Raw genomic sequence first — 72,089 nt, forward strand, 5'->3', positions numbered from 1 at the left:
ATGAATTAAGCTTGTTTAAGTGATTTTAGGATGTGTACCTTATATGGGAGCTAGTACTAATTGTTTACTGATCCGGAAAAAATTTCACTGAATGATTTATATCTATATACAAAACATATTCACCTCGAGTTCTACCCTGATAGCTTTATTAATCAATGAATTATGCGCATTTGAGTGGTTTTCGGATGTGGACCTTATATGGGAGCTATGACCGATTATGGACCGATCCGGAAAAAAATTCCGTAAAGTGATTTATGTATATACAAAACATATTCATGTCGAATTTTATCCCGATAGCTTTATTTATCAATAAAATATGTTCATTTAAGTGATTTTCGAAAGTGGACATTATATGGGAGCTATGACCAATTATTGGACCGATACAGATCTAAGTCTGTAGTTTTCATTCCTGTCCATATAATGACAATATGTACAAAATTTTGTGTTGATACCGATATATTTGAGGAAGTTATTAACGTTAAATTAATTTCCGGGAATATGTACCTTTGTATAGGGGCTATGGGAAATTTTGGATCGATTGTTACAATTTTAAACATAATTAATCTCTAGATGGAAAAAATAATCTGTGACAAAATTTGCCGAATAATCTTTGGTAGGTTCACAACTTTCATAACTTTTTACGTTGTTAACCAATTTTGCTGATTTTCAATGCCAAACTGCATAGGGAAACAATGAATATTCTCAGTGAATTTGGTTGATTTCATTTGCTTAGTTTTAACGTGAGCGTGTTTTAACCAGACTCAGAATTTCATAAGGACCCAGAATATATATACTTTGTTGGTTCTCAGATGAATATTTTTTGGTGTTACACACGGAATGATAAACTTATATATACCCTCTATCATATACTTTTCACTAAAAGTTCAACAATATTAAAAAATGAATAAAAGTTTGCACATGAACACATGGTTATAAAAAGCAATATCATCATCTTGTTTTTTCGGATGAGAAAAGGTTAATTTAGAAGGTCCAGATCGATATAATAATTATTTTTATGATTTTTAAATTAAGAGCTCTACCTGAGTTGTCTGCATAGCTGTTGAGGATGTTGGATGTATTGGGAAGCAATTTCGTGGTATGAAACATGTGAGCTTCAATTTCTTTCATCTAGTAGGAATTGTAATGCCATACTGGAAACAGCGTTTTTCACATTTTCGGATATATTGAACCCTTACCGTGAATATTTCAAAAATATAATGCCCTGATCCATACCACCAGGGCTGTTAATGGATGGATTCGATGCCAGAATGTAAAAATTTTGGAGTAGCCTCCATAATTTTCTAGCCTATTTATTATTAAATGTTTCGGATATTCTTTCTCGTAAAGTGTATAGGTCGGGCAGACAGTATAACACAAAAGAATCCTAAATTGAAGGAACTAAAAAGGCTTGCACCGAAATTTCCTTGTCATTACTTAAAAATCTTAATAACTCTTTATCACATCGAATTTTCGAAGTTATCTCAAGTAACGGCGGATATGTTTCTTACTCAATCTTTTCTAAAACCTTGTAAAAATATTATAAAAGGGGACCTTATATGGGGGGTAGGGTCAATCATGGACCGATCCTCATAAAATTCTTCATATAGATTTTGACTCGTATGAAACTTACTTATGTCGAATTTCATCTATATACTAGTATTTTTAAGCCAGTAATGAGCATTAAAGTCATTTTTTGAAGGGAACCTTATATGGGGGTAGGGTCAATTATGGACCGATCCTCATAAAATTTTGCATAGTGATTTTGAATCATAAGAAACTTACTTATGTCGAATTTCATCGCTATATTCGTATTTTTAAACAAGTTATGGCTGTTAAAGCTGCTTTACGAGGGGCCACTTGTATGGGGGCTATCCGAAAACGTTAACCGATATTGCCCATTTTCAATACCAAACAAACCTTACCTATAACAAATATTTATGTGAAATTTCAATCCTCTAGCTCTTTCCATTCGGACTCTATCGTGCTTTCAACAGACAGACAGACAGACAGACGGACGGACGGACAGACATGGCTAGATCGTCTTAGAATTTAATGAGGACCCAGAATATATATACTTTTGTGGGTCTATGACCAATATTTCGATGTGTTACAAACGGAATGACAAAATCAATATACCCCCCATCTTTTTTGATGGTGGGTATAAAAATGATGAACCTATTCAAATGCGAGAAAAAAATATTGAATTGTAATATAACCAATTAGTCTATTATTTTTTGCAAAAAATTAATTTGATTGTAAACAAAATAGTGAACCTATTTAAGTGAGCGGGAGTGTATCTCCTCTAACCCCCTCCCTTTCCCTCTTTAATGATTTTTGCAAAAACATTTTTGAATAACACATTTTTGACCGATTACGGAGAAACATAAAAAAATAGATATACATATATTTCTTAAATTTCATAAAAGTACAAAAGGAACACATAATTACCCGTTTTTGCTCATTTAGGATGAATTTCTTGTTCCCGTTTCCCCACCTAAGGGTGGGCTTTCGAAATAAACATCGTCTAAAATATTTTTTCTTTAGAACGAAAAAAAAAAAAAAATAGTCTTAAAATACAGAAGTACTAATTTTTCCCTTTTTTGTCCTTTGTCCTATTTTGTCTACTTCTGGTCAAGCTTTCGAAACGGAACTTTGCTAATACATATATATTTCAAACACTTTAAAAAGCTTAATTGCTTTTTTGCTTAAGTGTAGATAATAATTAGTACTTACGCTCAAAAGTACTAATTTTGCCCATTTTTCGTCCATAAACCCCTTCTTGTCCCCTTCTAATCCAAGTATTGAAAATCAATATAGCCTATATAAAAAGAAAATCCTTCCAGCCGTTTAAGTGTGATTAAAAAAGATAACATTGTTTTGAAAGTACCAATAAAAGTTTAAACTTTAAACTCATCAAGTCTTTTCAGCCATACTATCCAGGCAAATTACGTCTTACTATCCAGTCAAATTACGCTACTATCCAGTATTTATTACGTGCATAGTAAGAAAACGAAACCAAAAACTAAGCAATACGCAAGCAGCTTACTCAAAAATGTTTGCACTGTTCAGTCGTCGTGTTCAGTTCGGTTGAGTTAAAAAAACTTAACATGGCCGCTGCTTGTTTGTGTGGCTGCTGAAAAAAAAAAACAAAATCACTCGCTAGTTATTGCAGCAGTGTGTTGACACAGTTGACTGATTTCAGTTAGCTTGTAAGGGAAAAATAAATACTTGAACATTTTTCAGTTTAGTTGGCAATTTAGAAAATAAAACTAAATATTAAATAAAAACTAAATATTAAGAGCTAGAATCTTTAAATTTTGCACGAAGAACTCTAACATAGGGTAGAAGGGGGATCATTAGCCATAGGGGCACATCTGCCAAAGCGAATAACTTGAAAACCGAGTAATCGATTTTATCGCATTATCAAATTTTATTTTCGTTTATCGATTATTTATCATCCCTGAAAGTTTGAAAGATTAACTTTACATATGATGGGAGGCAGACGTGATTAATTGTTTTTCAAAGGCCTGTGAAAATATTTCACTGTGTGAATTTTTTGTGCTAACTTTTTTAGTTTTTGTGATAGAAAAATATATTGGTCAGCGATAGAACGTCAATAATAGTGAATAATAAGACATAATAATATTTTCGATAATATAATTTGAAACCCGAAAAAAATTTAAACTAAACCCCAGAACTGCCCGTGGGGCACATTCGCCAAATATATGTAATGCTGGTGATGTAGAACAAATTTTGTTAAAATATAGAAAAAATCATTAATAATTTGTTTAAATTTTTTTGTTTAGTTATGTGAAATAAACAATAAATATCTAGTTTATTATACTTTGTTAAGTGAATTAAAATATAAAACAGCAAAATAAGTTTTTACTTTTAATATTTTTGGCTTATTTTACTAATGACAAATCTGCCCCATCCCCTTGGCATATTTACCCCATGGATGGGGCGGTATCGCCGTTTTTGGTCAGTGCGGAAAAGTTAAAAAATATGTGTATGAGGATGACTTAGGAAAGATTGAAAGGGATAAAACTAAAGCCAACATATCTAAGTATCCGAACCAAGAAAAAAATTAAGAATATGTATTGTGGTTTTAATTTGAGGCCGCCTCAAAAAAAAGTGGCTATGGTCCCCCTTCTACACTACATGTAAACATTTTGGGTAATAAATTGGCGGACTGCCAATGGGAGGGAGCGGCACTTCCCATATGAATTAAATACAAAAATTCTTTTATCAGGGAAATTATTAGAACAAAATTCTTAAAATTTTTAACGAAAAAATTTAATATTCATCTAAACATTTTGGAGCATAAAGGACGGTCTTTAATCAAGGGGAGCTTGGCACCCCCATATGAATTAAATAGAAAAATTTTTATATGGGAGAAACTATTAGAGCTAGAATCTTCAAATTTTACATGAAGAACTTTGACATTCATGTGGACATTTAGATAAATAGGGGATTGGCTCCTCCCATATGAATTAAATAAAAATTTCGTATATCTGGAAACTATTAGATTATTCACATTTGTCATGGGTTATTAAATCTTAATTAACGTTCGGAAAAATTGGCAAATTTGCAATAATTTGAATGTCATCTCATTACACATACATATATCTATATAAAAAAACTATTATAGTTAGAATCTTCAAAATCGTTAAGTGTTTTTTTATTTATATTGCCTTTAGGATAGCAAAGCACACTGGGTATAGCTAGTAAGTCATATAATGTTTCATTCTCATATGGAATTATGGCAATTAACATGCGGTCAACTCCTGTGAATCCCATGACGAGAAGAAGAGCATTATAAAACAAGTTAGAGTGCTATATTCAGCTGAGCCGAATCTTAAATACCCTCCACCAGCTACTTTTATATTAATAGTTTTTCAAATATTTGTAGAAATAAGTTTTCTCATGTCTTAAATAGAAAAACCCCAAAATTTAAACAGCTTAAATCTGTTACAACTCCAAGATTTATTGAACATTACAAACCCCATTTTCTTTTATATTTTTATAGCGCCCTAAGATATGCTTTAACGATATTTAATGTGCATGTGTGAATGTGTGTGAAATTCAGAAAATTTTTTCTCTCAATGAATTCTATTGGCATAAGATTTTAATTTGTAAAATTTTGTGAAGATATCAACATTCTGACGGAAGTTATTAACAAAAAACTCATTTTCCGAGAATATGTACTTTTGTATGGGAGGTATATGAAATTATGGACCGATTCTGGCAATTTTCAGCAATAATCAATATCTTGTGTAGAAACGAATGTATGACGACTTTCATGAAATTATCTTGCAGAATATGTAAAAAATGCTTATTTTTTTCGGAGTTGTTTTAAATTTTGATTCATAACCTTTCCCGATGTGAACCATTTTGCTCATTTTTAATACCAAACTGTACCGGATAATAATGAATATTTTGGGTGAATTTGGTTAAATTATATTGCTTAGTTTTAACGTGAGCGTGTTTTACACAGACAGACAGACGGATGGACAGATGGGCATAGCTAAATCGACTGAGAATTTCATAAGCACCCAGAATATATATACTTTGTTGGGTCTCAGATGAATATTTCTTGGTGTTACACACGGAATGACAAACTTATACATATACCCTCTATCACCACTGATGGTGGTGGAGGGTATAAAAAAGGTGCAAAACAGAAATGAAAAGAAATAAACAAAAATTTTATATTTATAATGATTTATTATTGCCGCAAATGAAAAAATGAATAAAAATTGAAAGGAAATAAACCGAATTGGTAGTAACCGTCACATGTGTCTTGTGTTTTGATATAATAACCGTTTTAGGTAGTTTTGATTGTTGTTTGTTTCTTTTATGACAGATTTTTTTAAGATACTTGTGCATTTAATTTAACATGCGGTTATTATACCCTTCTCACGAAGGTGAAGGGTACAATAAGTTTGTCATTCAGTTTGTAATTTCCAAAATATAATTTTTCGACCCCATAAAGTATATATTCTGAATCCTTATAGATAGCGGAGTCGATTAAGCCACGTCTGTCTGTTGAAATCAGTTTTCTGAAGACCCCAGATATCTTCTGGATCCAAATCTTCAATAATTCTATCAGACATGCTTTCGAGAAGTTTCCTATTTAAAATCAGCAAAATCCGTTCATAAACAACGGAGATATAAGCAAAAATCCGAGACAACCTCTGAAAATTTCATAAAAAATAAACAACAACAACACTGCTTATTCATTGCCTTTGTATTTTGTTTTTGTTTCTTAGTACATTCAATTTCGTATATTTGGATGGCTGTGTGTTTCATTGTCTTGTGTATATTGTTTTAGTTTCTTAGTACATTCAATTTCGTATGTTTGGATGGTTGTGTGTTTCATTGCCTTGTGCTCTGCCAGCAAATTTGAGTTTAATTTTGGATAAATGAACTAAATTTACACTATTTAGGCTCAACTTCATGTTTCTCAGTACTAAATAAAAATATTTACAAAAAAAAAAAATACAATTATTTTCTAATTTTTATCCCATTTTTGTAAAAATTAAGTTCGATCTAATATACCAAAAAGAAACGTAGATGATAATAATTAGATAGAATAAAAATGTATAAAAAGAACACTTTTTAATACACTAACAAGATAATTTAAGGCAGAATTATTTTTGCTCTCAAAATTTAAAAGAAAAATTGCTTGTATATTTCAGTAAATATAGTTTATAGTGATCAGTTGTGTGAATAGTAACACATTGTGAAATTTTGTAATGATTTTATTTAAAATTTAATATTTAAAAAATAAATTTAATATATAATAAACATAAGTGAGAGATTAGTGAGTATAAACAATTTTAAATGATTTCATAAAGTAAGAGAAATAAAGAAAATGTATTATAAAGTCGCTTTTACTACATAAAATAGTGTAAAATTAGATAAATTTCCAGTTTCCCTATTGCTATTGCAAAACTGGAAATTTTACTAATATTACGCACTTTTATGCTATAAAAAAGTGACTTAAAACTGAAACGAAATCGACTCACTAAGTAAGTATTAAACAGGAGAAACAGTTTCTTACCAACGCGGTCACTTTTCTTCCTTTCAAATTGTGCAATATTAGATGTTTTTTAGATATTTTTACCTACATGTTGTTACGTTATGGATACTATTTAGATAGCAATTGTTTGCAGGGTGTATATTGTTTTTGTTTTCTTGGTGTATTGAATTTCGTATGTTTGGATGTCTGTTTGTTTCATTGCGTTGTGTATTTTGTTTTTGTTTTTTTCTTCTGTATTTCGTTTCGTATGTTTGGATAGCTGTTGCCCAACAAACCAAGCCATAATCAAAATATAACTACATTTTAAAATAAACTTATAATAAAGAATTTTCTACAACATTTCATAAGGATACTTATGATAGGTTTATTTTAATGGAAATTATAAATACTTTTAAAATAATGCTTAAAAAACGCTTCGTATAGCAACAATATTTGCAATAATACTTGCTGTACACTTAGTTAGGATAACAAGTTTTACAAATGTGATTGTAAAAGACTAATGATCGCAATAGTTTTGTAATTGTTTTCCTATAAGATATCCCGTTATTTTATTGCGTGTTTTTCTTATTATTATTCTTCTTCATTTCAGTCTTCTTGTTTAGTTTGGCAAAGGCAGTGTTTTTAAGTGTTTAAGAGTGTAATTTTATAAAATAATGTAATATAAAATTTGTGTTTAAAAATGGTAATTTAATTAATATATAAAAAATGCCACATAATAAAACAATGTGCTTTTTTATTTTATAGATGCCGCTTTTTCTATAGGATTGAGGGAGGACGAGTTCATAAAAAGTATAAACAAGTCTTTTCCATTTACCAATAATAGACTAATACGTAAAATATATATAGAAAAGTGCAAAATTGTAGAAAGTATAATTGAAAAATATCAGTAAAGTAATGAAAAATAAAAAATATGTATGAAACAAAAAAAAAAATATTGTTTTAATTGAATTAACAAGCTTATAAAAATGTTACGAAAATAAGCTTACTTCAATCATGTTTCAAAAACTATTTTTCAGTAAGCTTATTTCATAATTGCGATTCTAAGCTTGTTGTAAACTGCAACTAGGAATATTATCACAAGGGTTCAATTTTCTTGATAAAATAATTGTTAACAAGCATTTATGGTTTGGTTTTACTGCCTTGTATATTTTTGTGTGTGTTTATTTCGTTGTTGTTGTTCATTCTGTTTGCTATTGCTATAATAATGATATAGTCGGGAAAATGAATTTTTAAATACACTATGGTAAAGGGTATATAAGATTCGGCACAGCCGAATATAGCACTTTTACTTGTTTTATTTATCACTAGCTATACCCAGTGTGCTTTGCTACCCTAAAAGCAATATGTATAAATAAAAAACGCACTTAACGATTTTGAAGATTCTAACTACAATAGTTTTCCAGATTTACAATATGTTACATATGAGAGATGTCAAGCAAATTATTGCAAGTTCGCCAGTTTCTATCTATTGCCAATCTCTATCTATATATGAAAAATTTGAATAATATAAGACTTTCCAAGCAGTGAGACCATTTTTGCAGCTGGTTTTAGCATTATTATACCCTCCACTACCATCAGTGGTGACAGAGGGTATATATAACTTTGTCATTACGTGTGTAACACCAAGAAATATTCATCTGAGACCCAACAAAGTATATATTCTTAATCCATATGAAATTCTGAGTCCGTCCGTCCGTCCGCCTGTTTGTCTGTGTAAAACACGCTCACGTTAAAACGAAGCAATAGAAATTCACAAAATTCACCCAAAACATTCTTTATTATCCGGTACAGTTTGGTATTGAAAATCAGTAAAATCGTTTCACGACGTAAAAACTTATAAGTAAAAATTTCAGACTACCTCGAAAAAAATTAAGGTTTTTTGTTCAATTCTTAAGTAGTTTTCTCAGAAACTACCGAAGATATTTCGATTAATTTTGTCGCACATTATTTTTTTGTGCCAGGGACCAAGTATGTTCAAACTCATAACAATTGATCCAATATTTCCTATAGCCCCCATACAAAGGTGTATATTCTCGGAATATAGTTTATCGTTAATAACTCCCTCAAGTATATCGGTATCAACACAAACATTTTTTTATATATAATATGAATAGAAATCATACTACCAACGTAGATCTATGTCGGTCCACAACTGGTCATAGCTCCCATGTAAGGTCCACTCCCAAAAATCACATAAACGCACATATTTCATTGATAAATAAAGCTTTTGTGATAAAATTCGAGCTGAATATGTTTTGTGTACATAGAAATCATTCTACCAAATTTCTTTTCGGATCGGTCCATTATTAGTCATAGCTCCCATATAAGGCCCACTTCCGGAAATCACTTAAACGCACATATTTAATTGTCAAATAAAGGTATCTTGATAAAATTCGACACAAATATGTTTCGTCTATATATGAATCACTCTACGAAATTTTAGCTCCCATATAGGGTCCACTTCCGAAAATCATTTCGGTATAAAATTCAACTAGAATATGTTTTGTGTACGTATAAATCATTCTAACATCGGTCCATTATTGGTAATAGCTCTTCCGAAAAGCATTTAAACTCACATATTTCATTGTCAAATAAAGCTATCTTGATAAAATTCGACACAAATATGTTTTGTGTACATACATATGAATTACTCTACGACATTTTTTGGAGAGGCCCGTAATTGGTCGTAGCTCCTAAATGAAGTCATGTTATCTAAAAATTATATAGTTTAAGGGGATTTAATAAAAAGTAGCTTGTAGTAGCTTTATTTTGATTTAGCTGTATAATTTTAATTTAGCATTTGACATTTTATTTAGCATTTTTATACACTGAAAATAATCCATGCTTAACTTTACGAAAAAAATTTCGTAACCACTTTTTTCGTAATATATACGAAAATTTCGTGTATAATACGAAATATTGTTTAATCAACCCCTTTTCTAATATTACGAAAGTACGAAAACATGTCGTAATATCTTTTTTCGTATATATTAAGAAACTTTGTTTTATTTTACAAAAACGAAAGTAACGAATTTTTTCGTAACAATATTATTTAGTAATATACAAGAATTATTTTTGATTTTACAAAATAAAATTATTTTGTTACGATTTTTTATACCCTACACCACTTTAGTGGGGAGGGTATATTGGATTTGTGATGATGTTTGTAACATACAAAAATATTCGTCCTAGACCCACCTCAAAGTATACCAATCGGCTTAGAATCGTTTTCTGAGTCGATTAAGCTATGTCCGTCAGTCCGTCTGGCTGGCTGGCTGGCTGTCCATGTAAACCTTTTGCGCAAGGTACAGGTCGCAATTTTCAAGATAATTGGATGAAATTTGGCACGCACGTTTTATTTGACCCAAGGACGAAGCCTATTGAAAATAGTTAAAATCGGTCCATTATTTCACCTAGCCCCCATAGAACAGGTCCCCCTAAAAGGGCTTCTTATTTATGTTATATATACAGATATATCGATAAAATACGGCACAACTAAGTTTTATAGAAGTCTTGATGACCCTGCCAAATTTCATAAAGATCGGGCCCCATCTGACCCTAGCTCCCATACAAAGTCCCCTTCAGAAAATTACTTGAATGTCCCAATTAACTTATAAACACAAATATCGTGATGAAATTCAATACAATAAAATATTATGTAAATATAAATATATTCACAAAATTTTATCGGGCTTGGTCCATATTTGCCTTAGCCCTCATATAAAGCCTCTTTCAGAAAATTAGTTTTTCATATATAAATTGCTTAAATGTATCGGAACAAGGGAATATTGAAGATAAATGCTTTATTATGAAAAATAAATCACATTTAATATTCATAACTGGTGTAGGGTATCATATCGTCGGCCACGCCCGACTATACTTTCTTACTTGTGTTAAATATTGTAGTAAGTTTCTCTACAAAAATCAGCATAACTTAGTTCTATATACGTCTTAATAATACTACCGATTTTTGTAATTATCAGACTTTATTTGACCCTAGCCCCCATACAAAGTCCCCTTCAGAAAATGACTTGATGGTCAACAATTCACTAATAAACACTAGTATCACGATGAAATCCAGCATACATAACTCTGATGTAAACGTAAAGCCATGTACCAAAAATTATAAGGATAGGCCCATATTTACCTCTCTTTTAGAAAATCACTTTTTCAACAAATTGTTAAAATATTTCGGAATTGAGGTAAACAACTTAAATGCTTTGTTATTAAATATAATCCACATTTTTAACATACTCAGTGGTGTGGGGTATCTTATGGTCGGCCATGCCCGACTATACTTTCCTACTTGTTTTTTGTTATTTTCGTAATTTTAAGCGAATTAAATTAAACATAATTTTAAATTGACAGGAAATTAATTGCCACTATTTCTTAAGTTTTAGAAGAATATTTTTTTATAACGATTTTGATTTATTTTAACCTAAAAGTATATATATAATCGACATAATCTTGATGGAAATAATTTATTGAAAATTGTTATCCAATTTTAAATATAAAGTTCACACATACTAATAATACAAATAATAAATAAAATTATGAAAATATTTCAAAGTATAGTAAAGTGTTTAAATAATATTAGTAAATAATTAACGGATGTATTCATAAAAAGTTAATTTAGGTTTATTAAACATTATTAAGCAAAATCCACGAAAATGGTATTCATAAACGTCAAATAGCTTAAAATACCTTCAATAAACCAATGACAAATAGAAAAAATTTATTGTACGCTCGACCCTACTTTAAGCCAACAATAAGTTGAATTCTTACAAATTTTGCTCTGATTAAACTTTTTTCATTAATTTTAGGTTGAAGACGAAAACTAATCATGTTTTATTCTGAAATGAAATCTAAAAATTGTAATTTTAACGTTTACAAATAATTTGTAAATAAAATTCCAGATAAATTTTAAAAGTTTCTATTTTGGTGAAAAAACTAAAATCTAGGCATTATTGGATTAATAGATGAATATTTGACAATATTCCAGTTGGTCAATACTATTTTTGGCAATTTGGAAATGCCCGCCTGTCAATCAAATCATGGCCACAATCATTATACCCTCCACCACCATCAGTGGTGATAGAGGGTATATATAAGTTTGTCATTCCGTGTGTAACACCAAAAAATATTCATCTGAGACCCAACAAAGTATATATATTCTGGGTCCTTATGAAATTCTGAGTCGATTTAGCTATGTCCGTCTGTCTGTCTGTCTGGTTAAAACACGCTCACGTTAAAACTATGCAAATAAAATCAACCAAATTCACTGAGAATATTCATTGTTTTCCTAAGCAGTTTGGTATTGAAAATCAGCAAAATCGGTTCACAACGTAAAAAGTTATGAGTAAAAATTTCAGACTACCTCAAAAAAATTAAGTTTTTTTCCCTAGTTCTTGAGTAGTTTTCTCAGAAACTGCCAAAGATAATTCGACAAATTTTGTCACATAATAACTTCCCCAAATATATCGGTATCAACACAAAATTTTGTACATATTGACATTATATGAACAGGAATCAAAACTACCGACCTAGGTCTGTATCAGTCCACAATTGGTCATAGCTCCCATATAAGGTCCACTTTCGAAAATCACACAAATGAACATATTTTATTAATAAATAAAGCTATCGGGATAAAATTCGACATGAATATGTTTTGTATATACATAAATTATTCTACGGAATTTTTTTCCGGATCGGTCCATAATTGGTCATAGCTCCCATATAGGGTTCACATCCGAAAATCACTTAAACGAGCATAATTCATAGATAAATAAAGCTATCTGGATAAAATTCGACATTAATGTATTTTGTGTGTATATGAATTACTCTACGAAATTTGTTCCGGATCAGTCCATAATCGGTCATAGCTCCCATATAAGTTCCACATCCGAAAATCACTCAAATGCGCATAATTCATTGATTAATAAAGCTATCAGGGTAGAACTCGAGGTGAATATGTTCTGTATATAGATATAAATCATTCAGTGAATTTTTTTCTGGATCAGTTCACAATTGGTACTAGCTCCCATATAAGGTCCACATCCTAAAATCACTTAAACAAGCTTAATTCATTGATAAATAAAGCTATCAGGATAAAATTCGATATGAATATGTTTTGTGTATAAATATTAATTACTTTACGATTTTTTTTTTTTTTGGATCGGTCCATAATTGGTCATAGCTCACATTAAGGTCCACATCCGAAAATCACCTAAATGCGCATAATTCATTGATAAATAAAGCTATCAGGGTAAAACTCGACGTGAATTTGTTTTGTATATATAAATCATTCGTGAAAATTTTCCACATCGGTCCATAATTGGTCACATTCTATATAAGGAATTTTTTCAGCATCGGTCCATAACTAGCTCCCATATAAGGTTCACTTCTGAAAACCACTTAATACCACATAATTTATTATTAAACTCGACATGAGTATGTTCTGTGTATAGATAAATCATTTTGATTATTTTTTTTTTCGAATTGGTCCATTATTGGTTTTAGTTATCGGCAGGATCGGAACATAATAGGTCGAAGAATAATCGGTCGATATCTGCAAATCACTTAATACAAATGTTTCTGGGCCTAATCAAAATTAGTTACATACATACATGCATAAATAAGTTACAAAATGATAAATAGTATCTTAATTACGGAAACAAAACATGTGCCGGGTTTTACAAAGTACTTTAGTACTTAGTATGTACTTTAATACTTAAGTAAAATTTATTTCCTTAGTATAAACTATAAGTTCGGCCCTATAACTTTAACCATTTATAACATATTTATTTTGGGTTTTAATAAAAAGTAGTTTGCAGGTGGAGGGTATTTAAGATTCGGCAGTGCCGAATATAGCATTCTAACTTGTTTTATTTGTCTTTTTCATAGTTTATTCGCTAAATATAAAGCCATGAAGTAATTAATAGTGTAAATTATATTGATTAGTGTTCTATCAATGCAAAATATCTTTTCCGGCAATAAAATGTAGTCTTTTATCAAATAAAGTTATCAGTATTTGCAAAAATTTATTAAAAATTGCTATAAAAATAAGTAAAAATAACAAAATGTGCATAGTGATGTTTATTTTGTCACAAAATATTCGTTATTCGAATACTTTTAATTATAATTAAAAGTATATATGTTATATTCATTCATCTGAACTAAATATATATTTATTGTAGCCATGTATACATTTATTCTTCTTAAAAGTTCGTTCTTATTTTCAAAAATGTGTTATAACCAAAAATATAAAATTAAGAAAACCGACTCAACGAATATTTTATCCTAATTATACGCAACACTAACACAGAAAATGACAGCCAAATTGTACAGTGCTGCCAAGTTAAACAATAAACAGCACAATAGTTAATGTAAGTTTATTATTTGTTTATGAACAATTTTATTAATGGCTTTTAAGTCTTAAGTGTAATTTAACTATTGTGTGATTTAAATCTAAAATAAGCATTTTTTATGAATACAACTGTAAATCTCTGAAGTATCTGTTATACATAAAACAATTTGTTCTTTTAATTCTCTGCATAAAATAACGGTACGCTTTAAAAATGTGTTTTGTTAATAAACAAGAAATTTATAATATACTAGCTATACCCAGTGTGCTTCGCTACCCTCATCGTAATGAAATAAAATAAATATTATTGTAAATGTATATATATATCTGCAATATCAAAAAGTCCCCTATTTAAATTTATGTTTATATATTCAATATTTTAGAAAACTCAAAAAGTACCAATGAAGTACGAAAAAGTAACAAAAGACATCTTTTATTTAATTTCATGTTCCTAAGTTCAATATTATAGAAAATTAAAAAAGTACCAGTTGAAGAACGAAAAATTACCAAAGGGTCCGCTTTTATAGATTCTCATTAACTCCGGGCTCCACATGGTTAATTTCATGTTATAAAAAACACAAAAAGTACCTTTTGAAGTACGAAAAATTACCAAAAAGTCCCCTTTTATATGTTCTCGCTTACTCCGGGCTCTACGTACTTAATTTCATGTTTCTAGGTTCGATATTATAGAAAATTCAAAAAGTACCTTTTGAAGAACGAAAAAGTGCCGAAAAGTCCCCTTTTATAGGTTATCACTTAATCTTGGCTGTACTTGCTTAATTTCATGTTTCTAGGTTCAATATTATAGAAAATTCAAAAAGTACCTTTTGAAGAACGAAAAAGTTCCAAAAAGTCCCCTCTTATAGATTCTCATTTACTCCAGGCTCTATATGCTTAATTTCATGCTTCTAGGATCAATATTATAGAAAATTCAAAAAGTACCAGTTGAAGAACGAAAAATTACCAAAGGGTCCCCTTTTATAGATTCTCATTAACTCCGGGCTCCACATGGTAAATTTCATGTTATAAAAAACACAAAAAGTACCTTTTGAAGTACGAAAAATTACCAAAAAGTCCCCTTTTATATGTTCTCGCTTACTCCGGGCTCTACGTACTTAATTTCATGTTTCTAGGTTCAATATTATAGAAAATTCAAAAAGTACCTTTTGAAGAACGAAAAAGTGCCGAAAAGTCCCCTTTTATAGGTTATCACTTAATCTTGGCTGTACTTGCTTAATTTCATGTTTCTAGGTTCAATATTATAGAAAATTCAAAAAGTACCTTTTGAAGAACGAAAAAGTTCCAAAAAGTCCCCTTTTATAGATTCTCATTTACTCCAGGCTCTACATGCTTAATTTCATGCTTCTAGGATCAATATTATAGAAAGTTCAAAAAGTACCTTTTGAAGAACAAAAAGTACCAAAAAGTCCCCTTTTATAGGTCCTCACTTAATTCGGGCTCTACATGTTTAATTTCATGTTTCTAGGTTCAATATTATAGAAAATTCAAAAAGTACCTTTTGAAGAACAAAAAAGTACCAAAAAGTCCCCTTTTATAGTTTCTCACTTAATCCAGGCTCTACATGCATACTTTCATGTTTCTATTTTCAATATTATAGAAAATTCATAAAGTACCTTTTGAAGAACGAAAAACTACCAAAAAGTCCCCTTTTATAGATTCTCATTTACTACGGGCTCTAAATGCTTATTTTCATGTTTCTAGGTTCAATTTAATAGAAAACTCAAAAAGTACCAGTCGAAGGACGAAAAAGTACCAAAAAGTCCCCTTTTTTAATTTCATGCTTCTAGGATCAATATTATAGAAAATTCAAAAAGTACCAGTCGAAAGACGAAAAAGTACCAAAAAGTCCCCTTTTATAGATTCTCATTTACTAAGGGCTCTACATGCTTAATTTCATGTTTCTAGGTTAAATTTTATAGAAAACTCAAAAAGTACCAATCGAAAGACGAAAAAGTACCAAATAGTCCCCTTTTATAGATTCTCATTTAATAAGGGCTCTACATGCTTAATTTTATGTTTCTAGGTTAAATTTTATAGAAAACTCAAAAAGTACCAGTCGAAGGGCGAAAAAGTACCAAAAAGTCCCCTTTTATAGATTCTCATTAACTAAGGCCTCCGCATGCTTAATTTCATGTTTCTAGGTTAAATTTTATAGAAAACTCAAAAAGTACCAGTCGAAAGACGAAAAAGTACCAAAAAGTCCCCTTTTATAGATTCTCATTTACCAAGGGCTCTACATGCTTAATTTCATGTTTCTAGGTTAAATTTTGTAGAAAACTCAAAAAGTACCAGTCGAAGGACGAAAAAGTACCAAAAAGTCCCCTATTATAGATTCTCATTTACTCTGGGCTCTACATGCTTAATTTCATGTTTCTAGGTTAAATTTTATAGAAAACTCAAAAAGTACCAGTCGAAAGACGAAAAAGTACCAAAAAGTCCCCTATTATAGATTCTAATTTACTCTGGGCTCTACATGCTTAAATTCATGTTTCTAGGTTAAATTTTATAGAAAACTCAAAAAGTACCAGTCGAAAGACGAAAAAGTTCCAAAAAGTCCCCTTTTATAGATTCTCATTTACTCCGGGCTCTACATGCTTAATTTCATGTTTCTAGGTTAAATTTTATAGAAAACTCAAAAAGTATCAGTCGAAAGACGAAAAAGTACCAAAAAGTCCCCTTTTATAGATTCTCATTTACTAAGGGCTCTACATGCTTAATTTCATGTTTCTAGGTTAAATTTTATAGAAAACTCAAAAAGTACCAGTCGAAGGACGAAAAAGTACCAAAAAGTCCCCATATAGATTCTCATTTACTCCGGGCTCTACATGCTTAATTTCATGTTTCTAGGTTAAATTTTATAGAAAACTCAAAAAGTACCAGTCGAAGGACGAAAAAGTACCAAAAAGTCCCCTTTTATAGATTCTCATTTACTCCGGTCTCTACATGTTTAATTTCATGTTTCTAGGTTCAATATTATAGAAAATTCAAAAAGTACCTTTTGAAGAACGAAAAAGTACCAAAAAGTCCCATTTTATAGATTCTCATTTACTCCGAGCTCTACATGCTTAATTTCATGTTTCTAGCTTTAATTTTAAAGAAAACTCAAAAAAGTACCTGTGTAGAACGAAAAAGTAGCGAAAAGTCCCTTTATTATTAATGTCATGTTTCTATTTCAATATCATAGAAAACTCAAAAAGGACCAGTTGGAGAATGAAAAGTACCAAAAATATCACTTGATACCGGGGTTCCAAATAACACCCCATTAGGATATTTAGTGTTTCTAAATTTAAAAATTTTATCTAAATTGGATCATTGTGGTTGAATAAAATCAAATTTTCCGTTTTAACCCCTTTTGGTACTTTTTTCCTCCCCATTAACGAAATAAAAATTCTATTCCAAAAAGTTGCAACATCGTAGTGGGAGCCTGTTATTATGTATTCATATGTATAAGTTAATAAACCAAAAACAATGTTTTATAAAAAAGTACCAAAAATAGGTACAATTTTAACCCCTTAAACGTCCGAATATCCAAAAAGTACTAAATTCATATTTTTATTTTTTCGTTAAGTTATGAAGGAGTCAAAAATATTTTTTGAATGTGCACTGGTTTAAAAGATACATGGGGTGCGAAAAAAGTACCAAAATACAGTTTTTACCCGTTTATTCCCTAAAGGGGCCGAATTTTAAAAAAGTACCAGACACCTGTCCGTTTATTTTTTAAATGAACGGCGATAAGCTTTAAACTGTTTTTGTATCTTTTCTAGTTTAGGAGATATAAGGTTACCGAATTTACCCGTTTTTACCCTTTTTTACCCCCTAAACATTCGAATTTCCAAAAATCCCGTCTTAGTGGATCTATTTGGCGGGGAGACCAACCTCCTGTCCAAATTTCAGCTCTTTAGCTTCAACCGTTTAGGCTGTGCGATGATGAATCAGTCAGTGAATCAGTCAGTCAGTCAGTCAGTAACGTTAGAATTTTATAAATATAGATATTCAATATTTTAGAAAACTCAAAAAGTACCAATGAAGTACGAAAAAGTAACAAAAGACCTCTTTTATTTAATTTCATGTTCCTAAGTTCAATATTATAGAAAATTAAAAAAGTACCAGTTGAAGAACGAAAAATTACCAAAGGGTCCCCTTTTATAGATTCTCATTAACTCCGGGCTCCACATGGTTAATTTCATGTTATAAAAAACACAAAAAGTACCTTTTGAAGAACGAAAAATTACCAAAAAGTCCTCTTTTATATGTTCTCACTTACTCCGGGCTCTACGTACTTAATTTCATGTTTCTAGGTTCAATATTATAGAAAATTCAAAAAGTACCTTTTGAAGAACGAAAAAGTGCCGAAAAGTCCCCTTTTATAGGTTATCACTTAATCTTGGCTGTACTTGCTTAATTTCATGTTTCTAGGTTCAATATTATAGAAAATTCAAAAAGTACCTTCTGAAGAACGAAAAAGTACCAAAAAGTCCCCTCTTATAGATTCTCATTTACTCCAGGCTCTATATGCTTAATTTCATGCTTCTAGGATCAATATTATAGAAAATTCAAAAAGTACCTTTTGAAGAACGAAAAAGTACCAAAAAGTCCCCTTTTATAGATTCTCATTTACTCCAGGCTCTACATGCTTAATTTCATGCTTCTAGGATCAATATTATAGAAAATTCAAAAAGTACTTTTTGAAGAACGAAAAAGTACCAAAAAGTCCCCTTTTATAGGTCCTCACTTAATTCGGGCTCTACATGTTTAATTTCATGTTTCTAGGTTCAATATTATAGAAAATTCAAAAAGTACCTTTTGAAGAACGAAAAAGTACCAAAAAGTCCCCTTTTATAGATTCTAATTTACTCCAGGCTCTACATGCTTAATTTCATGCTTCTAGGATCAATATTATAGAAAATTCAAAAAGTACTTTTTGAAGAACGAAAAAGTACCAAAAAGTCCCCTTTTATAGGTCCTCACTTAATTCGGGCTCTACATGTTTAATTTCATGTTTCTAGGTTCAATATTATAGAAAATTCATAAAGTACCTTTTGAAGAACGAAAAAGTACCAAAAAGTCCCCTTTTATAGATTCTCATTTACTACGGGCTCTAAATGCTTATTTTCATGTTTCTAGGTTCAATTTAATAGAAAACTCAAAAAGTACCAGTCGAAGGACGAAAAAGTACCAAAAAGTCCCCTTTTATAGATTCTCATTTACTCCAGGCTCTACATGCTTAATTTCATGCTTCTAGGATCAATATTATAGAAAATTCAAAAAGTACCAGTCGAAAGACGAAAAAGTACCAAATAGTCCCCTTTTATAGATTCTCATTTAATAAGGGCTCTACATGCTTAATTTTATGTTTCTAGGTTAAATTTTATAGAAAACTCAAAAAGTACCAGTCGAAGGACGAAAAAGTACCAAAAAGTACCCTTTTATAGATTCTCATTAACTAAGGCCTCCGCATGCTTAATTTCATGTTTCTAGGTTAAATTTTATAGAAAACTCAAAAAGTACCAGTCGAAGGACGAAAAAGTACCAAAAAGTCCCCTTTTATAGATTCTCATTTACTCTGGGCTCTACATGCTTAAATTCATGTTTCTAGGTTAAATTTTATAGAAAACTCAAAAAGTACCAGTCGAAAGACGAAAAAGTTCCAAAAAGTCCCCTTTTATAGATTCTCATTTATTCCGGTCTCTACATGTTTAATTTCATGTTTCTAGGTTCAATATTATAGAAAATTCAAAAAGTACCTTTTGAAGAACGAAAAAGTACCAAAAAGTACCATTTTATAGATTCTCATTTACTCCGAGCTCTACATGCTTAATTTTATAGATTCTCATTAACTAAGGCCTCCGCATGCTTAATTTCATGTTTCTAGGTTAAATTTTATAGAAAACTCAAAAAGTACCAGTCGAAGGACGAAAAAGTACCAAAAAGTCCCCTATTATAGATTCTCATTTACTCTGGGCTCTACATGTTTAATTTCATGTTTCTAGGTTCAATATTATAGAAAATTCAAAAAGTACCTTTTGAAGAACGAAAAAGTACCAAAAAGTACCATTTTATAGATTCTCATTTACTCCGAGCTCTACATGCTTAATTTCATGTTTCTAGGTTTAATTTTAAAGAAAACTCAAAAAAGTACCTGTGTAGAACGAAAAAGTAGCGAAAAGTCCCTTTATTATTAATTTCATGTTTCTATTTCAATATCATAGAAAACTCAAAAAGGACCAGTTGGAGAATGAAAAGTACCAAAAAATATCACTTGATACCGGGGTTCCAAATAACACCCCATTAGGATATTTAGTGTTTCTAAATTTAAAAATTTTATCTAAATTGGATCATTGTGGTTGAATAAAATCAAATTTCCCGTTTTTACCCCTTTTGGTACTTTTTTCCTCCCCATTAACGAAATAAAAATTCTATTCCAAAAAGTTGCAACATCGTAGTGGGAGCCCGTTATTATGTATTCATATGTATAAGTTAATAAACCAAAAACAATGTTTTATGAAAAAAGTACCAAAAATAGGTACAATTTTAACCCCTTAAACGTCCGAATATCCAAAAAGTACTAAATTCATATTTTTATTTTTTCGTTAAGTTATGAAGGAGTCAAAAATATTTTTTGAATGTGCACTGATTTAAAAGATACATGGGGTGCGAAAAAAGTACCAAAATACAGTTTTTACCCGTTTATTCCCTAAAGGGGCCGAATTTTAAAAAAGTACCAGACACCTGTCCGTTTATTTTTTAAATGAACGGCGATAAGCTTTAAACTGGTTTTGTATCTTTTCTAGTTTAGGAGATATAAGGTTACCGAATTTACCCGTTTTTACCCTTTTTTACCCCCTAAACATTCGAATTTCCAAAAATCCCGTCTTAGTGGATCTATTTGGCGGGAGACCAACCTCCTGTCCAAATTTCAGCTCTTTAGCTTCAACCGTTTAGGCTGTGCGATGATGAATCAGTCAGTGAATCAGTCAGTCAGTCAGTCAGTCAGTCAGTAACGTTAGAATTTTATATACAGTGGACGTCCAATAGTACGTATACTCTTTATTACGAATATCCAATAATACGAATGGCAAAATTGTTGCATTGTCTACTCTATAGTACGAATAAAGTCACAATTTTTCTGTTCGATAGTACGAATAACGCATTTTTTATGGGAATTTTGGTTTTATTTACGTATGAATGAAGTTTTTATTTTTTTATTTCGGTATCATTCACCTTAAGCTCAGTAATTTTGAAGTTTTTTTGTATTTATTAAAAGTGTTTAGTATTTTTAAAAATCCTATACACACAATTTACTGCATGTATATTTACAAATCAACAATTATTTAGTATTATTAATTTATTTTATTGGAATTTTGATGACCCAAGAGAAGAAATTAAATTGGATGATAACGACAATGAGGAAAGTATTTTATTAGTTCCCGACAATAACTCTGCTGAGAACAATATAAGCCTCAAAAGCGCTGTTATTGAAAAAGCCGTAAGAATCATTTTACAATGTAATAAACATCGATGTTAAATGATGGATTTTTTAATAAGTAAAATTATATTTATATACATATGTATGTATGTATGAACTGTTAATTTTGAAAGTAGTGTGACTCCACATTCCAAACAATGGGTTTAAGGATAACTATTCTAATTTTAAGAGAAAATTATAAATTAGAGAATTGTGGTATATTCCATTCAAGTTTCTAATAACAGTTTTATGTAATCTGAACATTTTAATACATTTTAGAAGACATATGTAAATTACAAATTGTCTTTGGCACACATCTTTTTAAAAACATTAAAATTTAAAACCTTCTACATATATCTCATTTCAACCATTGGACTCACGATACTTTCAAAATTAACAATTCATATACGTAAATATGTCCCTTTTATGCCTGTTTATGTACAAGAAATTTATTTAAAATAATACACATTTATTATATTTTGTTCCGTTATGTAATTTTTCATGAAAAATAAAACAAAAATAAATAAAATCCAATATTTTATGTGTATTATTTGAATTTAAACATACAAAATGTGTTGTTCAATAATACGAATTTTTCGGTATTACGAAAGGGCCTGACACTATATAATTCGTACTAGTGGACGTCCACTGTATATAGATATTAGGATATGTTAGTGTTGTGGATTTATTTGTTGGTGATATAAATTAAAAAGCTTTTAATAAAATTGAAAAATGTATTGCTTTAAATGCGGTGTACATCTCCCCAATGCTAAATATATTTCTAAGCATTTTTTGTGGGCACATGCTTCAGATGAAATTATAAAATACGTTTGTACAATCAAGTCATGTGGAATAGAGTGTGGAAGTATACGATGTTTCATAAAACATTTTCTGTCACATTTTACTGAACCTGATAATCTGTCCTCCACTAGTAAAAGAGCCATGTTCATGTTCAGAAGCCATGTTGTCCTGAGCCCAACGAAATTTTAAATAATGAAATTGATCCCGGTTTACTTATTTCTTTAAAATTACACAGCAAAAACAATTTAAGTAGAAAAGATGTAGTTGAACTTCAAAAAGATATTATAGAAAATATTGTTATTCCAATTCTGTGGGAGGTAAATTCCTTTATTATTGAACATAAGAAAAAACTTAACTAACATTTTTTAAGTAATAAGACTACCATACCCTATTTTTTATACATAGACGACGTGGAAGTAAATAATCCACTGGGAACACACTGCTGTCCAATAACATTCATATATTACTGTTTTCCAATCATTATAAATTGCAACATTTTTTTAGCAGCTGTTATTAAAGGCACAGATTATAAAAAATATAAGAATGGGAAATGCCTTTTTAAACTATTGGAAGAAATTAAATTTCTAGAAGAGAATGGCATTGATATAATAACTTCAAAAGGTCTCAAACGAGTTCATTTTGTTTTAGGATTGATTATTGGGGATAATCTTGCAATGAATAATATTCTAGGATTCGGTTCTTCATTTAATCAAACATATTACCGCAGATTCTGTAAGTACGATAAAAGTTCATGTAGCACATTAATAACAGTTGAAAACGGCTATATTCGTAATATTAATAAATATACTTCTGATGTTAAGGAGAATGATATTTCAAAAAATGGAATCCGTGAGAATTGTATTTTCAATTCCCTTATTCCGTAGATGCAATGCATGATTTTTTGAGGGAGTATGTCGTTACAATATGTCTAATCTTATAAACAATTTTATTGCAAAACAAGTAAGAGTGCTATATTCGGCTATGCCGAATCTTATATACCCTTCACCACGGTGTATTTACAAAATATCAATTCTATAAAATTTTAATTTATTTCATTTTCCCGTTTATATCATTATTATAGCAATAGCAAAACGAACAACAACAACGTTTAACGAAATAAACACACAAAAAAACAAAATACACAAGGCAGTAAAACCAACAGACATCCAAAAACAAAATACACAACGCAATGAAACCAACAGACATCCAAACATACGAAACAGAATACACCAAAAAACAAAAACAATATACACAAGGCAATGAAACATACGAAACGAAATACTCACAAAAAAGCAAAAACAAACAAGTAAGAAATTATAGTCGGGCGAGGCCGACCATATAATACCCTACACCTTTGACAAAAATATGTATGTGATTTAGTCGCCATAATAAAGCATTTAAGTTGAATTGTACCTTAGATATACATTAGGGTGGGTCGAAAAAAAAAGTTGAGTCAGTCACCCCCTACGATTAAAGATATGTTAATAACATTTCAAAAAATATTAAAATTATTTTTTTGCCACGCCTAGAAATACCGCCCTTTTTGTTTTTTATATATAATGTCGCCATTTTAAGTCCGATTGTAACATATAATATATCAATATTTATGGCTTGACTGTAGCTATATTTCACCCTCTGACAATTTTTTAATTTGACGTCATATTCTATGCTCGACTTCTGATATCTCGGATCCTTCCCCAAAATCTAAAATTGTGGCTGTACTGTAATAAAGTACATTTAATTATATGAGCTATTTGCTTTTAAAATGCTCACTTTTATGCATAAACAGCTATTTTACAGGTATTTAAAACTACCTGTATAGTTCTAACTACAAACAATTAATTTGCTAGGGATATGGTCGAAAACTATTTTTTCAAATTAATTTACAATACAAAAATTTCATTCTGCCCCCTATCTTTACACAAGAAATTTAATTTTATTCATTAATAACAAAATCACGTAGGTACATAAAAACTAAACATTTTATTTTATAAAAATCGATGAAAAATTATGGAGTTTATAAAAATATTTCATGTTTTTACCATACAATTACTTGCATGTTTCTCGTTTTTTTAACAATTTTCAAAAATGTTTATACTAATTTTTATAAAATGTAATAAATTTATTTAAAGATATATTAACTTTTCTTAAATAGTTATATATTTTTAAAGTTCTTGAAATAAAAACTAATAAAATACAAGTAGGAAAGTATAGTCGGGCATATAATATCCTACACCATGAGTATATTTTTAAAATTTTTATTTTTCATAAAAAAACTTTTATATTGAATTTTACCTTAATTCCAAAGTATTTAAGCAAGTTATTGATAAAAATCAAAATTTTCTAAATGAGGCTTTATATAGGAGTACAGGTCAAATATTGGCCAATCCTTACTAAATTTGGGAAAAGGATATATTTTTAAATAACAGTTAGTTTTGTTTCATTGCGATACAAATGGTTACAAGTCAATTTTAGACGTCTAAGACATTTTTTGAATAGGGGTTTGTATGGGGGCTTGGGTCAAATAAGGGCCGATCATTACGAAAATCTGCAGTGTCATTTATACTTATATAAAACTTATTTGTGTTAACTTTTAGAGAGATAATAGTATATTTGACGTAATTATGGCATAAAAAGCCCAAATCGGGAGGTACGGTTGTATGGGGGCTTGGTGAAATAATGGACCGAATTTGGGCTTCGTCCCTGTGCCCAAAAACATGCTTGGTCCAAGTTTCATCAAATTATCTTGAAAATTGCGGCCTGTACCTTGCGCACAAGGTTTAGATGGACAGCCAGCCAGCCGGACAGACGGACGGACAGACATGTCTTAATCGACTCAAAAAATGATTTTGAATCGATCGGTATACTTTAAGGTGAGTGTAGGACCAATATTTGTGTACACCACTATAGTGGTGTAGGGTATAAATATTAGTCGGGAATGATACCAGTTATGAGTATATCTAAAATGTGATTTCTTTTTTAATAAAGCATTTATATAGAAATTTGTCCACTACTTTTTAAGCAATTTATTGATGAAAAACTGATTTTCTGAAAGAGCCTATATATGGGAGCTAGGATCAATTATAGACCGATCCCAACAAAATTTAGTGGAGGGATTTATGTTCATATAGGAGTTAGATATGTAGAATTTTATGATAATGGTAGTGTTTAAGAGGGCAATAACGGCAAGCCACAATTAAAGGCTCCGATTTAATCCATCTTCAAACAACTTCGTCCTTTGGTAAAATGAAATAATTGAGCCTATTTTCATCAAATTATCTGGAAAATTGTGATTTGTAGTTTAACAACAAGGTTTACATGGACTGACAGTAGAACGGACATAGCTAAACCACTATATTGCTGTAGGATATATGTAGTTAACTTTCTTTTATTTTGAAAGGAAGTTGGATCTGAAATGTTTTATAACTGAAAAAATTAAAAGGATTTCTGTTTTATATAGTTCATTAAAAAATTTTTTCGACTGCTTTTCCTGGCAAATTAATTGTTTGTTGTGAGAACGGTTGATAAATATTTGAACATTTTTAAATATCTATAAAATAGGTGTTTTTGCATAAAAGTGAGCATTTTAAAAGCTAATAGTTCATATAATTAAATGTACTTTATTCCTGTATAGCCACAATTTTAGATTTTGGGGAAGGATCCGAGATATCAGAAGTCATGCATAGAGTATGACGTCGAATAAAAAAATTTTCTAAGAGTGAAATATAGCTACAGTCAAGACATAAATATTGATATATGACATGTTACGATCGGACTTAAAATGGCGGCGTAATATATAAAAACAAAAAGGGCGGTATTTCTAGGCGTGGCAAAAAAATATTTTTTATATTTTTGGAAATGTTATTGACATATCTTTAATCCTAGGGGGTGACTGACACAACTTTTTTTTTGTCCATAGAGACCGACGCACTCTAATATACATACTTAAGCCGTTTATTGTTGAATAAAATTGTGGACATTTAAGTGAAATTTTGATGGGGGCTTTTCATAGGGGCTAGGGTCATATGAGAACCTATTATTATGGAATTCGTGGGGGTCATCAAGTCTTGTATACAACTTGGTTATTGCAGCTTTTTGTCGTGCCATTTGTGCCAAATTTCATTGAATTATCTCCAAAATTGCGACCTGTAGTTTGATTACAAGTTTTAAAAGCTCTATTCGGGGGTTCAGTTGCATGGGGGCTAGGTGAAATAATGGACCGATGGTAACCATTTTCAATAGGCTTCGTCTACGGTACCATAAAAGATCATGTGCCAAATTTCATTGAATTATCTCCAAAATTTCGACCTGTAGTTTGATTAAAAGTTTTAAAAGCCCTATTCGGGGGTTCAGTTGTATGGGGGCTAGGTGAAATAATGGACCGATGGTAACCATTTTCAATAGGCTTCGTCTACGGTACCATAAAAGATCATGTGCCAAATTTCATTGAATTATCTCCAAAATTGCGACCTGTAGTGTGATTACAAAGTTTAAAAGCCCTATTCGAGGGGTTCAGTTGTATAGGAGCTAGGTGAAATAATGGACCGATGTAAACCATTTTCAACAGGCTTCATCTACGGTACCATAAAATATCATATGCCAAATTTCATTGAATTATCTCCAAAATTGCGACCTGTAGTTTGATTACAAGTTTTAAAAGCCCTATTCGAGGGATTCAGTTGTAAGGGGGCTAGGTGAAATAATGGACCGATGTTAACCTTTTTCAATAGGCTTCGTCCCTGGGACAATAAAATATCATGTACCAAATTTCATTGAATTATCTTCAAAATTGCGACCTGTAGTTTGATTACAAGGATTACAAGCCCTTATGGGGGGTTCAGTTGTATGGGGGCTAGGTGAAATAATGGACCGATCTTAACCATTTTCAATAGGCTTCGTCACTGGGATAATAGAATATCATGTACCAAATTTCATTGAATTATCTTCAAAATTGCGACCTGTAGTTTGATTACAAGGTTTACAGGTTTACAAGGTTTAGCTAAATCGACTCAGAAAATGATTCTGAGCCGATTGGTATACTTTAAGGTGGGTATAGGACCAATATTATTGTGCGTTACAAACATCAGCACAAACCCAATATACCCTCCCCACTAAAGTGGTGTAGGGTATAAACACACAACGCAAAGAAAACAACAGACATCCAAACATATTAAACTGAATGCACCAACAAACAAAAACAATATATACAAGGCAATGAAACACACAGCCATCCAAACATATGAAACGAAATACTCAATGAATAAGCAGTGTTGTTGTTGTTGCTTATTATCAAAGCATGAAAAATTGACATTTTATGAAATTTTCAGAGGTTGTCTCGGATTTTTGCTCATATCTCCGGTATTTATGGACCGATTTGGCTGATTTTAAATAGCGATCTTCTCGAAAGCATGTCTAACAGAATTATTGAAGATTTGTTACGAAACCTTCTGTGTTCTTTTGGTGATCTACGATGCCGCCTCTACTAGCTCAGTCTTCGGCGTGGGATCTCAACCCGCATCTACACCAACTGTGGTTCGTCACAACAAAAAAAATAAATATCTAACTACCTAACTTCACTCAATTTCATTTCCATATAACACAAACATTTATAAATTATGGGTAAAGATGTTAATCCCATCTTCGTCGCCCACCCTACCTTGGTCACTTATCCCATTAATGACCCCTTTCATATTCTTGTTCTTATACACATATTTAACAACTCACCATATCACCAACTTACACATCTTCGGCCCACTGTACCTGTAACTGCACAAAATTTAGCAACACATTTTTATAACAAAATTTCTTTTCAAATCACATTTATTACATTTAATACTTAAAATAAACATCAATATAACTTAAACTGACAGGTATGATTTCTATATATAGCAAAAGGTCTTTTAAATTTCAAATTGTCAAAATACGTTATTTTTTTTTAAATTATTTATATTCTTAGTTAATTGCCTAATAATTATTTTATCTTTTGTTTCCGGGTTTTCCAGCTAACATAAAGAACATTTAAGTTCAAACGAACGGTTACTTTAACCAATAATAATTTTTCCTTTTCTAATCTTCCTCTTTTTTTTTTTTTTTATTTGAAATAGCTCATAAAATTTTGCTTTTTCCAGTTGTTTTCAATTGTTTTAATCAAACAATGAAAATCGACACACGCCATTTATTCAGTTTTTCTATAAACTTGAATAATAGAATGGGTTTTCAAGATTTAAGTAAATTTTTTTTTTTTTTGTTTCCTATATAAGGATGATAAAAACTAATTTCTTTTCTAATACTAAACTTAATCTATATAAAATTAATTACTAAACAAAAAAAACATTTAACCTATACAAATAACACAATCAAACTAAATAAGGATCAACTAAAACAACTTTTCTATTGAGTTTCAAAACTTTACTCACTATTTTAAAACGTTAAATTTCTATATTTTTTTTTCTCAAATCCCTAAAGGAGCTCCCTGAAGGATGAAACTTTTGAGGCTCTAATATACTATTCCTCGCCTTCTTTTTTTTTTTTTTTCGAAAATTACTATTATTGTATTTAGTTCGATCCCTTCACAAACAAAGAAAATATCAAACTTAACAATTATATTTCTTAAAAATTAAAAGCCTAAACTTATTCTAAACAAATTAATTATATATAACTTAACCTAACCTAACTCGTATTACCCTAATGCCTTTTTGCTATAAAGTCAATTTTATTTTGTGGAACGTATTCGCAGGTTCTGATTCTGATTAATGCTTCTGATCCAGGGTTTCTTATAGAATTACTTTTCAACTCAAATGTGACTTGTAGATGACGTGTGTTATTATACCACTACTGGGCTACCAATGTAATTTTAAATATATATATATATATATATATATATATATATATATATATATATATATATATATATATATATATATATATATATATATATTTAAAATTACATTGGTAGCCCAGTAGTGGTATAATAACACACGTCATCTACAAGTCACATTTGAGTTGAAAAGTAATTCTATAAGAAACCCTGGATCAGAAGCATTAATCAGAATCAGAACCTGCGAATACGTTCCACAAAATAAAATTGACTTTATAGCAAAAAGGCATTAGGGTAATACGAGTTAGGTTAGGTTAAGTTATATATAATTAATTTGTTTAGAATAAGTTTAGGCTTTTAATTTTTAAGAAATATAATTGTTAAGTTTGATATTTTCTTTGTTTGTGAAGGGATCGAACTAAATACAATAATAGTAATTTTCGAAAAAAAAAAAAAAGAAGGCGAGGAATAGTATATTAGAGCCTCAAAAGTTTCATCCTTCAGGGAGCTCCTTTAGGGATTTGAGAAAAAAAAATATAGAAATTTAACGTTTTAAAATAGTGAGTAAAGTTTTGAAACTCAATAGAAAAGTTGTTTTAGTTGATCCTTATTTAGTTTGATTGTGTTATTTGTATAGGTTAAATGTTTTTTTTGTTTAGTAATTAATTTTATATAGATTAAGTTTAGTATTAGAAAAGAAATTAGTTTTTATCATCCTTATATAGGAAACAAAAAAAAAAAAATTTACTTAAATCTTGAAAACCCATTCTATTATTCAAGTTTATAGAAAAACTGAATAAATGGCGTGTGTCGATTTTCATTGTTTGATTAAAACAATTGAAAACAACTGGAAAAAGCAAAATTTTATGAGCTATTTCAAATAAAAAAAAAAAAAAAGAGGAAGATTAGAAAAGGAAAAATTATTATTGGTTAAAGTAACCGTTCGTTTGAACTTAAATGTTCTTTATGTTAGCTGGAAAACCCGGAAACAAAAGATAAAATAATTATTAGGCAATTAACTAAGAATATAAATAATTTAAAAAAAAATAACGTATTTTGACAATTTGAAATTTAAAAGACCTTTTGCTATATATATAGAAATCATACCTGTCAGTTTAAGTTATATTGATGTTTATTTTAAGTATTAAATGTAATAAATGTGATTTGAAAAGAAATTTTGTTATAAAAATGTGTTGCTAAATTTTGTGCAGTTACAGGTACAGTGGGCCGAAGATGTGTAAGTTGGTGATATGGTGAGTTGTTAAATATGTGTATAAGAACAAGAATATGAAAGGGGTCATTAATGGGATAAGTGACCAAGGTAGGGTGGGCGACGAAGATGGGATTAACATCTTTACCCATAATTTATAAATGTTTTCTATTGAGTTTCAAAACTTTACTCACTATTTTAAAACGTTAAATTTCTATATTTTTTTTTCTCAAATCCCTAAAGGAGCTCCCTGAAGGATGAAACTTTTGAGGCTCTAATATACTATTCCTCGCCTTCTTTTTTTTTTTTTTTCGAAAATTACTATTATTGTATTTAGTTCGATCCCTTCACAAACAAAGAAAATATCAAACTTAACAATTATATTTCTTAAAAATTAAAAGCCTAAACTTATTCTAAACAAATTAATTATATATAACTTAACCTAACCTAACTCGTATTACCCTAATGCCTTTTTGCTATAAAGTCAATTTTATTTTGTGGAACGTATTCGCAGGTTCTGATTCTGATTAATGCTTCTGATCCAGGGTTTCTTATAGAATTACTTTTCAACTCAAATGTGACTTGTAGATGACGTGTGTTATTATACCACTACTGGGCTACCAATGTAATTTTAAATATATATATATATATATATATATATATATATATATATATATATATATATATATAAAGAACAGTATTACCTCCAAATTTGAATTTGAATATTCTACTCCCAGAATAGGTGTCGTATGGACTTTTCCGCAAGGTTCATGAGTTATTCTCATACAATTCCCCGTCTGCTTGTCCTATTCTCCCTATGACACGTTTCTATTTTATTAAATAAAAAAAAATATTCATCATTTCAAAACTAATCACCTTATTTTACTCTAACGTTTTTATTTTTTTCTTTTTACTCACTGGTTTCTTTGAATATTCACTATTTCTGGTATATCTGGAAGGCACTTGTACCTGTTGTCAATATATTATTGAACAGTTTACATTCAATATGTTCACCTTATTGTTATATTTAAATGTAATTGGTACACACTTGTTTCACTTGTGAGTTACTTTCTATATCTGATTGAAATTAACTTTAATTTTCCTAAAAAAACAACACAAGAAAGTAACGGACAATTTGTACAAACAAATATTATATATAAAAAAAAACAACGTTTTCTTTTCTTTTCCCAGAGCACTTTGTACATTTGTCATATTTGGGTCATTGTACTATTGCCTTTGGCCTTGAAGTTGCCTTTTTTTTTATTAAGAGAAGACCTTTTATCTAACTCTCTTCCTTCCATCATATTCCCTATCCGGCAACCCTATTTTTATAAATCATCTTAATATTTGAGTCACCCTATTGATGTTTATTTTTTTGACATGTCAACAACAAAGAATAAACATTGAACAACTAAGAAAACAAACAAAAGCGAAACAACACAATTCAACATGCAAAGACCAAAATTTCATTTACACAATTCAATAACAAAAGAAAAACCACGCACAGGAACATTCAACCCAACAAAACTCAAAACGACACCACAAAAACTTTCCACACACAAGAATCTACAAAAAAAACAACAACACACAACATGCAACCAGCACACCAGGGACCAAGAAGACCGCCCAGATTCCCAATCTACCTCAACAAAACTCTGGCGTACCCAGATGCTTCGCAGGAACGACAGTGGGAGGTAAGATTGTTTAAATCCTTCAGCGCCCAACGTAGGCTACACCCACCATTCTACATCTAAAGAGTTAGCCGGGCAATCCTCCACGAATGTTCAACCTAGGAATGTATTTCAATTTACTGTGTCTTGTATGAATATGAGTGGACCTTCCAATTTTCACTGGTACCATTTTAGTTACAAAGGACCTTAAACACTGGACGAAGAACAATATTTGTATAATCAAGGAGGAAATAATCAACACATCAATGACAAAACACAAATCTTAACCTAATATTGCACACATAAATATTGCACTCGTAAGTAAAAATTTGATTATTTGTCACTAATATATTGCACATTTGATCCTTATAAACTATATTGCACTTTATTATATTCATTGTTTAATATCCTTTGCGTGGAAAATACCTAATGGAGTACCTGTTAAGGTTTCCAATTCATACATATTGTTTCCTATCACCTTCACAATCCTACATTTAGTAAATTTTTTACAAAATTTAGCATTAATGTTGTTCTTAAAGTTGCTAAGTAGAAAATTTCTTTTGTAAACTTCCTGTCCAGGAACAAATTTAACTATTCTCGCTCCACGGTTATATCTTAAAGCACTTTTCTTATATGCATTATCCAGGTTCTCTTTCATTTTGTCTCTTATTAGTTTTATTCTATCAGAGTTTTCAATTATGGTTTCATTATCATCCAAAGCTTTCAATTGTCTTGCTAACTTGTAGTCCGAACCGCAAGTGAACATATTTTGTCCAAACAACGCGAAGAATGGACTACAACCTGTTGCAGAATGCCAAGATGTGCGCAAAGACAACTCAATATCCGGTAAGTTAATATCCCATTCCCTGTGATCATTTTCCATATATGCTCTGATGGCAGACAAAACACTCTGATTTACTCTCTCAGAAGCGTTTGATTGTGGAGAGGAAACTGCAGTTCTTAGATGTGTTATCTGATATGTTTCAATCATTCTCGCAAATTCTTTGGAAGTAAATTGTTGTCCATTGTCTGAATGAATAACCTCTGGTACACCAAATATATGGAAAACTTGATCTTTTAGAAATCTCACAACATTTGCCGTTGTAGCTTCTTTCATTGCCTTTAAAAATACGAACTTGGTCATATGATCAACTACTATGAAAATATAAGCATTTCCGCTTTTAGATCTTGGATATTTACCAAGAAAATCAATGTAAATCTTTTGAAAAGGTCTATCTGTTGTTACTTGTTTTCCTATTTCCGGTCTCAATATAGTATTTGTAGGTTTCGTTTCCTTACAGGTTGTACAATTTCTTATATAATGTTTGACCTGAGTTACCATATTAGGCCAGTAGTATTTTGTTCTTAAACGTTGCAAGGTTTTGTTGATACCTCCGTGAGCTTTGTCATCTGGTTCATGAGATTCACTAATCAGTATGTGTGTTAATGAACTTGGAATCCATAATTTCCACTCAAATTCTTGTAGTTCATAATCAGTTATATTTCTCTTAAATACTAAGACATTCATTATCTTTATATCCGGCAATTTCTCTTAATTTTTCCTAACAGTATCTAATAAATCTTTGTACTCATCCGACTCGAATTCTAACGTTTCAAAACCTAATATTTTTCCTCTATCTATTTGTATTGACTCAACCAATCTTGATAACGTGTCTGCTACAATGTTCTCTGCTCCCTTACAATGTTCAATTTCAAAATCATAACTTTGTAACTGCAAAGCCCATCTAGCTAACCTTCCATTTAAATCTTTTAGTGACATCAGCCACTTTAAGCTCGCATGGTCTGTTATCACCGTAAAAGGCATCAGTTCAATGTATGGTCTGAATCTTTTAATGGCTAGGACAGCAGCTAAGCATTCCTTTTCGGTAACGCTGTAGTTTTTTTGTGCTTCTATGAGCTTTTGTGAAAAAAATGAAATGGGTTTTTCGTTGCCGAACTCGTCCTTTTGGAACAACACTGCTCCGACCGCATAATCCGAAGCGTCACATTGCACGAAAAATCGCTTGTTGAAATTCGGATGTGCTAATACAGGTGCTGTTGTTAACGCATTTTTCAACTTGTTAAAACTTTCGATTGCCTTTTCTGTCATTTCAAATTTAGTTCCTTTCTTTATGAGATCAGATAGTGGTGCGGTTAAAGAAGAGAAGTCGCGAATAAAGCGGCGGTACCAACCCGCCGTACCTAAGAAACTGCGGATTTCTTTTACGGATTTAGGCAACGGTATATTTCGGATTGCTTCTATTTTCTTGGGATCCGTTTTCATAATTCCTGCTCCTACGATAAATCCTAAATAATTAAGTTCTTTAAAACAGAATTTTGATTTGCTTAGGCAATCAATCTGCTACTTTCTCTAACAACTCTAAATGTTTATCAAAGTCTGCTGATATGATCAACAAATCATCTAGATAGGTGAAAACATTCTGCCTTAACTCTTGCGGTATAACGTATCTATTAGCCTACACAGTCTTTGCGCCGCGTTGCATAGACCAAATGGCATTACAACATATTGGTATAGTGGTCGGCCTGGAATCGTAAAAGCTGTGTATGGGATAAGCATCGTTGATTGTCCTGTCGTTTAATTTCCTAGCATCTAGACATAGTCGATTTTTTTCTGGTTTTCTAACTAGAGTACATATATTGCTCCAAGGACTGTTGCTCTCTTCTATAATACCTAATTTCAACATATTATCTACTTCGGCATATATTAATTCCTGAACAGCCGGTGATACCGGATAGTATCTATCCTTGACTGGTGTTGTGTTATCTATAAGCTCAATAGTGTGAACTTCTAGATTAGTTCTACCTAAACCATCTCTCTCAAAAGTTCGAAATTTGTTTACAACATTTACTAACTTATCCTTCTGTCGAGCAGTTAGTTCATGTTGTTCTACATCTTTCAATTCAAGAGGATAATGGTCCTTCAAATTATCAAATTGTATTTCCGATAATTGAAACAAATTTGGGGCTATATTGAATTTCGTCCAGAAATCTACACCTAAATAAGCATTTTGTATTAAATTAGGACATAAGTAGAATTCTATTATATTCTTTTTTTCATTATATTCTACCATAACATCAATTTTCCCCAGAACTTGATAGTGTTTTCCACCTGCAGTTTGTATGTTAGCAAAAGTTGGTTTTATTGGACTATTTAGCTTGTCTACAATCTTTTCGCAGTTTTTTCCAAGCAGACTTATCGAGGCTCCACTATCCAAGAGACCTTTTACTAATATATTCTCTAATTTTATCTCGACAAAGGCTCTAGGATCGATATCATAGTTGTTTATATCATCACATTTTCTGATTACATTGCCTATTTCATCACAAAGTGCTTTTTTACTTTTAAATCTTTCCTAGTTCTTTTGATTCTATCCAGTTTTGTATTGTCATTTTCCGTATTAAAAATCCTATTTCTAACTTCCATGTATCTTTTCAAACGCTCATCATATGATCCTACTATTCTTCTATTCTTATTTTCCTGTACTACTTTCATATCACTTTTCCTCACTATTATTACTTTCTCATCTTCCATTTTACTCTTTTCAGGTTCACTCACATCACATTGAATGCCTACATTGGCTGTTGTTCGGCTATAGTTTGGGTGGAGCGTGACTCCGCCGCTTTCGTCACACTCCCTATCTTGTTTCCCGAACATTTGGGACAATTAGGAGTAACAACACCTGTTAATCCACATTTATAACAAAATAATGTTCTCTGGACACTGGGACAGTCTGTAAACAAATGACCTGGCAATCTGCAGTTCCAACACAGTATTCTGTCAGTATTGATGTTATTAGTTTTCCTGTAAGTACTGTCAGTTTTATATCTTATTTCCTCCAATGATTCCGTTTCCTTTTCTCCATCGATTCTTATTTCTACTTCCTCTACTTGTCTTCTCTGTGGTACGAACCTGGTTTGTGGAGTATTGAAAGTTTGTTTGCGAAAATAATTCCTTTCAACATCCTTACAAGTATCACGCAGATGTTCCACCGAAAATACTTGGACTGAGTAAACGATTTGCGATATACTTTGTCTTACGTTTCGCTTTATTATTCTTATCACCTCATATTCTGGTAATGGATTTTTCAACCGTGCCCTTAGTCTTCGCATAGCTAAGAAATAGCCATCTATAGATTCACCTGGATGTTGTTTACGTTCCTCAAAGTCTCTCAAAAGCTCATACTCTGATCTTATAGAGCCGTATTGAACTCTGAGTGCCTTCTTTAATTCCTCCCAGGATTCGATGGATCTTTGTTGGACTAGTAACCAGTACCAGTCCTTCGCATCTCCCTTTAAGAGTTTATGGAATTCTCCCTGTACATCTTGCCATGCATAATTATGGTATTTTAGCATATATTCGATGCGAAATATGAAATCATCGATATACAATTTTTCCATATTTCCATCGAAACTAATGTCCCATTTGTCTACGCTGGTTAGATTTCTAATTGGTCTATTATTTGGATAATCATTCTTTGGGGATACGTTTTCAAGAGGAGTATCAATGTTTGAATTTGATTCCCTAAAATCTAACCGTCTTTGTGGATATGGTTTATTCCCCGGCTTTCCCTTTGTAGGTGCCATTTCTATTGTAGATCGTTTTTCAACTTCTTCACTAGCTAACGATTCAACACCGTCGCTTATTCTACTAGTTACGTTCATTTTCTGTATTTCCCTAATCATTTTACCAAAACCTTCTTCCAAGCTTTCCTTTATCTTTAAATCTATTTTGTCTTCGAGTTCTGATCTGTAATCTTTAATATTTTCAGCAATAATTTCCCGGATAAGACCAGCATAAACTCTAGGATTATTTCCCGGTGAAAAACCTTTTCGATTTTGAGGAATATTCGGAGGTGAAAAATTGTATGTTCCCGGAGGAACTGATGTTTTTGGAATAGCTCCGGTTTGTTGATTAGGAACTACTGTAGGTGTTTGCGACTGTATATTATCTGATTGGTGAGTTTGTGGTGTTAAAATAGTAGCTGACATATCTATAATGTTTCCTTGTTCAATAGGTTCCCTATCAGTATTCATTGGTGTTCTCCCTAATGGCATTTTAATAATCTTTCTTTTTAAAAATTCTAATTTATTGGTTTTTTTAATACTTTCTGTATTTTAAAGGAATAAGTATCTTAAAAATATAATAAACAAATACATAAATTAATGAACGATACTAATGAACTAACATAAATAAAACATAAATGAAAACAATATACATATACTTAATTATATTTTTAGAAAGTTCACTTTTTTAATAAAGCACGATTACAACATAAAATTCACACAATACAAAACTAATTTTTGACATGAAATTACATAAAATACAATTAACATTTAATACTACACTAATTAAACCAAATTAAAATAAAATTACACAAAACACAGATGACACAATAAGGTTACAAAATTTTCACAAAGAAATTACAAAAATTTATAATACTATCAAAAAATATATTTTAAAATTTTATAAAACACTATAACATAAAATTACAGGAACAGTGGATTTCCAGTAGATGTAAAAGCTGTTTTGGTGGTTGATGTTGTAATGTTAAATATGTTTCTGACGGTATCCAAAAAAAAATGTTGTGTTCTATAATGACTTGCTTTCATATATTTTCCCTAATAATATTGAAATTTGCAAACTAAATCTTATTTTCAAATTTAGGACATATTTCAATTTACTCAATAATATTCTCAGTACATAATGCAAACCATATTCTTGATATTAGGACATTTATACGGTGAGATTTTTATCTACATAAACAAAAAGAACTATAAACAAAATCGCAAACTAATTAATTTCCTTTTTATTAGGACAATATTGTTTAATACTCTATATAATTTCTCCTATCTAACTTATTTATCATATGCAAACTAACCACTCTTTAGATGTTAGGACAATGACAAATATATCATGCCAAGAAATACGCAAACTAACTCTTATTTTCAACTGTTAGGACGATTTCCGTTTCAACATGATGTTGGTATTCGTTTCCGACTGGGCGCCATTTATTGTTACGAAACCTTCTGTGTTCTTTTGGTGATCTACGATGCCGCCTCTACTAGCTCAGTCTTCGGCGTGGGATCTCAACCCGCATCTACACCAACTGTGGTTCGTCACAACAAAAAAAATAAATATCTAACTACCTAACTTCACTCAATTTCATTTCCATATAACACAAACATTTAATCCACATTTATAACAAAATAATGTTCTCTGGACACTGGGACAGTCTGTAAACAAATGACCTGGCAATCTGCAGTTCCAACACAGTATTCTGTCAGTATTGATGTTATTAGTTTTCCTGTAAGTACTGTCAGTTTTATATCTTATTTCCTCCAATGATTCCGTTTCCTTTTCTCCATCGATTCTTATTTCTACTTCCTCTACTTGTCTTCTCTGTGGTACGAACCTGGTTTGTGGAGTATTGAAAGTTTGTTTGCGAAAATAATTCCTTTCAACATCCTTACAAGTATCACGCAGATGTTCCACCGAAAATACTTGGACTGAGTAAACGATTTGCGATATACTTTGTCTTACGTTTCGCTTTATTATTCTTATCACCTCATATTCTGGTAATGGATTTTTCAACCGTGCCCTTAGTCTTCGCATAGCTAAGAAATAGTCATCTATAGATTCACCTGGATGTTGTTTACGTTCCTCAAAGTCTCTCAAAAGCTCATACTCTGATCTTATAGAGCCGTATTGAACTCTGAGTGCCTTCTTTAATTCCTCCCAGGATTCGATGGATCTTTGTTGGACTAGTAACCAGTACCAGTCCTTCGCATCTCCCTTTAAGAGTTTATGGAATTCTCCCTGTACATCTTGCCATGCATAATTATGGTATTTTAGCATATATTCGATGCGAAATATGAAATCATCGATATACAATTTTTCCATATTTCCATCGAAACTAATGTCCCATTTGTCTACGCTGGTTAGATTTCTAATTGGTCTATTATTTGGATAATCATTCTTTGGGGATACGTTTTCAAGAGGAGTATCAATGTTTGAATTTGATTCCCTAAAATCTAACCGTCTTTGTGGATATGGTTTATTCCCCGGCTTTCCCTTTGTAGGTGCCATTTCTATTGTAGATCGTTTTTCAACTTCTTCACTAGCTAACGATTCAACACCGTCGCTTATTCTACTAGTTACGTTCATTTTCTGTATTTCCCTAATCATTTTACCAAAACCTTCTTCCAAGCTTTCCTTTATCTTTAAATCTATTTTGTCTTCGAGTTCTGATCTGTAATCTTTAATATTTTCAGCAATAATTTCCCGGATAAGACCAGCATAAACTCTAGGATTATTTCCCGGTGAAAAACCTTTTCGATTTTGAGGAATATTCGGAGGTGAAAAATTGTATTTTCCCGGAGGAACTGATGTTTTTGGAATAGCTCCGGTTTGTTGATTAGGAACTACTGTAGGTGTTTGCGACTGTATATTATCTGATTGGTGAGTTTGTGGTGTTAAAATAGTAGCTGACATATCTATAATGTTTCCTTGTTCAATAGGTTCCCTATCAGTATTCATTGGTGTTCTCCCTAATGGCATTTTAATAATCTTTCTTTTTAAAAATTCTAATTTATTGGTTTTTTTAATACTTTCTGTATTTTAAAGGAATAAGTATCTTAAAAATATAATAAACAAATACATAAATTAATGAACGATACTAATGAACTAACATAAATAAAACATAAATGAAAACAATATACATATACTTAATTATATTTTTAGAAAGTTCACTTTTTTAATAAAGCACGATTACAACATAAAATTCACACAATACAAAACTAATTTTTGACATGAAATTACATAAAATACAATTAACATTTAATACTACACTAATTAAACCAAATTAAAATAAAATTACACAAAACACAGATGACACAATAAGGTTACAAAATTTTCACAAAGAAATTACAAAAATTTATAATACTATCAAAAAATATATTTTAAAATTTTATAAAACACTATAACATAAAATTACAGGAACAGTGGATTTCCAGTAGATGTAAAAGCTGTTTTGGTGGTTGATGTTGTAATGTTAAATATGTTTCTGACGGTATCCAAAAAAAAATGTTGTGTTCTATAATGACTTGCTTTCATATATTTTCCCTAATAATATTGAAATTTGCAAACTAAATCTTATTTTCAAATTTAGGACATATTTCAATTTACTCAATAATATTCTCAGTACATAATGCAAACTATATTCTTGATATTAGGACATTTATACGGTGAGATTTTTATCTACATAAACAAAAAGAACTATAAACAAAATCGCAAACTAATTAATTTCCTTTTTATTAGGACAATATTGTTTAATACTCTATATAATTTCTCCTATCTAACTTATTTATCATATGCAAACTAACCACTCTTTAGATGTTAGGACAATGACAAATATATCATGCCAAGAAATACGCAAACTAACTCTTATTTTCAACTGTTAGGACGATTTCCGTTTCAACATGATGTTGGTATTCGTTTCCGACTGGGCGCCATTTATTGTTACGAAACCTTCTGTGTTCTTTTGGTGATCTACGATGCCGCCTCTACTAGCTCAGTCTTCGGCGTGGGATCTCAACCCGCATCTACACCAACTGTGGTTCGTCACAACAAAAAAAATAAATATCTAACTACCTAACTTCACTCAATTTCATTTCCATATAACACAAACATTTATAAATTATGGGTAAAGATGTTAATCCCATCTTCGTCGCCCACCCTACCTTGGTCACTTATCCCATTAATGACCCCTTTCATATTCTTGTTCTTATACACATATTTAACAACTCACCATATCACCAACTTACACATCTTCGGCCCACTGTACCTGTAACTGCACAAAATTTAGCAACACATTTTTATAACAAAATTTCTTTTCAAATCACATTTATTACATTTAATACTTAAAATAAACATCAATATAACTTAAACTGACAGGTATGATTTCTATATATATAGCAAAAGGTCTTTTAAATTTCAAATTGTCAAAATACGTTATTTTTTTTTTTAAATTATTTATATTCTTAGTTAATTGCCTAATAATTATTTTATCTTTTGTTTCCGGGTTTTCCAGCTAACATAAAGAACATTTAAGTTCAAACGAACGGTTACTTTAACCAATAATAATTTTTCCTTTTCTAATTTTCCTCTTTTTTTTTTTTTATTTGAAATAGCTCATAAAATTTCGCTTTTTACAATTGTTTTCAATTGTTTTAACCAAACAATGAAAATCGACACACGCTATTTATTCAGTTTTTCTATAAACTTGAATAATAGAATGGGTTTTCAAGATTTAAGTAAATTTTTTTTTTTTTTGTTTCCTATATAAGGATGATAAAAACTAATTTCTTTTCTAATACTAAACTTAATCTATATAAAATTAATGACTAAACAAAAAAACATTTAACCTATACAAATAACACAATCAAACTAAATAAGGATCAACTAAAACAACTTTCTATTGAGTTTCAAAACTTTACTCACTATTTTAAAACGTTAAATTTCTATATTTTTTTTTTCTCAAATCCCTAAAGGAGCTCCCTGAAGGATGAAACTTTTGAGGCTCTAATATACTATTCCTCGCCTTCTTTTTTTTTTTTTTTTTTTCGAAAATTACTATTATTGTATTTAGTTCGATCCCTTCACAAACAAAGAAAATATCAAACTTAACAATTATATTTCTTAAAAATTAAAAGCCTAAACTTATTCTAAACAAATTAATTATATATAACTTAACCTAACCTAACTCGTATTACCCTAATGCCTTTTTGCTATAAAGTCAATTTTATTTTGTGGAACGTATTCGCAGGTTCTGATTCTGATTAATGGTTCTGATCCAGGGTTTCTTATAGAATTACTTTTCAACTCAAATGTGACTTGTAGATGACGTGTGTTATTATACCACTACTGGGCTACCAATGTAATTTTAAATATATATATATATATATAAAGAACAGTATTACCTCCAAATTTGAATTTGAATATTCTACTCCCAGAATAGGTGTCGTATGGACTTTTCCGCAAGGTTCATGAGTTATTCTCATACAATTCCCCGTCTGCTTGTCCTATTCTCCCTATGACACGTTTCTATTTTATTAAATATAAAAAAAATATTCATCATTTCAAAACTAATCACCTTATTTTACTCTAACGTTTTTATTTTTTTCTTTTTACTCACTGGTTTCTTTGAATATTCACTATTTCTGGTATATCTGGAAGGCACTTGTACCTGTTGTCAATATATTATTGAACAGTTTATATTCAATATGTTCACCTTATTGTTATATTTAAATGTAATTGGTACACACTTGTTTCACTTGTGAGTTACTTTCTATATCTGATTGAAATTAACTTTAATTTTCCTAAAAAAACACACAAGAAAGTAACGGACAATTTGTACAAACAAATATTATATATAAAAAAAAACAACGTTTTCTTTTCTTTTCCCAGAGCACTTTGTACATTTGTCATATTTGGGTCATTGTACTATTGCCTTTGGCCTTGAAGTTGCCTTTTTTTTTTATTAAGAGAAGACCTTTTATCTAACTCTCTTCCTTCCATCATATTCCCTATCCGGCAACCCTATTTTTATAAATCATCTTAATATTTGAGTCACCCTATTGATGTTTATTTTTTTGACATGTCAACAACAAAGAATAAACATTGAACAACTAAGAAAACAAACAAAAGCGAAACAACACAATTCAACATGCAAAGACCAAAATTTCATTTACACAATTCAATAACAAAAGAAAAACCACGCACAGGAACATTCAACCCAACAAAACTCAAAACGACACCACAAAAACCTTCCACACACAAGAATCTACAAAAAAAACAACAACACACAACATGCAACCAGCACACCAGGGACCAAGAAGACCGCCCAGATTCCCAATCTACCTCAACAAAACTCTGGCGTACCCAGATGCTTCGCAGGAACGACAGTGGGAGGTAAGATTGTTTAAATCCTTCAGCGCCCAACGTAGGCTACACCCACCATTCTACATCTAAAGAGTTAGCCGGGCAATCCTCCACGAATGTTCAACCTAGGAATGTATTTCAATTTACTGTGTCTTGTATGAATATGAGTGGACCTTCCAATTTTCACTGGTACCATTTTAGTTACAAAGGACCTTAAACACTGGACGAAGAACAATATTTGTATAATCAAGGAGGAAATAATCAACACATCAATGACAAAACACAAATCTTAACCTAATATTGCACACATAAATATTGCACTCGTAAGTAAAAATTTGATTATTTGTCACTAATATATTGCACATTTGATCCTTATAAACTATATTGCACTTTATTATATTCATTGTTTAATATCCTTTGCGTGGAAAATACCTAATGGAGTACCTGATAAGGTTTCCAATTCATACATATTGTTTCCTATCACCTTCACAATCCTACATTTAGTAAATTTTTTACAAAATTTAGCATTAATGTTGTTCTTAAAGTTGCTAAGTAGAAAATTTCTTTTGTAAACTTCCTGTCCAGGAACAAATTTAACTATTCTCGCCCCACGGTTATATCTTAAAGCACTTTTCTTATATGCATTATCCAGGTTCTCTTTCATTTTGTCTCTTATTAGTTTTATTCTATCAGAGTTTTCAATTATGGTTTCATTATCATCCAAAGCTTTCAATTGTCTTGCTAACTTGTAGTCCGAACCGCAAGTGAACATATTTTGTCCAAACAACGCGAAGAATGGACTACAACCTGTTGCAGAATGCCAAGATGTGCGCAAAGACAACTCAATATCCGGTAAGTTAATATCCCACTCCCTGTGATCATTTTCCATATATGCTCTGATGGCAGACAAAACACTCTGATTTACTCTCTCAGAAGCGTTTGATTGTGGAGAGTAAACTGCAGTTCTTAGATGTGTTATCTGATATGTTTCAATCATTCTCGCAAATTCTTTGGAAGTAAATTGTTGTCCATTGTCTGAATGAATAACCTCTGGTACACCAAATATATGGAAAACTTGATCTTTTAGAAATATCACAACATTTGCCGTTGTAGCTTCTTTCATTGCCTTTAAAAATACGAACTTGGTCATATGATCAACTACTATGAAAATATAAGCATTTCCGCTTTTAGATCTTGGATATTTACCAAGAAAATCAATGTAAATCTTTTGAAAAGGTCTATCTGTTGTTACTTGTTTTCCTATTTCCGGTCTCAATATAGTATTTGTAGGTTTCGTTTCCTTACAGGTTGTACAATTTCTTATATAATGTTTGGCCTGAGTTACCATATTAGGCCAGTAGTATTTTGTTCTTAAACGTTGCAAGGTTTTGTTGATACCTCCGTGAGCTTCGTCTTCTGGTTCATGAGATTCACTAATCAGTATGTGTGTTAATGAACTTGGAATCCATAATTTCCACTCAAATTCTTGTAGTTCATAATCAGTTATATTTCTCTTAAATACTAAGTCATTCATTATCTTTATATCCGGCAATTTCTCTTGATTTTTCCTAACAGTATCTAATAAATCTTTGTACTCATCCGACTCGAATTCTAACGTTTCAAAACCTAATATTTTTCCTCTATCTATTTCTATTGACTCAACCAATCTTGATAACGTGTCTGCTACAATGTTCTCTGCTCCCTTACAATGTTCAAAAAAAAAATCATAACTTTGTAACTGCAAAGCCCATTTAGCTAACCTTCCATTTAAATCTTTTAGTGACATCAGCCACTTTAAGCTCGCATGGTCTGTTATCACCGTAAAAGGCATCAGTTCAATGTATGGTCTGAATCTTTTAATGGCTAGGACAGCAGCTAAGCATTCCTTTTCGGTAACGCTGTAGTTTTTTTGTGCTTCTATGAGCTTTTGTGAAAAAAATGAAATGGGTTTTTCGTTGCCGAACTCGTCCTTTTGGAACAACACCGCATAATCCGAAGCGTCACATTGCACGAAAAATCGCTTGTTGAAATTCGGATGTGCTAATACAGGTGCTGTTGTTAACGCATTTTTCAACTTGTTAAAACTTTCGATTGCCTTTTCTGTCATTTCAAATTTAGTTCCTTTCTTTATGAGATCAGATAGTGGTGCGGTTAAAGAAGAGAAGTCGCGAATAAAGCGGCGGTACCAACCCGCCGTACCTAAGAAACTGCGGATTTCTTTTACGGATTTAGGCAACGGTATATTTCGGATTGCTTCTATTTTCTTGGGATCCGTTTTCATAATTCCTGCTCCTACGATAAATCCTAAATAATTAAGTTCTTTAAAACAGAATTTTGATTTGCTTAGGCAATCAATCTGCTACTTTCTCTAACAACTCTAAATGTTTATCAAAGTCTGCTGATATGATCAACAAATCATCTAGATAGGTGAAAACATTCTGCCTTAACTCTTGCGGTATAACCCTATCTATTAGCCTACACAGTCTTTGCGCCGCGTTGCATAAACCAAATGGCATTACAACATATAGGTATAGTGGTCGGCCTGGAATCGTAAAAGCTGTGTATGTTCTCGATTTCTCTTCCAGTTTGATTTGCCAGAAAGCGAATTTTAAATCGACACTGCTGATATAAAAGGTCTCGTCAAGTCTACTTAGAATTCCCTCAATGTTTTGTATGGGATAAGCATCCTTGATTGTCCTGTCGTTTAATTTCCTAGCATCTAGACATAGTCGATTTTTTTCTGGTTTTCTAACTAGAGTACATCTATTGCTCCAAGGACTGTTGCTCTCTTCTATAATACCTAATTTCAACATATTATCTACTTCGGCATATATTAATTCCTGAACAGCCGGTGATACCGGATAGTATCTATCCTTGACTGGTGTTGTGTTATCTATAAGCTCAATAGTGTGAACTTCTAGATTAGTTCTACCTAAACCATCTCTCTCAAAAGTTCGAAATTTGTTTACAACATTTACTAACTTATCCTTCTGTCGAGCAGTTAGTTCATGTTGTTCTACATCTTTCAATTCAAGAGGATAATGGTCCTTCAAATTATCAAATTGTATTTCCGATAATTGAAACAAATTTGGGGCTATATTGAATTTCATCCAGAAATCTACACCTAAATAAGCATTTTGTATTAAATTAGGACATAAGTAGAATTCTATTATATTCTTTTTTTCATTATATTCTACCATAACATCAATTTTCCCCAGAACTTGATAGTGTTTTCCACCTGCAGTTTGTATGTTAGCAAAAGTTGGTTTTATTGGACTATTTAGCTTGTCTACAATCTTTTCGCAGTTTTTTCCAAGCAGACTTATCGAGGCTCCACTATCCAAGAGACCTTTTACTAATATATTCTCTAATTTTATCTCGACAAAGGCTCTAGGATCGATATCATAGTTGTTTATATCATCACATTTTCTGATTACATTGCCTATTTCATCACAAAGTGCTTTTTTACTTTTAAATCTTTTCCTAGTTCTTTTGATTCTATCCAGTTTTGTATTGTCATTTTCCGTATTAAAAATCCTATTTCTAACTTCCATGTATCTTTTCAAACGCTCATCATATGATCCTACTATTCTTCTATTCTTATTTTCCTGTACTACTTTCATATCACTTTTCCTCACTATTATTACTTTCTCATCTTCCATTTTACTCTTTTCAGGTTCACTCACATCACATTGAATGCCTACATTGGCTGTTGTTCGGCTATAGTTTGGGTGGAGCGTGACTCCGCCGCTTTCGTCACACTCCCTATCTTGTTTCCCGAACATTTGGGACAATTAGGAGTAACAACACCTGTTAATCCACATTTATAACAAAATAATGTTCTCTGGACACTGGGACAGTCTGTAAACAAATGACCTGGCAATCTGCAGTTCCAACACAGTATTCTGTCAGTATTGATGTTATTAGTTTTCCTGTAAGTACTGTCAGTTTTATATCTTATTTCCTCCAATGATTCCGTTTCCTTTTCTCCATCGATTCTTATTTCTACTTCCTCTACTTGTCTTCTCTGTGGTACGAACCTGGTTTGTGGAGTATTGAAAGTTTGTTTGCGAAAATAATTCCTTTCAACATCCTTACAAGTATCACACAGATGTTCCACCGAAAATACTTGGACTGAGTAAACGATTTGCGATATACTTTGTCTTACGTTTCGCTTTATTATTCTTATCACCTCATATTCTGGTAATGGATTTTTCAACCGTGCCCTTAGTCTTCGCATAGCTAAGAAATAGTCATCTATAGATTCACCTGGATGTTGTTTACGTTCCTCAAAGTCTCTCAAAAGCTCATACTCTGATCTTATAGAGCCGTATTGAACTCTGAGTGCCTTCTTTAATTCCTCCCAGGATTCGATGGATCTTTGTTGGACTAGTAACCAGTACCAGTCCTTCGCATCTCCCTTTAAGAGTTTATGGAATTCTCCCTGTACATCTTGCCATGCATAATTATGGTATTTTAGCATATATTCGATGCGAAATATGAAATCATCGATATACAATTTTTCCATATTTCCATCGAAACTAATGTCCCATTTGTCTACGCTGATTAGATTTCTAATTGGTCTATTATTTGGATAATCATTCTTTGGGGAAACGTTTTCAAGAGGAGTATCAATGTTTGAATTTGATTCCCTAAAATCTAACCGTCTTTGTGGATATGGTTGATTCCCCGGATTCCCCTTTGTAGGTGCCATTTCTATTGTAGATCGTTTTTCAACTTCTTCACTAGCTAACGATTCAACACCGTCGCTTATTCTACTAGTTACGTTCATTTTCTGTATTTCCCTAATCATTTTACCAAAACCTTCTTCCAAGCTTTCCTTTATCTTTAAATCTATTTTGTCTTCGAGTTCTGATCTGTAATCTTTAATATTTTCAGCAATAATTTCCCGGATAAGACCAGCATAAACTCTAGGATTATTTCCCGGTGAAAAACCTTTTCGATTTTGAGGAATATTCGGAGGTGGAAAATTGTATGTTCCCGGAGGAACTGATGTTTTTGGAATTGCTCCGGTTTGTTGATTAGGAACTACTGTAGGTGTTTGCGACTGTATATTATCTGATTGGTGAGTTTGTGGTGTTAAAATAGTAGCTGACATATCTATAATGTTTCCTTGTTCAATAGGTTCCCTATCAGTATTCATTGGTGTTCTCCCTAATGGCATTTTAATAATCTTTCTTTTTAAAAATTCTAATTTATTGGTTTTTTTAATACTTTCTGTATTTTAAAGGAATAAGTATCTTAAAAATATAATAAACAAATACATAAATTAATGAACGATACTAATGAACTAACATAAATAAAACATAAATGAAAACAATATACATATACTTAATTATATTTTTAGAAAGTTCACTTTTTTAATAAAGCACGATTACAACATAAAATTCACACAATACAAAACTAATTTTTGACATGAAATTACATAAAATACAATTAACATTTAATACTACACTAATTAAACCAAATTAAAATAAAATTACACAAAACACAGATGACACAATAAGGTTACAAAATTTTCACAAAGAAATTACAAACATTTATAATACTATCAAAAAATATATTTTAAAATTTTATAAAACACTATAACATAAAATTACAGGAAGAGTGGATTTCCAGTAGATGTAAAAGCTGTTTTGGTGGTTGATGTTGTAATGTTAAATATGTTTCTGACGGTATCCAAAAAAAAATGTTGTGTTCTATAATGACTTGCTTTCATATATTTTCCCTAATAATATTGAAATTTGCAAACTAAATCTTATTTTCAAATTTAGGACATATTTCAATTTACTCAATAATATTCTCAGTACATAATGCAAACTATATTCTTGATATTAGGACATTCATACGGTGAGATTTTTATCTACATAAACAAAAAGAACTATAAACAAAATCGCAAACTAATTAATTTCCTTTTTATTAGGACAATTTTGTTTAATACTCTATATAATTTCTCCTATCTAACTTATTTATCATATGCAAACTAACCACTCTTTAGATGTTAGGACAATGACAAATATATCATGCCAAGAAATACGCAAACTAACTCTTATTTTCAACTGTTAGGACGATTTCCGTTTCAACATGATGTTGGTATTCGTTTCCGACTGGGCGCCATTTATTGTTACGAAACCTTCTGTGTTCTTTTGGTGATCTACGATGCCGCCTCTACTAGCTCAGTCATCGGCGTGGGATCTCAACCCGCATCTACACCAACTGTGGTTCGTCACAACAAAAAAAATAAATATCTAACTACCTAACTTCACTCAATTTCATTTCCATATAACACAAACATTTATAAATTATGGGTAAAGATGTTAATCCCATCTTCGTCGCCCACCCTACCTTGGTCACTTATCCCATTAATGACCCCTTTCATATTCTTGTTCTTATACACATATTTAACAACTCACCATATCACCAACTTACACATCTTCGGCCCACTGTACCTGTAACTGCACAAAATTTAGCAACACATTTTTATAACAAAATTTCTTTTCAAATCACATTTATTACATTTAATACTTAAAATAAACATCAATATAACTTAAACTAACAGGTATGATTTCTATATATATAGCAAAAGGTCTTTTAAATTTCAAATTGTCAAAATACGTTATTTTTTTTTAAATTATTTATATTCTTAGTTAATTGCCTAATAATTATTTTATCTTTTGTTTCCGGGTTTTCCAGCTAACATAAAGAACATTTAAGTTCAAACGAACGGTTACTTTAACCAATAATAATTTTTCCTTTTCTAATTTTCCTCTTTTTTTTTTTTAATTTGAAATAGCTCATAAAATTTTGCTTTTTCCAATTGTTTTAACCAAACAATGAAAATCGACACACGCTATTTATTCAGTTTTTCTATAAACTTGAATAATAGAATGGGTTTTCAAGATTTAAGTAAATTTTTTTTTTTGTTTCCTATATAAGGATGATATTAAAAACTAATTTCTTTTCTAATACTAAACTTAATCTATATAAAATTAATGACTAAACAAAAAAAACATTTAACCTATACAAATAACACAATCAAACTAAATAAGGATCAACTAAAACAACTTTTCTATTGAGTTTCAAAACTTTACTCACTATTTTAAAACGTTAAATTTCTATATTTTTTTTTTCTCAAATCCCTAAAGGAGCTCCCTGAAGGATGAAACTTTTGAGGCTCTAATATACTATTCCTCGCCTTCTTTTTTTTTTTTTTTTCGAAAATTACTATTATTGTATTTAGTTCGATCCCCTCACAAACAAAGAAAATATCAAACTTAACAATTATATTTCTTAAAAATTAAAAGCCTAAACTTATTCTAAACAAATTAATTATATATAACTTAACCTAACCTAACTCGTATTACCCTAATGCCTTTTTGCTATAAAGTCAATTTTATTTTGTGGAACGTATTCGCAGGTTCTGATTCTGATTAATGGTTCTGATCCAGGGTTTCTTATAGAATTACTTTTCAACTCAAATGTGACTTGTAGATGACGTGTGTTATTATACCACTACTGGGCTACCAATGTAATTTTAAATATATATATATATATAAAGAACAGTATTACCTCCAAATTTGAATTTTAATATTCTACTCCCAGAATAGGTGTCGTATGGACTTTTCCGCAAGGTTCATGAGTTATTCTCATACAATTCCCCGTCTGCTTGTCCTATTCTCCCTATGACACGTTTCTATTTTATTAAATATAAAAAAAAATATACATCATTTCAAAACTAATCACCTTATTTTACTCTAACGTTTTTATTTTTTTCTTTTTACTCACTGGTTTCTTTGAATATTCACTATTTCTGGTATATCTGGAAGGCACTTGTACCTGTTGTCAATATATTCTTGAACAGTTTATATTCAATATGTTCACCTTATTGTTATATTTAAATGTAATTGGTACACACTTGTTTCACTTGTGAGTTACTTTCTATATCTGATTGAAATTAACTTTAATTTTCCTAAAAAACCACACAAGAAAGTAACGGACAATTTGTACAAACAAATATTATATATAAAAAAAAAAACAACGTTTTCTTTTCTTTTCCCAGAGCACTTTGTACATTTGTCATATTTGGGTCATTGTACTATTGCCTTTGGCCTTGAAGTTGCCTTTTTTTTTTATTAAGAGAAGACCTTTTATCTAACTCTCTTCCTTCCATCATATTCCCTATCCGGCAACCCTATTTTTATAAATCATCTTAATATTTGAGTCACCCTATTGATGTTTATTTTTTTGACATGTCAACAACAAAGAATAAACATTGAACAACTAAGAAAACAAAGAAAAGCGAAACAACACAATTCAACATGCAAAGACCAAAATTTCATTTACACAATTCAATAACAAAAGAAAAACCACGCACAGGAACATTCAACCCAACAAAACTCAAAACGACACCACAAAAACCTTCCACACACAAGAATCTACAAAAAAAAACAACAACACACAACATGCAACCAGCACACCAGGGACCAAGAAGACCGCCCAGATTCCCAATCTACCTCAATCCTGAATCTCGCCGTTATCTGGGGTCCTCTAAAAACTGATTTCAACAAACACACAGACGGACAGACAAACGGACATAGCTTAATCAACTCTGCTACCTATAAGGATCCACAGTATATATACTTTATAGGGTCGGAAAATTATATTATATATACTTATATATATATACCCTTCTCACGAAGGTGAAGGGTATAAAAATACTTCACATTAGAGGTCATCATTCAGAGAAAAGATATGTTTAACTTTGGAGAAATTGAAATTGGTAATAAATCACCTCAAATTACATTGAACAATCTAAAAAAGTTGTACATTCAAATGAGTGCCCGGGAAATGATGACATTTGTGGATCCATTTTCATAAATGGTAGGAGATCTTATCCCCGAGGAAGATGAAGTTTGGTGTTTTTTTCTAAGGTTTCTTGAAATTATTGATATAATAACTTCGTACGAGATTTCAATAGACATGGCTAAGGTTAGGTTAGGTTGATAGGAGGATGTATACTACATCAAATCCGAAGAAATACACCTAGGCCACTATCGGGCCTGTTGTGCGCTCCAATTCATGAAAAAAAATGTTATTTTTCCATGTTCAGAAACTCAGTTTCCTGGACGTAATTCCTAAGAATCTTCCAATCAGTGTTGGTTAAGAATGTCGGACGTGCCTGGTATGCGATCAGAAGATTCCTAAGAATCTTCCAATCAGTGTTGGTTAAGAATATCGGACGTGCCTGGTATGCGATCAGGCACGTCCGATGAATGTGTATAACCTTCCAATGTGTCCTGTATACATAGATGACGTGTCCTATAACCGTTTTTGGTCAGTTCGCCTAAAGTAAAGAGCCACTCGGCTGTAAGCGCCGCCTCATATCTTATATATGTTTCAATGGGTGGAATATCTAGCAACGTTTCCAGAGCCTTGGTTGAAGTAGTACACATGGCAGCACTTATACCCAAGCAGCATGTACGCTGAACTCCCTGTAGTAGTTTGATATTACACTTTTTGTCCAAAGCAGTCCACCAGATTATTGAAGAATAAGCTAGAATTGGTCTAATTACACTTTTATAAAGCCAATTTGTCATAGTAGGACTATGGTTCTCCTACATATCGCCCAGCACCGATGTGCCTTGTTGATCCTATCCTCTATGTGGTGTCTCCATTTTAATTTCCGGTCAAGTATTACACCTAAGTACTTAACTTTGTCTGTCACCGGTATCTTCTTGCCCAGGAAGCAAGGTTCAGTATATGTAGAAATTTTTGTCTTTCTTGTGAAAAGACAGATTTTCGTCTTCGCCGGGTTAACATTGAGGCCTCTTGGTTGAGCCCACCTCAAGGCCGTATTCAAAAGTGCCGGGAAAATGCCATCCGGCCCTGCAGCTTTATAGGGAGCAAAGCTCTTTATTGTCCCTTTAACCATGTCAGATGTAATAACTATTTCCGTGTTACCCTCCTCTTCCATCAATATCGGTTCATCTATGTTATTCGATATACCGGGTGGGAAATGAGAGTCCATTAGGAGTTTCATTGCCTCCTCCATATCCTCAAGCCTCCTGCCCGTGTCATCGATCATAGATTCCGGTTGGACATGAGTTTTGGATAGGAATTTTTTTTCTTCGATACGTCATTAATGCTATCTACCTGTTCATAGAAAAGTTTCAAGGAGTCTCGTTTGGCTTTTCGAACGATTTTCTTATATTCATCAAGTTTATTACGATACTCATCCCAGTATACTGCGGTCTTTTTACGCCGTGCCCGGTTAAATAGTTTACGAAGAGTCTTCCCAAGGTTCCGGATCTCCCCAGTTACCCAGGGTTTTTCCTGGGCAGATCTCCGATCTCGCAGAGGGCAGCTGTCCTCGAACGACTCAACCAGGGCACTTGTGAACGTTTCCACTTTGGCATCTATATCCTCTTTATTTCCTGTCCTGGCCTAAACGGTTCTTTAGTAAGGTCCCGAACATTGTCCAATTAGTTTTTGACTTATTCCGAAACATTATCGGCGTTGGTGGTGGCCTTGGTATTTTGAATCTTATGTACCGATGATCAGAGAAGGAGTGCTCGTCCGAAACTCTCCAATCCTGAATTTTGTTTATAAGCTCTTCTGAACATATAGTTATATCTAATACTTCTTCTCTGATTCTATTGACATGGCTAACAAGTTGCAAAATTTGATTAAACTTCATCATCTGGAATATATAAAACTTTTTAATGATACCCTTAAGCCCAATCATCATTTAATGATTAATTATTATGATGTTATTTTGCAATCTGGGCCACCTCGTAATTATTGGTGTTGTAGATATGAAGCAAAATACAAGGAGTACAAAGCCTATGAAAGAACTTCTTTTAACAGAAAAAATATTTGTGTTTAATTTGCAAAAAAATTCCAGGATGGTTTTGCCTACTTTCTAATTAAACAATCCGAACAACCTTTAATTGTTGCACAAGAACATCAGACAGAATGTGAATATGAACAAGAAGTTAATGAGTTCTTTAAAAATATTTTATTTAAAGCTCAAAAGTATATAAAACTGAATATTTGTTATATCTATATTTTGATACTTTCTTACAGAATGCAGAAATATATAAGATTCTTTACATTATAATTCTCAACGAAAAAACCAATCCATACGTGTAGTGTACTTTCTCAATAATAATATATGGCAATCATGTATATGTCATCAATCATGTATGTTATGTCATCAGTTTTTATCTTTACTCTTGTATTACTCCTTTTTCTTTTTTGCTTCCTTCTTCCTTTTCTTCTTGTACAAAGCACACGTTTTTTAGTTACACGTAAAGTTAATAAAGTAATCTGTATTATTAAATATAAGAAATCAATGCGTGTTTTACTTAAAATACACAACAGTTATTGGCGACGAGGATGAAAATCGAATGAAGCAGTAACAATAAGAATTCAACAAAAACAATTTAATTTTTTTTTGTCAACAACAAAATTCCAGCCATAGTGCCACAAAATGGAAGCGCAGGTGCAGAAGTTACTAGAAGCCATCACATCGATGACGACGGCCATGCAAACTCAACAAACTCAACAGAACAACACAAGCGTAAACATTATTTCTAACTTCGAAAATTTTGATCCAAAAGTGGAATCTTTTAAAAATTATAAGGAACGCCTAGAACTTCATTTTCAAGTCAAAAAAGTTTTTTCTGACAAGGTTATGTGTGCAAAATTACTTCTCCAATATATTGGACCAGCCGTGTATACCCTAGTGTCTACGTTAGCTGCGCCCAAAAACGTCAAAAATTTACAGTATGATGAAATAGTTTCAATATTGGACTCACATTTCTGCCCAAAGAAAAATGTGTTGGTCGAACAGCATAAATTTCTTTGTGAGATACAAAACGAAAACCAAACTGTGGCAGAGTTTGTTGCCGTATTACAGAAGCGATCAATTGATTGTGCGTTTGATTCGAGCGCAATTTATTAGAGGATTGCGGGATAGTTATATACGAGAGCAGTTACTTCAAAAGCCGGAATCAACGTTTATGGAAATTACACAAAAAGCATTAGCATTAGAAGCAGCAAAAACTGATAACAGAACTATTTCAAACAGTGCATCGGCTTTAACTACTGATGTTCACGTCAACAACAGCAAAGAAAACATGACAGTCAGTGGAAACCCAGCAGTCGAAGTAAGAGTAGAAATAGAACGCCCAGCTCAGCGACAAAAATCAATTATGGAGAATTAGGTATTGAAGGGTTGTGCTTAAGATGTGGTAGAGGCAATCATTTGTCAACAGAATGCCGAATTAATAAAAGAAACTTAAAATGTAACGCCTGTGGTAAAGTTGGTCACGTTAAGTTGGTATGTATAAAGAATAGAATTAAACAAAACAAACAAAATACAAACAAGTATACATCAAATGCGGTTGATTCTTATACAACATCATCCGAAGAGCATTACGGCGTTAATAACATTATAGATATTTATAATAAACATTCAATTTCATCGTTAGATTCACACAAGTTTTTCACAAATGTTTTAATCGAAGGGAAGTCCCAGTCATTCGAAGTAGACTCTGGTGCGGGCTTTACGCTCATTCCTGAAAATGATTTCAAAAAATTAAACATCAACAAATCTATCAACAAAACAAATGTCGTTTTTAAAGCATACACTGGGGATATTTTCAAGCCTTTAGGAGTTGTCAATGTGAACGTTGAATATCAGGATAAAAAATCAAATGAGGATATGTACGTTGTATCTAAAGAGCAGTCTGCCTTACTAGGTCGCGTTTGGATACGTCATTTAAACATAAATCTAACGGAAATCGATCGTCATGAAAATTTAGAGCAAAACAAAAACATAAATTCGATTACGGAAATAGAAAGCAAATATCCAGAAATTTTTCAGGAAAACGTGGGATGCATCCCTAACCTAGTCTGCAATTTAAAGCTTCAAGAAGGGGCGAAACCGGTTTTTCTCAAGGCAAGGCAGGTACCGTTTGCACTTCGAGAAAAAGTAGAGCAAGAGCTTGACAATATGGAAGTGGATGGCATAATAACAAAAATAAACACAAGCAATTGGGGGTCGCCATTAGTCGTAATTCCAAAGCCTGATGGAAACGTTCGATTATGCGTGGATTATAAGGTCGGTGTCAACCCTCAGTTACAATCTGCTCACTACCCAATAAAAAAATTCGAAGAAATCTTCAACAACTTAAACAATTCGAAGTTCTTTTGCAAATTGGATTTATATAAGGCATATCTTCATGTTAAGGTTGACTCAGAAAGTAGTTTAGTACAGGCCATCTCAACACACAGAGGTACATATCGTATGAACCGGTTATCGTTCGGAATCAAATCAGCCCCAAGCGAATTTAATCGTATTATCGATCAGATTTTACAAGGTCTTGACGGAACAGTCTCATACTTTGACGATATTGTAATCCACGGCTCAACGTTAAAAGAATGCGAAAGTCGTCTAATAAGTTGCCTTGAAAGATTAAACGAATACCGGTTACATTTAAACAAAAACAAATGCGAGTATTTTAAAGAAAAAATAAATTACCTCGGATACGTTGTTAGTTATAATAAAATAGCAAAATGTCCAACAAAAACACAGGCGATTGTAAACCTCCCGAGGCCTGAAAGTACAGATGAAATCAAAAGATTCCTGGGAATGATTACTTATTATTCAAAATTTATACCAAACGTTTCCACGTTAACATTTCCCCTACGCCAACTTTTAGAAAAAAATAAAAAATTTGTTTGGACAAAAGAATGTCAGGAAGCGTTTACAAATCTGAAGCAAGAAATTTTAAAGGATAGAGTCCTAGTGCCATTTAATCAATCACTGCCAGTAGTATTAGTGTGCGACGCAAGTCCAACTGGCATAGCGGCCGTATTATCACACATCATGGATGGGGAAGAGCGACCTGTTGCCTTTATCTCACGGGCATTAACAAAAGCTGAGAGAAACTACAGCCAGCTGGATAGAGAAGCGTTGGCAATAATTTTCGCAATAGACAAATTTTTTATGTATCTCTATGGAAGAGAATTCACGTTAATAACCGATAATCGACCCCTATCCAGAATATTTCACCACAACAATAAAACTCCAGCGATGACTTCTGGCAGACTTTTAAGATATGCATCATTCCTGCAGGGATTTAACTATAAGATAGAACACCGAAAAGCTGATGATATTGTAAATGTAGATTGTCTATCCAGAGCACCTATAAAAGAAAAACCAAATTTCGAACATTTTATTGATGAAGAAGTGAGAATAATTCAAGAGCAAATCGTAAATCAAATTTCAACATACTCAGTTACAGCAATTACAATTGCAAAAGAAACAGACCGCGACGAAGAGCTTTCAAAGTTAAAGAAAGATTTAGTCAACGGGGATAACGCTGACCCAGATTATTCAATTCAAAATGGTATAATTTTCAAAGCAAACCGTGTCGTGATACCAGCAAAACTGCGCACAGAAATTTTGAATGAATTGCACCATACTCACATTGGAATCGTAAAGATGAAACAGTTGGCAAGAAAATATTGCTATTGGAAGGCTATTGACAGTGATATTGAGCAAATTGTGCGGTCATGTTCTAGCTGCGCTAAAATAAGAAATAGCCCACCAAGGGTTCCAGTTCATAGTTGGGAGGAGTCCGATGAAAATTTTCAAAGAGTCCACATAGAGTATGCAGGGCCTTTTCAAAACCATTACTTTTTAGTGCTGGTGGATGCAAAATCGAAATGGCCTGAAATCAGACTACAACGAGATGCCCCAAACTCCGAAAAAACAATAACGTTGCTACAGGACATATTTTTTATTCATGGTCTCCCACAGGTGATGGTCTCAGACAATGCTACTATTTTTCAAAGTGACACATTCAAAAGTTATTGTATTAATAACGGCATAATACAGAAATTTATAGCCCCAGGACACCCCGCAACAAACGGATTAGCAGAACGCTACGTGCAAATATTAAAAAGAAAATTAAAAGCTATGGAAGAGGACATTTCACCGCTCAATATCAAGGTGCAAGAAATTCTTCTCCGTTATAGAGCAACTCCACTAGCTAATGGGAAAACACCATCTCAGTTGTACCTGGGTCGAGACCTTAAAATTAAACTTGATGCTATCCGCCCAATTCAACATCAAAAAGCTACAGTTTCGTTGCCAGTTGTTCGCCAGTTTAGCGTGGGAGATAGGGTCCAAGTACGATGGTATGAAAAAAATAAATTATTATGGAAATATGGAACAATTAAAACCAAGTTTGGTCGACTTCATTACCAAGTGGAGCTTGACAGTGGATTTGTGCTTAAACGCCATATTAATCAAATGCTCAAATCGGATATAGAAAAACCTAAAAAGCCTGTTTTCGTTGCTGAAGCTCCGGGACCACATAAATCAAAAATTGAGGAAATACTAATTCAACGTCCACCTACCAACCAACGAATTATACCACAAGCGGAACCTGAAGGGCAGCATAATGACACCATAAGGAAGTGAAGTCGTTCCAGAAAACAGCCTGTCCGTTTTGAGGACCATGTCCTATATTAGCGTGGGAGATTGTAGTGTACTTTCTCAATAATAATATATGGCAATCATGTATATGTCATCAATCATGTATGTCATCAGTTTTTATCTTTACTCTTGTATTACTCCTTTTTCTTTTTTGCTTCCTTCTTCCTTTTCTTCTTGTACAAAGCACACGTTTTTTAGTTACACGTAAAGTTAATAAAGTAATCTGTATTATTAAATATAAGAAATCAATGCGTGTTTTACTTAAAATACACAACAATACGTTTTTTGCAAAGAGGTTCACATAAAACAATATCACAAGCATTATGAAGCTTTTGAAATTGACACAAAAAAATATAAAAAAGCCTCCTGTGTTATAAAATCAATTAGTGATCTTAATGGAACTCCTCAAAATTATCATACAACTAACAGTGGATTGGTTATGATAAGAACAAAAAATATGTTTCAAACTGTAATATAAATCAATAAACATGAGTTTTTTCTTTCGTTAGGAGAATATAAAATAAATATATTTATTTGAATTTGTTAACGTAAATGAGTAAAATGAATTTACAAACAAGTTAGAGTGCTATATTCGGCTGAGCCGAATCTTAAATACCCTCCACCAGCTACTTTTATATTAATACTTTTCTAATTGATCAAATATGTGTATAAATAAGTTTTCTCATGTCTTAAATAGAAAAAATCCCAAGATTTGAACAGCTTAAATCTATTACAATTCCAAGATTTATTGAACATTACAAACGCCAGTTTCTTTATATTTTTATAGCGCTTAGCGATATTTAGTAATTTGCATGTGTGCATGTGTGTGAAAGATTTAAGGATTTTCAAAATACATACATATAATTTTGTTCTACACAAATTGATAATGCAACTAGTTAAATACGGTTAAAGCGCTTTTAGGGGCAGGACCTAGTATGGGAGATATGACCAATTATAGACCGATCGTAAAAAATTCTTCAAGCAAAATTTCTGTATATAAAAGGTATATTTCAGTCAAATTTTGTATCTATATCGTAATTTAGTAATAAGTAATGTGTGTTTATGTGATTTTCTGAAGGGAACCTTGATCGACCGAACCCATGTTATGAACCGATCGTGAAAAAAATCTTGAAATAGAATTTTTGTATACAAAATTAATATGTGTACCAAATTTTGTATCTATAGCTTTATTTGGTAATGAGTAATGTTCGGTTAAGAGATTTTCGTAAAAGGACCTTGTATGGGAGCTATGACCAATTATGTATATAAAGACAAAATTTCAAAATTCTGTATCTATATCATTATTTGGTAATGAATATTGTACATTTTAGTGATTTTCTGGAGAGCTATGACCAAATATGGACCGATCGTAAAACAATTTTATAGTTAATTTATGTATATAAGAGCAATATTTTTGCTAAATGTATGGATATCAATATTTGGTAATGAGTTGTGTGTGTTTAAGTGATTTTCGGGAGGGAACCTTGTATGGGAGCTATGACCAATTATGGACCGATCGGAAATATTTCTGTGCATATGGGTAATATTTGTACCAAATTTTATTTGGATATCTTAATTTAGTAATGAGTTATGAGCGTTTAAGTGATTTTCGGGAGGAGACCTTGTATGGGAGCTATGTCCAATTATGGACCGATCCAGAAAAGTTTTTCTATGAATGAATTCTATTGACATAAGATTTTAATACGTAAAATTTTGTGAAGATATCGACATTGCGACGGAAGTTATTAACAAAAAATCCATTTTCCGGGAATATGTACTTTTGTATGGGAGGTATATAAAATTGTGGACTGATTCTGGAAATTTTCAGTAGAGATCAAGCTCTTTTGAAGAAACGAATGTATGGTGATTTTCATGGAATTATCTTGCATAGTTTTCGAGAAAATTACACCAAGAGATAACTTTTGCTAATACAGAATTATCTCTTGGTGTTCAATCTCATTTTTTTTTTAATGGTCAGAGTGGAAAAAATCATTTAATCGTTTAAATTTATTGACACAAAGTGAAATTGAACCACAAGGAATAAGTTTAAATATAATCCTTAATTCAAATCCGCATGGAAAATCTATTAAATTAATGTTTGAAAAAGAAAAAAACTTAATGACAAGTCAAGAAAACTTCTTTGTGAGTCTATCTTACACTACTTTATCGACAATGAACTTGCGTTAACTGTAAGAGATTCAGAACATTTAGCAAAGCAAGTTATTGAAGCATTTCCTGACGATCAAATGGTAAGTGGATTCTACATTTTTTACCTACTCGTAGGAATTTGTTGTTACATATATAGTACCACCCTAATGTTACTAATAAGTTATATATGACAACACTGTCATTAGTAACTAGTAACCAATATTTTAGTAGTAACTATATTTTTAAGATCACTAATGTACACCTTTTTTGATAATTAATAAATGTGCTTTTTGAAGACAAAACAGACGTATATAATATGGTGGCAGGTGTTAAATAGAAAATAAAACTTTTAAAGTAAAATAAACAATTTAAAACAAAATTGTGTCTAAAGTTTCAAAAACAAAATACATTCTGTCGTTTTAATAAAACAAATTAAAACAATAATATTTGTATAAGATGCCGGACAACGTGCCAGCGGAAAAAGAGGTTATGTTTGCCTCTACTATGTTACCGTTTAACATAAAGGCACATAACTTGGCCATGGAGTGGAAAAATTGGAGCAAACAATTTAAGATCTACTTATTGGCTTCTAATTTAGATTTGTAGTCCGATAAGAGAAAGGTGGCGTTATTGTTGCACAATATGGGACCGCAGTGCATCGAGATTTTTAATTCATTTAATGAGGAGATCGACACTACACAGTGGTATAGGAAAAAAAAAAAGAGGGAAATATTCGGTAACTTCTAAACGGTTAATCCGATTTTAATGAAATATGGTATGCACAAAGAGAAGGCGTTGTTGAGTTTAGGTTTTGAATTTGGACCTTATAGGCCAACCAGGGGCCCGGCGGGGGTCCTCAAATTAGGACACCTTATATCTTATAGTTTAGGAGATATTCGCATTTGAAAATTAAAATTTTTAACGTCCTTACTTTAGTTTTTTGATAATAGCGGGTCCAAATATTCCCGATTTTCGCCATTTTTTTTATTCGCTTAACAACAAGTTTATATATCAAGCAGTGAAAGAATTATGTAAAAATCATGACTGAGTCCAAAGTTATAGGCATTTTAATTTAAAAAATTAAAAAAAGCGATTTTTTGCCATTTTTTTGGGAAAAAAGTATCTTTTTCTTTTTAAGTTATCTAAAAAGTTTCTAAGAAGATGTATATAGAATTTATACTTTTTGGAAAGCTGACTTTACATAAAATACGATAAATGAAACAAAACCTAAAAATTTTTGATACCGAGGGGACCAGGTCCATCCAAAAAAACCCTATTTTTCATGGAAAATTCAATTTTGAGCAAAAGTCGATATCAAATTATAGTGACCTGTTTTATATGACCCAATATGTTCTTAATAATTTTGTAACGGGTTTCGATAACCCCGCCCCTGGTAAAAAACCAAAAAATCCCATTTTTGGGATTTTTTAAATCTTTTTTGGGAATTCCAGGATTTCTAATAAGAAATTTTTATTTAATTTTGGATTTTGAGTAAAAAAATCTCCCTAACTGTAAAATTTCATCAAAAAATATTCATAAATAAAATTTTTATTGCAATTTGAAAAATTTGTATCTTCGCAAAAACTGAATAAAAAACATTTTTTAATTTTTTTTAAAAAAAGTATTCCGCGAATTTTTTAATTTTCAAAAATTATATACAGTTTTGAAAAATAGACAAAATTACCTTTCCATTGATATATAACATGCCTAGCTAATGTTTTTTAAGTTACAAATTAACTAGGGAAAACTCAACATCTTTTAGAGAATTTACCTAGTACTATTATTTTCATCCATAAGGTTAACTCTTAAATTTGTTACATATATTAAAAAAATATATTGAAAAAATAGTACTAGGTAAATTCTCTAAAAGATGTTGAGTTTTCCCTAATTAATTTGATTTGAGAATTTTTGCTCAAAATTGAATTTTCCATAAAAAATAGGGTTTTTTTGGATGGACCTGGTCCCCTCGGTATCAAAAATTTTTAGGTTTTGTTTCATTTATCGTATTTTATGTAAAGTCAGCTTTCCAAAAAGTATAAATTCTATATACATCTTCTTAGAAACTTTTTAGATAACTTAAAAAGAAAAAGATACTTTTTTCCCAAAAAAATGGCAAAAAATCGCCTTTTTTTAATTTTTTAAATTAAAATGCCTATAACTTTGGACTCAGTCATGATTTTTACATAATTCTTTCACTGCTTGATATATAAACTTGTTGTTAAGCGAATAAAAAAAAATGGCGAAAATCGGGAATATTTGGACCCGCTATTATCAAAAAACTAAAGTAAGGACGGTAAAAATTTTAAAATTTTAATTTTCAAATGCGAATATCTCCTAAACTATAAGAGATAATTTACTGCTACGACGACATTTGAGGAGATGAGGAGATTCTATATACGAAATTTTTTTTAAATCGGAACTCAAATGAAGAAATAGGATCGTTTTAAAAATTGAACATAGCCGAGGTGTCCTAATTTGAGGACCCTCCGCCGGGCCCCTGGTTGGCCTATAAGGTCCAAATTCAAAACCTAAACTCGACAACACCTTCTCTTTGTGCATACTAAATTTCATTAAAATCGGATTAACCGTTTAGAAGTTACCGAATTATTTCCCTCTTTTTTTTTCATTTTTTTCATATTAAATATGAGAACTTACTAAAAAGGTTTGAACTACATTTTATACCGAAGGTAAATTTGGCCATGGAACGACATACGTTTTTTAGCCGCCGACAAAAAACGGAGGAGTCAATAGTTCAGTACGCAACAGCCTTGGAAAATCTAAGTAACACCTGTGGTTTTGGCACACTAAGACAAAGTCTTGTCAAGGATATTTTTATTTGCGGCCTGTCCGATAGTTACAAAAATGTAAAAGAAAGATTATTGAGTGAAGGCTCAATAGAATGGTCAAGAGCTTTGGAAATTGCCAAGAGTATGGAAATGGCAAAAGAAAATATGGCTAGTATACATGGTGAAAAACAGAAGACTCGATGGTAGCAGCCCTACAACATAGAAAAAAGAAATACACACATACGTATCAACAAAAACAACAATATAAACCAATACAACAATATGATAAGTTGGTGTTATGTAAAAAGTATGGTCAAACACACAAAAATAAATGTCCAGCAGAGGGCGCAGTTTGTCATACATGCGGAAAAGCAAACCATTATGCAAAAATGTGTTTTCTAAAATCCTATGGTAAAAAGCAACAACCAAAGAAGTTTGTCAAAAAGATTGGTGAAAATGAAAACTCGGATGAAGAAAATCTCTTTGTGGGATCGATTAATGAAGTAATCACCAACAAGGGGATAAACAACAACAACAACAAACAAATGACTAACAACAACATATGGAATGTCAACATCGATGTAAATGGTAAAAACGTAGTTTGCCAGGTGGATACCGGAGCTCAGGCGAATTTGATGTCCATCAACACTGTCAACAATTTGGATATTCGTAAGGTCGATTATAAGGTATATAATAATATATTTACTTTTAGTGGTGAAAGGATACCGGTTGTTGGAAAAATTTTCACGGAATTTTCTTTTAATAAAATAGTTTATGAAACTTATTTCTATATTGTTAACATGAAGTGTAACAATATTATAGGTTTAGAAATGGCCTCGAAAATGAATTTAATCAAAAGAGTCAATACAATAAATTGTGAAAAAATTTTGGAAAAATATAAAGATATGTTTCATGGTTTAGGATGTCTTAAAGAAAAATGTCATTTACAGCTTAAAGAAAATTGTCAGCCGGTTATTGACCCACCGCGTCGTGTACTATTTAGCCTTCACAAGCCTTTAAAGGAAGAAATTGAAAGGATGAAAAAATTAAAAGTAATTGTTGAGGTTAAAGAGCCTACAGACTGGGTAAACTCAGTCGTGTTAGTCACAAAGGCAAATGGTAGTGTACGATTGTGTTTAGATCCACGTAATCTTAATAAGGTAATAAATAGGCCTAGATTCGATTTCCCTACAATTGACGAGTGTAAGTCTCGTATGAGTGGTTCCAATATTTTTAGTCGATTAGATGCAAATTCTGGGTTCTGGATGGTTCAGCTAGATGAGGAATCATCTAGATTGTGCACATTTAACACTCCGTTCGGGAGGTATCGGTTTTTACGTCTGCCGTTTGGCATTAGCTCAGCACCTGAAATATTTCATGGTGAAATGGTTAGACTTTTTGGTGATATATCAGGATTAGTGATATATATGGACGATTTTTTGATCCATGCACCAAATGTTGATAAACATAATGAAATTTTGAATAAAGTTCTGGAAAGAGGCAAGTTGGTAGGCTTGAAATTTAACAAGACAAAATCAATTTTTTTAAAGCAGGAAATTAAGTTTATTGGACACATTTTTAGTGGGAGTAGTGTAAGACCAGATGAAGGACGAATAGAATCTATTTTGGCAATGCCAGTACCAACAAATAAACATGAATTACAACGCTTCTTGAGTATGATTACCTATTTAGGACCTTTTATAGATAATTTGTCGTCTAAAAATAAGCATTTGAGAGATCTTTTGAAAGATGATGCAGTCTAGTGTTGGAATAATGAACAACAAATTGAATTTGAAAATTAAAAACAGAAATCACCAAAGCCCCAGTTTTAACGTATTATGATACGGACAAGCCGTTAACGCTATCAGTTGATGCGTCTAAATATGCAGTAGGCGCAGTTATTATGCATGGTAACAACCCAATAGCATATGCATCTGCATCATTGACAGAAAGTCAAATAGATTACGCGCAGATTGAAAAGGAATTATTTGCCATATTTTTTGGGTGCACACGTTTCCTTCAGTACATATATGAAAGAAATGTGACTGTTGAAACAGATCACAAGCCTCTTGTCCCGTTATTCAAAACACCTTTGTATAATATTCCTACACGTCTACAAAGATTTATGTTGAGATTATTATCATATAATTTAACAGTGGTTTATAAGCCAGGCAAGAATCTGTTTATAGCTGATACCTTGTCTAGGGCACCACTTAAGGCAAAAATACTTTCGGATCTGGATAAGGACATTGATTTACAATGTAATTCGTTAATTTGCCAAATAGCACTACCTGATAAAGAAATTGAGAATATTAGAAGGGAAACTGAATGAAAATGATGCTGTTTTTCAGAAACTTAAAAAATATTTAAGTTGGCCAAATAACTGAAAGGACATAGATGAAGATGTAAAACCATTTTACTCAGTTAAAGATGATTTAAGTGAAGTAAAAGGTATTCTATTTAAAAGCAAACGAATATTAATTCCAAGAAATTTAAGGTCGAAAATGTTAGAATATGTCCATGAGGGTCATATGGGAATAGGAGGTTGTCAAAATTTATCACGAGGCTCGATTTATTGGCCTAACATAAATAGTGATATTTATAATATGGTTTCAAATTGTAATAGTTGCCTAACTTACAGAAATGCTAATCCTAAACAAGATTTAAAAAATCATGAAATTATAAACATACCTTGGTACAAATTAGGATGTGATTTGTTCGAATTTGATAAAAAGATTTACTTGATAGTTGTTGATTATTACTCAAAATTTTTTGAAATTGAAATGTGATAACTAAATTAAAATCAGTTTTCGCTGGATACGGAATTCCAACAATTTTAATTTCAGGTAAAATTTTGAAAAAATGTAAGGAACCAAGATCATTTTTGATAGAGGATGAAAAGGGTGTAGTAAAAATATTTTTAAGTATTATATGTATTATAAATACATTTATTTATAAACAGGGGGATGTTACATATATAGTAACCACCCTAATGTTACTAATAAGTTATATATGACAACACTGTCATTAGTAACTAGTAACCAATATTTTAGTAGTAACTATATTTTTAAGATCACTAATGTACATCCTTTTTGATAATTAATAAATGTGCTTTTTGAAGACAAAATATACCTATATAATATTTGTTTTTAAATTATTTTTGTTCTATTATTTTACAGGCCTATTATTTTCTAAAAAGACAAATTGCTGCTCCCCTAGGCAAAATTTATCAGAAGAATAGAAAGTGGAAAGCGAGTTTAGGTCGAAAATCTAAGAATGTTACGGAAAATATAACCCCACCTGAGATGCATGACGAAGAAGATAGTATTAGAATATTAAAACACGAGTGTTATGGAAAATATAACCCCACCTGAGATGCATGACGAAGAAGATAGTATTAGAATATTAAAACACGAGTTTAAAACATTACTATTTGACCAAATTTTATTTCATTGGGACAAATGCAGGAGTTCTAGATTAAAATGCCTTAGCGATTTGAAGCTAATGGATTTTTTTAATGAATGGCCGATTTATAAAGACATTCAGGGATACAAAATGGTAAATTGCACAATTTTCTCTTTAAACGAAATTTAATAACAATACTTCATAGATTGATGCCGATTTCGAATTTATGTATGGAAAGATAACATATATTCTGGATAATCTTTAATTATTTGCTGATGTAATGATTTCAACAATTTTTCCAAAAAATATTTCCAAATTTAAAGAAGACAATATTTTATTCAACTACCTTATAAACAATAAACATAATGCTGATAAATGTACGTATTTTATTTATATATTTTTTGAATCGCTATAAATTATGTTGTTTTTTCCAAATGTAATTCTGCTCATTGTTTTCTTTCTAATTCAATCTATTTTACCTTTTTCGAGAATCAAAAACTCAAAATTAAACAAGTAGGAAAGTATAGTCGGGCATGGCCGACCATAAGATACCCCACACCACTGAGTATGTTAAAAATGTGGATTATATTTAATAACAAAGCATTTAAGTTGTTTACCTCAATTCTGAAATATTTTAACAATTTGTTGAAAAAAGTGATTTTCTAAAAGAGAGGTTTAATAGGGGCAAGGGTAAATATGGGCCTATCCTTATAATTTTTGGTACATGGCTTTACGTTTACATCAGAGTTATGTATGCTGGATTTCATCGTGATACTAGTGTTTATTAGTGAATTGTTGACCATCAAGTCATTTTCTGAAGGGGACTTTGTATGGGGGCTAGGGTCAAATAAAGTCTGATAATAACAAAAATCGGTAGTATTATTAAGACGTATATAGAACTAAGTTTTGCTGATTTTTGTAGAGAAACTTAATACAATATTTAACACAAGTAAGAAAGTATAGTCGGGCGTGGCCGACGATATGATATCCTACACCAGTTATGAATATTAAATGTGATTTATTTTTCATAATAAAGCATTTATCTTCAATATTCCCTTGTTCCGATACATTTAAGCAATTTATATATGAAAAACTAATTTTCTGAAAGAGGCTTTATATGAGGGCTATGGACCAAGCCCGATAAAATTTTGTGAATATATTTACATTTACATAATATTTTATTGTACTGAATTTCATCGCGATATTTGTGTTTATAAGTTAACTTCGGACATTCAAGTAATTTTCTGAAGGGGACTTTGTATGGGAGCTAGGGTCAGATGGGGCCCGATCTTTATGAAATTTGGCAGGGTCATCAAGACTTCTATAAAACTTAGTTGTACCGTATTTTATCGATATATGTATCTGTATATTTAACATAATTATGAGCTCAGGAGCCCTTTTCGGGGGGGCCTGTTCTATGGGGGCTAGGTGAAATAATGGACCGATTTTAACCATTTTCAATAGGCTTCGTCCTTGGGTCAAATAAAATGTGCGTGCCAAATTTAATCCAATTATCTTGAAAATTGCGACCTGTACCTTGCGCACAAGGTTTACATGGACAGCCAGCCAGCCAGACGGACGGACGGACATAGCCTAATTGACTCAGAAAACGATTCTAAGCCGATTGGTATACTTTAAGGTGGGTCTAGGACGAATATTTTTGTATGTTACAAACATCAGCACAAATCCAATATACCCTCCCCACTAAAGTGGTGTTGGGTATAAAAAAGGAAATGCTCGCTTTTATAAGCACGCAGAAGCTCGACTATCTTTTATAATGATACATCCTACCGACGCTGAATATTAACAATTCAATAAAACACAATTAGTTGGTAATAGACTGAATGTTCCCCTTATATCTGTTATCGGAACTATATATAATCCTGTGGAGATATTTGTTAATTTCTGTAATTTAAAGTACAAATCTTATTCATTAAGCAAAGCAATCGATTTTTCGTGTATATTAGGCATGGATTATTTTCAGTGTACCGTCCACCACCATCAGTGGTGATAGAGGGTATATATAAGTTTGTCATTCCGTTTGTAACACCGAGAAATATTCATCTGAGACCAAACAAAGTATATATATTCTTGGTCCTTATGAAATTCTGAGTTGATTTATATAGGTCCGTCTGTCTGTATAAAACACGTTCAATTTAAAACGAAAACGTTATGAGTTATGAGTAAAAATTTGAGACAACCTCAAAAAAAATTGTGCTTTTTCACATATTTATTTGTATTTTTTACAAAAACTACTGCAGATAAATCGATGAATTTTGTAGAGATATAACTCTTGCTACCAGGATCAACATTGTTAAAAATCGGAAAAATCGGTGCACAATTTCATATACCTCCAATGCAAATGTACCTATTTCCCAAAATTATTTTATTGTTAAAAACTTCCGAAATAAAGCCGATATCTTACGAAATTTTACAAATTTAAATTCTATTCCAATATAATTCATATAAAGTGTGGTGTAGGGTATAAATATTAGTTAACGAAGGACAATATAATGAAGTGGTGTAGTGGATGGAACGGAGGATTAACAAACTGAGCGCTGCCGGTTCGATTCCTTTTTTGTCATAAATAATAAAAAAAATGTTTAAATCAAATTAAGTGTCGAAATTCGGTTTAACAATAAAAATTTAAAAGCTAATTTTTTTATTATACCGTACACCACCATAATGGGGAGGGTATTATACGTTTGTGCTGATGTTTGTAACGCACAAAAATATTGGTCCTACACAACTTAAAGTATACCGATCGACTCAGAATCACTTTCTGAGTCGATTAAGCCGTCTGTCCGGATGGCTGGCTGTCCATGTAAATCTTGTGCGCAAGGTACAGGTCGCAATTTCCAAGATATTTTGATGAAGTTTGGACCATACGTCTTTTTCGGCCCAACGACGAAGTCTATTGAAAATGGTTGAAATCGGCCCATTATTTCACCTAGCCCCCATACAACCCTACCCCCCGGAAAAGGCTTTTGAGTTCATAATTATGTTAAATATTGTAGTATCTCTACAAAAATCGCCAAAACTTAGTTCTATATACGTCTTAATAATACTACCAATTTTCATAATTATCGGACTTTATTTGACCCTAGCCCCCATACAAAGTCCACTTCAGAAAATGACTTGAAGGTCAATGATTCACTAATAAACACTAGTATCACGATGAAATCAAGCATACATAACTCTTATGTAAAAGTAAAGCCATGTACCAAAATTTATAAGGATAGGCCCATATTTACCCTTGCCCCCATATAACATCTCTTTTAGAAAATTACATTTTTCAACAAACTGTTAAAATATTTCGGAATTAAGGTAAACAACTTAAATGCTTTGTTATTAAATATAATCTACATTTTTGACATACTCAGTGGTGTATGGTATCATATGGTCGGCCTTGCCCGACTATACTTTCCTACTTGTTTTTTTCATAGGATCAACAACGTTGAAAATCTACCCTGCCAGCAACTCATCTAACTTTAAATGCATTAAAAGCTGACTTTTTCATCAACTAGTTATGGTTGATTCTTGGATTATTTTTAATGGAGCCAACTGACTATTTTAACATGGCGATGTCCTACGCAGTAGTCAATTGTCCGACTCTGCATGACTTTTCAACTAGCTTAAAGTTAGTTACTAAAAAATTAGCTTAAAGGTAACTCTTTATTAACTAGCTTAAAGTTACTTGCAAAAAAGTCAAGTAATAGTTTTCTTTTGTATTCCCTACTGCACAGTGGGGCAGAATGGAAATTTTTTGGAAATAAATCTGGCATTTCTAAACGGCTGATCCGATCGGGATAAAATTTGGCGTGAGCGTAGCCAAGTAGTATTCGAGTTTAAATTTTGAAGATGAACCCTGCAGATGCCCCAGGGTCGGCGCTGTGTTTTTCACCCAAATATATTTTGTGAAAGCGCTCGACGAGATCTTGAAAAAAACATACTACTTATCTCTTATAATATCCGAGTTATAGGCATTTAAAAATTTAGTGATACAAAATTTACCATACCTTGGTCCGCCTTTTTTTTTTTGAATACCGGGCGTAATTTTGGACCAAATGGACTCAATTTTTTCTTGTTACAAAATTTCCAATAATATACAAAAAATTTCAGATCAATATCATTTACAGATCCAAAAATATACGTCTTTTAATTTAAAAATTCAAAAAATTTTAGATTTTTGCCGTTTTTTTGCCAAAAATGTGTCTTAACTCTTTTATTAATAAAATAAAATTTTCTTTAAGAACATATAACAATTTTATAGTTTTCTAAAAGGTATCTTTACGCAGAACGCTTTGGCGTAAAAAACTTGTCCTATTTTTTGAAAGTGTTGCCACTGTTCCTTCCGAATATGACCTATTTTTTATCAAAACTTCAACTTTGGGCGACATGTTCTAAAATCCCAAAGCTGGGATCAGAAAACTGAAAGCAGTTTTGGAAACCTCAATATGTTTTCTATTTACTCCAAAAGTATTTTCCCAGCCCTGAAAGAAATGTGGACCCTATGGGCAAAAAAAAAAAATCCCATTTTTGGGATTTTCATACCTATTTTTGGAAATTGCGGGATGCCCTTTGACAAATTTAACAAGCGTTGAAAATTTCATTGAGATTAAGATTTTGTCATATATTACATATTTGTTTAATTTCTAAAACTATGATTTATATCAAAGTTTTAATAGGGTCGCAGATAGCTACAACAATTTAGTCCATATTTATCCCTTAATATCATTTTTTAGTTAGATATGGAAATTCTCGACCCTTTACAAAAAATTTCAAGCCAATATCTCAATTACATTCAAAAATATGTTCATTTAAACCTGTGTCCTTTAATTTCATCTTTTTCATATTTTAGTATTA

General features: G+C 31.5%; 2 long non-coding RNA genes across 2 annotated transcripts; both read left to right on the top strand.

Annotated features, from left to right (window-relative positions):
* Positions 1 to 32,305: 32,305 nt before the first annotated feature.
* Positions 32,306 to 37,205, top strand: LOC119605941. The gene is made up of 3 exons (XR_005231617.1): positions 32,306 to 32,709; positions 35,960 to 36,217; positions 37,183 to 37,205. It is a non-coding gene; the product is annotated as an uncharacterized LOC119605941 (long non-coding RNA).
* A 5,896-nt stretch (positions 37,206 to 43,101) lies between these two features.
* Positions 43,102 to 48,274, top strand: LOC119605940. The gene is made up of 3 exons (XR_005231616.1): positions 43,102 to 43,675; positions 47,029 to 47,286; positions 48,252 to 48,274. It is a non-coding gene; the product is annotated as an uncharacterized LOC119605940 (long non-coding RNA).
* The last annotated feature ends 23,815 nt before the right edge of the window (positions 48,275 to 72,089 follow it).

This window comes from Lucilia sericata, unplaced genomic scaffold, assembly GCF_015586225.1.
Source record: "Lucilia sericata isolate MDLA Ls3-8-SP2 unplaced genomic scaffold, ASM1558622v1 Contig000537F_arrow, whole genome shotgun sequence".
Classification (NCBI taxonomy): Eukaryota; Metazoa; Arthropoda; class Insecta; order Diptera; family Calliphoridae; genus Lucilia; species Lucilia sericata.